This window comes from Leucopleurus acutus, assembly GCF_964270905.1.
Source record: "Leucopleurus acutus genome assembly, chromosome: 20".
Classification (NCBI taxonomy): Eukaryota; Metazoa; Chordata; class Mammalia; order Artiodactyla; family Delphinidae; genus Leucopleurus; species Leucopleurus acutus.
In genome coordinates this window covers 38,810,950-38,882,045 of record NC_139162.1, presented here as the reverse complement: position 1 = coordinate 38,882,045, position 71,096 = coordinate 38,810,950, and the positions used below count along the sequence as shown (strand labels likewise).

The window sequence follows — 71,096 nt, the reverse complement described above, 5'->3', positions numbered from 1 at the left end:
TACCAATTTATTTTTTACGTTAGAAACTATCTGGTGCCATTTATTCATGACATCTGGGTTAGGAACCACTTGACTGCAACTTTCCCTCCTTCTTATCAAGGGACAGCCAGCGGTTGTGGAGGAGAGGCCGACAGGCACGTCAGGATCTCGTGCAGCCACAGTGCTTGGATGCGGCCCTTGAGAGCATTTGTGGAAGGAGGCACGAATGACTGACTGTCTGAAATCAACTGAAAGGCACAGAGAGGGGCCACCTCATGCTTAGGCCGAAGAGGTGGCTTCCTAAGCAGTGCGATTCCAGGGGCGCAATAAAATACCACCCTTTCACCCCGAACAGTGTGGTAACAAACAAGCTCCTGCCCCCAGGGAACCAGAGCGCCTGGAATTCCAACCATGGAGAGTCATTCTTTTAGGCAGAGCTTTGCTTTCTCAAGAGTTTTATTTTGAAATGCAAATATCCCTATTGAGGCTAACCCTGCCAGGTGACTAGGTGAACTCCTCTAGGGGTAGCTGAGCCATTACTGAGGAGTCAGGATGGGGTGAGAGATGAGGGCACAGAGAAGAGCTATAAAGTGGGGAGACTTGGGACTGACCACATACTCGATTGATTTGCCCATTTATCTTCACAGTGAAAACCTGGACCTAGAATATCATCTGATGTGGAGCGTTTTGAGAGCTTGACTTATCTCACTTGGATGTAACTGGGGAGAAGTCAATTGTTTTCCTTCTTCATGAATCCCTGGGCTTCTCTCCATGGAGGTTCTGGTTACTGGTATGCAAAGACTACTCAGGGGCAGGTGTGGGGGCCAGCAGTGCCTGCCTCTTCTGTACAGTGGGCCACTCTGCTTTACCCAGCAGTGGCAGGCATGAAGTTCTGTTTGCCCCGAGGCTGGTTGCTTCAGGAGGTGCTGACTTCTTCTCCCTCCTGGAGACACACATGATTTCCTTGGAAACACACAGCACAAATTTCTCATTGGGCTTGAAAAGTCATCTGTTATTAAGGTGGAATCCTGAGCAGAGAACAGTCCTGAGGTATATAAGTGCTGCATGGGAGGCACATAAATTCACTCTGATGCCAAGGAAGCCCTTCCTCTTTACCCCCTTTTATTAGGTCATTGATCAGCAGCATTGATCAGAAGAAATTATGCCTTGTTGACCATATTCTTGGTTGAAGATCAGTGATGTTAATTTTCAGTACATCAATACCCTCATCAGGGGCTAACTGGAAGGGATAAACCTGTTTAGTGTATCACCAGGTGGGACCTGGAAACCGCACCCTTGAAGCGTTTCCAGATTTGATTTTACCAACCTATTCATCAGATAATAAAATAGTAAGTGGACTCTGAAGACAAGTTGAAAGGCCATTCCAATCCTCTAGTGCTGAGAAGGACAAATGACACAGCAGAGCTTAGGAAAGCCTTTGTTGCTTCTACCCCAGATATGAGCCTCTTCTTTCTTCCCCTCCAGCACGTTTTATTTTCTAAGCCCCATATCTTGTAAGCGTTGTGAGAAAACTTTACTGTGAAAGATGACAACTGTGTCAAAGCTTCTAGGGTTTTAGTTTGAGTGTTGACCTATCACTTTTTTTTAATGTCATTTTTTTTGTGTTTTGGTCTTGAATGTGGGCCCGAGTTATTTTCACCTTCGTGAGAAATGCTTGTTATCGTGTGAGTGAAGGTGCAACGTTTCTAGACAGCTGGCCAGGAAGTGGATCAGGAGGCATTGTCTCCCCGGGGTTCTGGGAATCTCAAGTGTCAAAGCCTCTGCTATGGAGTGACTACCCTACCCTGTGACGGAGGGGGAACTGCCATAGACGACGGGCCCAGTTGACTCGAAGACTCTAGTCCAGCCTGGCCTTTGCTATGGTAGCTTTTCTAGTCCCTGGTTTTTGCTGAAGTTTCTGGATTCTCAGACACTAAGTTGAGGAGGTTCCTTTCCTGTGACATCTCACCTCTTTACTGCTTTTGCCTGATGTTGAATTATAATGGCAGACTGTCTTACAACTCTTGGTCATGGGGGTGCCTTCACATTTCCTTCTTCCAACTGCCTATTTGACTTTAAAACAATTTAGAGGGGTTTTAAGCAGAAATTATTGTTAGAATAACCAAGTGGTTTTTTTTTGTTTTGTTTTTTTTTAGTGAGACCAAAAAGTCAGGAAATTGGGTTTAGATGAAAACAAAAAGGAATGTCTTCAGATGATCTGACCAATCTGACCATCAGGGTACACTGAGTGGTTGAGAGAAGGTGAGGAGGGTTCCTGCTCCCTTGAGATTTAAAAAATGGAATAACCAGCCACCTACTGTAGATAATGTTGCTATTCCCCACTCGGTGACAGGTGGTTTTCAAGGTTCCCTGGGCTTGAGGGGTCCAGGAGTGCTCTAGGATGAATCAGTAGTTGTGAGGGTGTCCTGGGAGCTCTTGGGGATCAGGACCTCAGGCTGCCTTGATGGACTGAATTCCACCCCCCACACACACACCCTGCCGCCCCATTCATATGTCAAAGCCCTGATCCCCAGTGTGAGGGTATTTGGAAATGGGGACTTCGGGAGGCAGTTGGGTTTAGATGAGGCTCTCATGATGGGGTTAGTACCCTTATGAGCAGACACACTGGAGAGCTTGCTCCCTCTCTTGCTGCCATGTGAGGACACAGTTAGAAGCCAAGGAAGAGGGTCCTCACCAGAGCCCAACCATGGAGACACCTTGATTATGGACTTGCAGCCTCCAGAACTGTGAGAAGATTTCTGTTGTTTAAGCCACAAAGTCTATGGTATTTTGTGTGGCAGCCCAAGCAGACTAAGATACTGCTCAAAGAGGTTCAGACTACCGTGTCTGCAGAGGTACATGGTGATTTGGTCAGTAGTCTCTTTGTTTTGGAGGTTGGGCAAATTTGATTAACCCCTCCAGGCAGGTGTCCTGGAGACTTCAGTGGGCTCACAGTCATGGGCAATTTTCTCTAGTTCTGCTTGGGCACACCAGGTTTCCTCCCCTCTCTGCCCTGTAGACTCTTACTTAACTCCTGCTAAGAAAAACGATCCAAGGAACTTAACTTTTCTCTTAAGAGATTTCTGTATATCTTGGGATAAAAAAACCCAACAAACCCAACCCAATCAATCAGTGACCCTTTATCAAAACACTTTCCTGTGCTCTCAGTGACACTCTTCAATGGCTGAAGACATATGTAATTTTCCTGCTCAAGAACCAGCAGGGTAAAACCTGGAGTTCAAGGGTCCCTTGTCACCAGATGTGCAGAAATGTGAGAGGCCCATGAGGATTTGTCTCCCAACATCTCTCCCAAGGGCTTTGCGTTGACACCTTGGTGGTGTGGCAGGTGGTGGTGGGAACGTGTTAAGTCCTTATTGATGGGCTGTTTGAAGCCTGTGACTTGGCAGGGATGGTTAAGCAGACGTGTGCTGCTGATCTGTGCCGCAGTGAGGTCCTTCTTGGGGTACTGAGGTTGCTGGTTGGACACAATTTCCTGAAATTGATTGCATTGACTTGTGGATTCTTTTGCAAGCAGCTGCTGTCTCTGCAAGATGCAGCCCCTGAATCACATCAAATTTGTTGAGATCTGACTTGTTGGGTTGAGATGTTTTCTATTAATTAAACAGCTGCATTTCTCATTTTGAGTTACGGAAAGGGATTGCTGGGAGAAGGAAACACTATGCTCACAAGGTTTCTCCCCTACAGAAAGATAGAAATTTAAGTTAGTCTAGTACATGTTTATTGAGCATTTACAGTGCACAGGGGACTTGGGGATGTAGAGAGGCAGAGGGCATTAATGACACCCTGGTCCCTGCCCTCCAGAAGTGTCCATCCAGCAGGGAGGGGTCGTGGCACTGAGGGAGAGCAAGTCCTGCAAACATGAGACAGATAGCAAGGAGACAAGACTTGTTAGCCTGCAACTGGAAGTGGAGTTATATTACTTAATACTGCATAACAGAGTACCCCAAACTGAGTGGCTTAAAAGAACATCTATGATCTCAGTTTCTGTGGGTCAGGAATTTGAGAGTGGCTTAATTGAGGAGTTCTAGCTCATGGTTTCTCATCTTGCAGTCCAGATGTCAGCCAGGGCTTCGGTAATCTGAAGGCCTGACTCGGGTTGGAGGACCTGCTCCCAGGAGGGCTCTCATGGATATGGGTGGGGGGGGTCTCTGCTTCCTCGCTGTGTGTGCCTTTCCACTCACTCTTTGAGTCTCTTCACAAAATGGCAGCTTGCTTCTCCCAGAGTGAACGATGCAAGAGAGAGCAAGGCAGAGGCTGAAGTATCTTTTATGACCTACCCTCCAAGGACATCATCATTTCTGCAATGAACTGATTGCACAAGCCACTACTACTCAATACCAGGAGACAGGGGTCATTAGGGACTATCTGGGGGGCTGGCTGTCACAGGGCTGTCTCCTGCCTGAAGAGGCACCGGGACTGGAGAACTGAGCCCTCAATTTCCCTGTCTATTTTTTTCTCTTTTATTTATTTACTTTAATGATAAAATATGCATACCATACACTTTACCATTTTAACCATTTTTAAGTGTTTGGTTCATCCCTTCTACTCTTACTCCTGATCAAACTGACAGCCTCTGCAGGGACTGCTTTTGGAACTTCTGCCTCAGGTCCCCGCCAGTGGGGAGAGCTCTGAGTCTGCCCTGGAGGTGTTGCTGGTGCCTGCTCGGGAACACAGATGCCCCTGCTTCAGAGGGCTCTCCTGGCAGGGCACAGGGGAAGCAGCAGGTGGCTGTGCACTCTGTTTGCCCCCTGAGCTGGCTTCCATGTGATTACTCCCTCTTCTTCACTTTGCACCGTCAGTGTGGAAGCTTCCTCAGCCCTTCATCTAAGCTGAGGTTCACCTCTCTAAAACAGAAGCTTTTGCATTGCTGACCTAGATTGGTCTCTGCAAGAGCAAGATGGATTTTCTCCCAAGATCCATGGCAGTCAGCCCCCAAATGAAGTTTATTTAATAAAGGAATTAGTTCCAGTTGAATTCTTGAGATGGGATTATGGGTTCATTTGAAATGAAATGAAAGGGGCAGCAGGCTCAAAGGTTGAGGAGAAGCTAATGAACACTGTTTTCTAAGCATACATGATGCACAGTCTGAAAAATGCAGTGTTTCTAGAGTGACGTTGTTGTTTTCCAAGCTTGTGGCTTACTCTTTCTCCTTCTCACACATATCCTACGAGGACTACATTCCATCACAGATGCACGCGTAGGCCATGGCTCCTTGTGTCTGTGTTTTCCATTCCTGGAGCAGTCCCTCCAGAGCTGACACCTTGGAGTAGGCCCCTTCAGATTTCTAGTTGTAGAGGACACTAGTTATTTATGCCTTCCAGCATGCGCCTCCCTCCTAGGAATAGCTTACTTGTTCTTTGCTCTTAGCCCACGTGCATCCAATGAAGGTGAGTCCATCCTGGGCTCACCCAACCAGCACATTTAGTCCCTCTGACCCTGGCGATTTGTTCCAATGAGCATATGATCCAGGCCAGGCCAACTCCGGTATTTTGTTGAGCTGGTGGACCTGCTGCCATGGGCTCACCACCATGTGTAGCCACCTGTGCATCAGGCAGACCTGAGAGACAGCAAGAAGAGGACAGGCCTTGATGCTTCTGTGCCCTGGACGCAGCTGCAGCCCAATTCAGCCCATATATTCTGTTTTGGCTTGAACCAGTTTGGATTGCCATATTTGGTCAATATGATACACTTTTACTTCTTAGAGATCAGGTGGGCCCACCTCTCCTACGTGGAACCTGATGCTTCAGGTACAGGTGCTGTGGAGAATGGATTTCTTTAGTGTCTGTAAGTCACACCATTTGAGTGCCCCAAGGTAGTCCTAAACTGTGATCTTGAGTACCATGCACGGATGTCCACTGCATCCATGCATTTATGGGACATCTGCCAGCAGCCTTGAGGACAGGTCTCAGAATTGTAGGCTTGGGCTGGTAGAAACAAATCTGAGGTTTGTGGTCAGGCTGTCATAGTCTAGCATGTGACCTGTCTGTGTCTTGTCAACCTCTTTTGGCAAACAGGGAGAGTGGTACTTGGATTGCAGACTTGTTCTCTCTCTAGTCTTCAACCTTCATCGCTTTGGTACCCATTCTTCCCTCCTTTCTCCTTCCCATCGTCTGGGATCTTGCTCCATCAATTATCCTTTCTTCCACCTCTCAGGCTCTACCTGTTAATTGCCTTTTCCTCCCAAGCACAGATTGAAGACTTGGATACTGAGCAGAAAGTGTCCTCTACCCTGGCCTTGGTCCTGTCATCCTCTAGCTACTAATCTCTTTCCCTTGTCAGCCAAGCTTCTTGAAAATATGGTCTATACCACTTCCTCCCTTCTCATTCATTCACCCCCACTGCAATTTTCTCTGGTAAAGGGGACCAGTTTGCCATATTGGCAAAATCAGTGGAAACAGCATACACAAAACTACAGCACAGAATGTACTCAAGGCATGGGTGGCTTTGTGCCTGTGTATGCCCTTCTGTGTATGTGCCTGTGTGTAAGTCTCTGGGGCATTGGATATTTGGAGCCCTTCAGTTACTTGAAACTCTCTAAGCCCTGGGTTCCACGACCTCATTCTCTGATGAGTTTTCTTCTAGTTCTCTCTTTCTTCCACTTCTCTACTTCATGGTCTCCTTTGTGTTCCTGCCTCTGTGGGTTTTGCCTTTAAGATACTGTCCTTCCTCTGCTACAGACTCTCTCCAGTGGCACTCATGGTTTAGTTACTAGCTCTATGCACTTGCTCCCGAATATTTATCTCTGGTCCCAACCTCTCCCATTACTTACAACTGTTGGTTAGATATCTGCAGTTGGGTATTCTTCAGGAACCTCAATTTCAAAATGTCCAAAATGGACTTCTGCCTCTGACCATGACAGAGCAAAAGGACTGAACTTATCACAAACAACTAAAAAAAAAAAAAAGAAACAGATAAAATGGATTAACAACTGCTCTCAGCCATTGAATAAAAGGCAGCACAGGGCAGTGATCTATGAGAGAAGGGAGACAAATGAGGTGAGGCCAGATTGCCTGAGCTTCCTGCCTGGAGTGGGTTTCTAGGGAGACGGAGTCCACACAGAGACCAGTGGTTTCCCTGAGTTGAAAGGCTGAGTGGAGGATTCAGGGAGGCAAAGTAGCTAGAATTTACAGGAAGAATACCAGAGAAGAGATGGAGAGAGCATGATAGAGGGTCCTGAAAATTTGCTCAAGTCTTTAGTTGAGTATTGGGTAGTGTGTGAATGTGAGGAAAGTACTTGAGGCCACTGGAAGAACCACCAGGAAGAAGCAATCTCTGGAACTGATACAGGCCCCAAATAGGTCATGTTCCCAGTGACCAGAGTGGAAAAATACACAATATTCCACAGTATAGATAAAATGGACAAATTTCTTGAAAGACACAAATTACCAAAGCTTACTCAAGAAAAAAATTAGATAACCCAAAGAGCCTTATATCTATTAAAGAAATTAAGTTTGTAGTTAAAAACCTCCCCACAAAATAAACGCCAGGCCCTGATGGCTTTAGTGGGGTATTGTACCAATCATTTAGGGAAGAAATAATATCAATTCTATCCAAACTCTTCTAGAAAATGAAGACGAGGGAACACTTCCCAATTCATTCTGTAAGGCCAGCATTACCTTTAATTTCAAACCCAGAAAAAGACAATACAAGAAAAGGGGACTGCAAATTAAGATTTCTCATGAACATAGATGCAAAAATTCTTAACAAAATTTTAGCATATTGGAGCCAACAAAACATAAAGAATACATCATGACCAAGTGGAGCTTATCTAAGGAATGCAAGCAGTTTAACATTTGAAAATAAATCAGTGTAATTGACCTTAAACAGACTAAAAAGGAAAATCATATAATCATCTCAATAGATGTAGAAAATAATTTGATAAAATCCACAAACAAACATGATAAAAATCCTCAGTAAACTGAATAGAAGATATTTTCTCAACCTGATAATGGGTTTCTATGAAAAACCTTCTGCTAACATCATACTTAATGGTGAAAGACAAAGTACTTTCCCTGTAAGATCAGTAACAAGACAGGGACGTCCATTCTTATTATTTCTATGCACTTCTCTTCATTTCTATTCACTTCTAGCAAGTACATTGTATTCCTATATACTAGCAATAATCATAAATTTAAAATAATATAATTTACATTAGCATTAAAATTTTGAAACACCTAGAGATTGGCAAAAAAAGTGCAAAGGCTGTAAACTGAAACCTACAAAACACTGCTGAGAGAAATTAAGAGACCTACATAAATGGGGAGAGATATACCATGTTCATGGATCAGAAGACTCAGTATTGTTAAGATGTTAATTCTCTCCAACTTGATCCTATAGATTCAACATGGTCAAAAATTCAATCAAGATTCCAGAAGTTTTTTTTTTTTTTTTTTTTTTTTTTTTTTTTTGCGGTACGCGGGCCTCTCACTGCTGTGGCCTCTCCTGTTGCGGAGCACAGGCTCCGGACGTGCAGGCTCAGCGGCCATGGCTCACGGGCCCAGCCGCTCCACGGCATGTGGGATCTTCCCGGACCGGGGCACGAACCCGCGTCCCCTGCATCGGCAGGCGGACTCTCAACCACTGCGCCACCAGAGAAGCCCCAGAAGTTTTTTTTTAAGAAGCCAACATGCTAATTTTAAAATTTGAATGGAATTGCAAAGGTTCTAAAATAGCTAAAATATTCTTAAAAGGATGAACAAAGTTGGAGTACTTGCACAAACTGGAAAGGAAGCAGATAAATGGCTAATTGTGCCTTGAGTTTTATGGCCAGGCTGGATTTGGCAAATCTCCCTTCCATCCACATCTCGTTGCCATAGTCGAGTCACTTCATGTTACAGACTGGGTGTTGGCCCACCTTGGTCCTCTTGGGTCACTTTCATAAACTCCATGCACCTATCCCTGAGCATCTGTCTGTTTTCTGCTTACAGATGGCCCCTGCAACCTTCTGTGGGCTGCTCTTGTTTACCAGAGCCTCCTCCCACATATGTAGAGAATATTGTGTGACATGAGACATGATTGACTGCTGTGGGAGAAGAAAAGACCAGCATTTACTCCAAGATGTAATTTATGCTCCAGAGCTTCCCATGGGTCAGGCTGAGTCTGGGACTTTCATGTGCAGTCACATCAATCACATTCTTGTTTGCCTTCTCCCCTTCTCTACCCTGCTTCCCCCCTACCTCCTTGCTAGCAGCTTCAGCAGCATATTTTCAACAAATCAACTGCACCCAAGAGAAGCAAGAACTGGTGAGCACCTACTCAGTCTCACAGCTCATTATTTACCTAAATTTTTCTTTTGGAGACTCAGGTCTAGGCTTCTCTGTGTGAAGAAACCTCTTCAGCTCATCTCCATCACTGAGTGGCTCTGTTGACATGTCTGTTTTCCCTCACTGGACTGGCTCTCCTGCAGACAGGAACTAAGCCACATTCATCTGGCATCCCAGGTGCTCCTGCAGCCCAGCAGCAGGCATACAGTGGACACACTGTTCCTAAACTTTGCATCCCTTCATGAGGTTCTGCTGCAAGGGTAGCATGAGGTACGATCCAAGGGATCTTTGTTCTCTGCCACCTCCCTGATGTGGAGAGAGCTGAACTGTCCAATGAGGCAGCTGGAGAGAGATGCTGGACTCGCGGTAGTGTCCTCAGGACAGTGTTCCCAACTCTGGACTTTGCAAGAACAGTTAAATCATTCTTGGCTCCCCAGGCATTACAGCTCCCAAATTACACGCTTTATTGCTTTGCAATTAAGCAATACTGCAATTAGAACTAATGCAGCAGAGATGATGATCTGTGAGGCTCGTTCATAAAAATGCTTCATTTAAATATTGAGCTCAGTGCTGAGAAAGAATAAACAGACATAATTCTCTGAGATGCATCGGGGTCTCGCCCTCGTGGTGTCCACATTGCTTGTCCCCACCGTACAGTGGGGGTGGTTCCACAGGCAGATCATGTCTCTTGCCACTTGGGCAGCCCCTCTGATGCTTTGCCATGCAGTGCCTGGGGACCCAATGACAGTTACCTTGTACTTTCTACCCTCTTCCCTCTCCTGGGGAGGTGGGGGAGGGTGGTGCTGAGTCAGTGCAATGGAGGAGGGGCCATTAAAGCAGAGCTTTATGCCTGGAGCACAGTTTCCATGGTAGTGGCCCCAGGATGGGCTTCCCTGGCATTCTTTGTCAAGATGGAGAAAGTCAGCCCTGGAGACCCCAGAGTGACGTGGGTCCCTGGCTGGTCTGATGAGCACAGTGCAGACAACACAGCAAGTGCTTCATGTCTGGCATTGTGAGACAGGAACCTTCCTATATTTTTGGTTAAAATAGTCTTACCTATTTGAAATGGAGTTTTTTCCCAATGTTCTTGCTTACTAAAGTCAGTTACCCAGATTGTTTTGTATTCAGTCGAATCATGTGAAATTGCTAATATTTGACTGTTTTGACCTATAAAAATGGAAAATTTGCTTTTATTTCATCATTTGACCAATAAGAATGGCAAGTTTGGATGATTCAATCTAATAATTTTACTAACGCTTGGGAAACCAAACATCTGGGGCCCTACGGTGTAGTTGGAAAGAACTATATGCCAGGATTGGGTGGGTTTAGAGTCGAGTTTGGTTTCTACTTCTTCCATCAACCCTGGTAACTCCCTTGCCTGGATGAGTCTGTGGAGTGGAACTCACAATCCATGTCCTTCCCATCTCACAAGTCACATGCCTTTTAAATGGTAAAGTGCCCTGTGCATGTGGGTTAATGGCCTACAGCTGGGAAGATTCTTCCGTGTCATGATCAAACCCTCGGCTTGGACTTTTTGGGGGCAAAGTGTCCCTTCTTTAAACTCCAGTTTTTACCTCTTTGGGATGAAGACAGTTGGGGCCCAGCTCTGGGGACTGGCCAAGGTAGTCTGCAAGAGGCTAAATTCTGTATCTGTTATGGTGGCATCTCATCAAAAGTCAGAACAACTGGGTTAAAAGTGCAAAAATCCGGGCTTCCCTGGTAGCGCAGTGGTTGAGAGTCCGCCTGCCGATGCAGGGGACACGGGTTCGTGCCCCGGTCCGGGAAGAGCCCACATGCCGCGGAGCGGCTGCGCCCGTGAGCCATGGCTGCTGAGCCTGCGTGTCCGGAGCCTGTGCATCCAGAGCCTGTGCTCCACAACAGGAGAGGCCACAACAGTGAGAGGTCCGCGCACCGCAAAAAAAAAAAAAAAAAAAAAAAAAAAAAAAGTGCAAAAATCAATCTGTCAGTTACATTGTCTCCAGAAGATTATGCAACCAGTTTGGATCTTTTCAAAAAAGAAATTGACTTTAGAAAAAACCTTGAAATTCAGTTTTCCCTTCTTGGGGTGGCTTAGAGACCATGTTATTTATAAAATGTTTTGAAATTCTTAGAATAATATCAAAGAGGAAAAAAGTATCATTATTCAGGAAGGCATTTCTAACTTTTTTTTTTTCTTGGCGGCACGAGGGCCTCTCACTGTTGTGGCCTCTCCTGTTGCGGAGCACAGGCTCCGGACGCGCAGGCGCAGCGGCCGTGGCTCACGGGCCCAGCCGCTCCGCGGCACGTGGGATCCTCCCGGACCCGGGGCACGAACCCGTGTCCCCTGCATCGGCAGGCGGACTCTCAACCACTGCGCCACCAGGGAAGCCCAAGAAGACGTTTCTAACTTTTAAAGCTCATAAAGTGACTTTACTCAATATTCTACCTATGAAAAATCTCTACTAACTATGTTTTTGTAAAGGGCCTGATACAGTGGTACATGGTATTACTATTACAGACCTGGAGGAATGGAAACATTCTCAAGTGACTTTAGTACCTCCAAAACAATGTAGTTCAGTCTAGTCAGCCTTTGGAAATCGCGGATGCTGTTGGTTCCCTGCCCATGTCCTGTTACCCTTCTCACTTTAGTGCATGTGAGCCTCATTTCCAATAGCCAGCACCTGCATCTCTTTCCCGGAGGACTCGTTTGTCACTGGGCACTGTAAGCCAAAAGAGCTCTGGGAGCAGTTCTCAACAATAACAGGAGTTGGTGTCTAAAACCCACAGCTCCCTCATTCCTTGGGTGGGATAACTCTGAGGTGTGACTTGCTGTCTTCCAGAGTTCCCCAGTGAGATTAATTTCAATCTCCCATCATGGTAACTAGCCTGGTAACATACCCTTGATCGACAGCTTTCCTTCCCTGTTTCACTTTCCCTCTCCCCTATAGATATTTCATGATCTCCCAAACAAACTACTTTTGCTCACATCTTTATCCCAGTAGCTGAATCTGGGGTGACTCAAACTAAGACATTCAGTAATCTGGGGATGTTGTGTGTGTGGTCCCAACATATTAACCAGAAATATAGGATTATCCATGACCTGCTACTTCTTGGGCATGTTGGATAATGGCTTATATAATATTATGTAAAATAATTACAATTATAAGAACTTATGCATTGTCCCCAGAGGTCTAGTTGCTTTAGCCAAATTATAATGTGCTTGCCTTCTTCTGGAGCAGTCCCTCAACTTCCCCTTCAGGAACATTCTTCTCCCACCCTCTGTCCTCAGCTCTAGTGAGAGGCTTATAACTCATGTTGGCCAGTGAGAGTGCCACATCTTCCTGGTCACTGTGGTTGGCTCTAGGTTTGGCATATAACCCAACCCAGACCAATGAGAGGCAACCCCAGGATTTTTTTGGAGTTTTAAGGAAAGAGGTGGTCTCTTTCCACAGGTTGCTAAAGCAGTGGGATGCAGGCTGGGAGCCACAGGAGTTACCACATGGAGAGGGGCCTGCCCAGGACCCACGTGAGCCTCAAGGAAGGCAGAGCTGGGAGATGGAGGGAGAATAGAGCCTGGTAATGGTGTTTCACCCTAGGTCATGCCTGTACTTTTCATCACATGAGTTGTTTTTCTGTTACTTGCAGTTGGACCAGTCCTGACCAAGCTGCTGAACTGGGAAGAGGGTTTCCCTGGGGGAGTACAGGGCTCCCTTCTCAGAAATGGCTTTCTTAATGGAGGTGTGGGCTACTCTTGGGTGTGGTTACTGAGAAGAAAACTCCTGGCTCTGGTGCCAGGCCTACAAAAGATTAAACTCTATGAACTGGGAAACTTGCCTTTGGTGGCTTTTCCTAGAAGAGAGGTATATAAGAGTTTTCACAGAAAGGTGGAGTACAGGGGCCATGTGAAATGCTGAGTAATAGGTGTCAAGGCCGCACTGCTCCTGCAGCCTCACCCATGGAGCACAGTGCCAGGTGGTCCTCCCTGGCCCCTGTAGGGCCTTACAGACAGGCTCTGCAGCATTCGGGTGGTAGCCTCTCCACTGAGATTGTGTTGCTGCCCTAAATGGGCACCCCCTATACCCCATGGTGGTTTAGCCAGAGAACTTAGCCATCTCATAGCTGGCTATTAAGAAGGGAAGGGCTGTGAGGGGCATGTGGCCACAGCCAAGAAGAGCAGGTGAAATAGGATCACCTGGTGCTGGTTGTCACTGAGGCCACAGACAGGGCAGGATAGAACAGATGCAGATGGAGGCAAGGGGGGCTGTAGGGGGATGAGATTTACCAGAGGCTGGGGCCAGGATGGACAGCTGAGCACACTCCAGGGACTGGGTAAAGGGGACAGATGAAGCAGATCACTTTGACTTGGCCAGTTGATGTGACTGCACCAAAAGTGCTGTGTTGAAATGCAAAATCACTGCTTTTAATTAATCCGTGATGTTCCCATCACGATCCCTAGCAGATTATGGGGTAAGGCTCAGGCCTAGGGTCTGATGTTATCCGATTTGATCATTACTTGGTAAAAGTAATTACTTGGCTATAAGTTTAATGGTTTGGTTTGTAGGCTGAGTTAAATGTCCCTGTGTAAAAACAAGGCCCATCAAAATGTCATCGACAATTCACTTCTTATCATATCTCAACAGTACGTGTGGGGAGGGCGGGCCCTTACTTAGTGAGACTGAAGAGGGCTGAGTGTGTCCTCCTTGGCTACGCAAAGTATGGACTGTGCACTCACATCAGTACCACCTGTTACCCCAGACCTGCATTTTAACAAGATTCTCCAGTGGCTTGTGGCACAGAGAAGTGTGAGAAGCACAGAAATAATGGATCCATTGTAATATCTTACCAGATCACAGTGGCACCCTGTTCCCTCACCAGCAGAATGGGGTAGGGCTGGCAGCCATACTGGATACCATGACCCCAGCTCCTTACCACATTCACTTAGATTAAGGCTGGTCATCTGACCTAAGATTTGCCAATCAGAGCCCTTCTCTGGGAATTTGGAATAGGACTGGTATGTGTGTGTGTGTGTGTGTGTGTGTGTGTGTGTGTGTGTGTGTGAGAGAGAGAGAGAGAGAGAGAGAGAGAGAGAGAGAGAGAGAGAGAGAGAGACAGGGGGCAGGGATACAACTTCTCCATGGGTAAGTGGATGTATAATAGGCGTACTTTCACCAGCTGCAGTGCCCTGAGCAAAGGGAGCCAGTTGGTATAGAAGACAAGCAGATGTGTTTGACAATGCGTGGCTTGGCTGTACACTGAGAAGCAGGCAGAATGCTTTCCAGAATGATCTGCCTGAGGATGGTAGGCAGGGACATTCATCTATGGGATCCTCCAGGGCACTGCCCACCCCCAGTGTGCTTCTACTGTGTCTTCTTTTGATGGAAACAGGTTCCACAGCTTAGAGGAAGCCCTTGGTAGAAAAGCAGAGAGCACAGGCTGCACCTTGAGGTGGGGCCTCAGTCATTGTCTGGAAGCATCCACCACAGCTGTGTGAAGTCGGAGAGGGCTGAGGCAAAGTCCTATGTGACCCAGAAAGTACCCGTCACAGTCAGGACATACTGACAGTCACATCTCCATCCCCTCTGTGCCTAAGTAACCCAGATGTGGGAACATAGTAGATGCCCCCAAATTGGAATGGCTGAAATTATCACCTCAAGTGGCAAGAGCAAATGATCTTCCAGCGAAACTTCCCTTTTAATCTTTACCAACGGCATAAATTGGGAAATTGAGAACATATATATATATATATATATATATATATATATTTTTTTTTTTTGGCGATACGCGGGCCTCTCACTGTTGTGGCCTCTCCCGTTGCGGAGCACAGGCTCTGGACGCGCAGACCCAGCGGCCATGGCTCACGGTCCCAGCCGCTCCGTGGCATGTGGGATATTCCCGAACCGGGGCACGAACCCGTGTCCCCTGCATCGGCAGGCGGACTCTCAACCACTGCGCCACCAGGGAAGCCCAAGAACTTATTTATATTAACAAGCAAGGACAAAAATCTCTGAGTTTTCTCCCCAGTTTTATGGACTTCTTTCTACGATTTCTATTTTGTAGAAAATGCACACTGTAGCTTGCCAAACACCGTGCAGCTCTTTAATAAATAAAAACCAACTGCTGAAATATTTCCTGCCGGATAGATCATTTTCTTAGTCCCTATCTTATAAAATTTAGGAGGGAAGTGGCAAATGTCTCATTTATTTGACTGATTTTAGTTTTCTACAAAGGCAACAAATACATCCTTTGGACCTGGATCCGCCTATTCATTTGCAAAATTTCCACGTGGCTCATGTTTCTGTTTTCCCAGATGAGTCTGTGCACAGACTGGCCGGCTCTGGCAAAGCTAAGAGCAGAAGAGCTGACGTTTCTTCAGTCTTATTTGACTGGAGTTTTCCTTGTTATTTTTGATCTGTGGTGTGCCTGGCTTCCACCACATCTGTCTCCCTCATTATAGGTGCCTTCTGATTCATGCGGTGCAGCACTGTCTCTCCCAGGCACCGCCTGCTTGGAATGGCTCAGAACGGGTCCCACTCCCTGTGCCTGACTCAGCTCTGCACCTGCTGCCTGTCACAGCCCTGTCCAGACCCATGCTCGTGAGTGGGCTCTGAGACCCCCACATGGCTGCCTTTTGCTCAGACACCCTGAGACTCACTGGTTCTTGTTTCCATATCTCAACACATCTTGGAAAGAGATGTAATAAGGCCTCTACTTCTGGTGACAGCCATTTGTGAAAAAGCACTGAGTTTTGCCCAAATGACAGCAGCTCTGGTGGTAGGGGAAATCCATCTGTGTCTGGTCTAATAGGACTCTCCAAGCACTGGGGAGAGGGAGGGAGGCCTCATAAGTCTCCGCTCAAATGCCGCTTCAATTCAATTCCACTAACATTGGATGAGTCCTTGCTATCCCTCCCCGACACCTCCTCGCAATTAATTATTCCTCCCTCGGGGCCCCTTTCTACCCCATTTCTGTGCTTATCATGGTCCAACTTAAATTCCAGTTAACTGTGGATGTGTTATCCCTCCTGCTGGACCACCAGCTCCTTTATGGGGTGGGGGTGAATCCTTCCGTATTCATCTCTTTCCGCTATATGGGGCAGTTTACAGAATAATAATCAATGTGTTTGTTGAACGAATACAAGTAGCTAATGTCCAGGCCCTGCAGACCTTGTGGGTCCCTGGCCCCCAGGACACCCCACATCCCTAAACTCCCCTTCCTCTGAGTCCTGTTTGCCACCTCTCCCCTGCTTAGGCCAAACAGATCCATTTTTGCCGGTGGCAGGTGTAGTAGATCACCCACCCCAGGTGTGCCTCAGGCTCCCTGCCTCAGCTATCCGCTCCACTCGCAGCCACCACGGAGCCAGGTGTGAGAAAAATTACATTCCTGCAGAGCCTCTCCATAGAGTAAACGTTCTTCTGAAAACCCCTGGGAAGTTACACCTTCATAACTGAATCTTCCTGTGTGTGTGTGTGTGTGTGTGTGTGTGTGTGTGTGTGTGAAATTTTCTTTAATTAAAAATATTTTATTGCTTTTATCTTATTACAGAAGTAATAAATGTTCATCACAGAAAAGTTGAACCTCACAGTCAGGCATTAAATTATACATCATCCCACCCACCGTGGAGACATAAACGTTTAACTCCTTGATGTATAACCTTCCAAGCCTAATATCTGCAGTGTGCTTCACTTTCTCTGTGTAATAAAGTTGGGGTTCAAATCCTATTTTAAACATGCTACAGAAGCTTGCTACTTAAAGGAATTCTAAAGTGATTCCTTTGGGGATGTGAATAATTCCTCTGGGATTTATTTGTGCTACTGGATCAGGCAAAATCTGGAAGTCATAAACTGTTTATGGTTGGGGGGTTTGTGTCAGATCATTTTTGAAAATTTCTGTCTCTATCTCTGCCTCCATATCCATCCACCCATCCATCCATCCATCCATCCCTCCATCCGTCCATCCGTCCGTCCATCCGTCCATCCATCCATCCATCCATCCGTCATCCATCCATCGTCATCCATCATCTATTAGCTTATCGTATATTTCTTAACTGAGTGTTGAGAGATTGAGATAAAGAGACAGGCAGGGAAGCCAGCGCTGGCTTGATTGAGTGCCCTCCTCATACACCCAGTGCCACATATTCATGGTGTGCCTCAAGGACTGGATTACACGGCAAAAGATTAACATCCCTGCCATACAAATTAAAAATGTTCTATCATTTGCAGCATGCAGCAGACTAGCTAAAGATGAGCATCTTCTCTTTGAACAATATAATTGAATGTCTCTCAGCCTGAAGCCCGCGTTGTATTGATTTGAATTAATTATTTGTGCATTTGTAATCTCCTGGCTTCCCCAGTCCAGGAGTGCCCACATCACAACACTGCATCCTCCCCAGCCATCACCTCTAGTCTGGAAGCCTTGACAGTACTAAGGACAATTAATCAGTCAAATGGAATCAGTTTTTGCTGATAAAGGAGAGCCTTCTGTGTAAAACTGACATTCCATTTTATGGGAATTAACATTTTGAAAAGTGACTGTGCTCTGCCTTATTTAAAAGCACCGATGATCTGTGAGGGCCCAGTTTGGGGAAGCTGTGGAAGGAGGTGGTGGAGGGATCAAACTTTCACCGTGGAAGCGCTTAGAGCTGGGTGAGTGGAGGGAGCTGGAATAACAAGACCAAGGCTTTTGGTGTTCAAGGAGCAGGAATCTGTTCAGCTGCAAACCGAATTAGTTACATAAAGTATGTTGGTAGATTGTGTTGCAGACATACCGCAGACCTTCCAAAGCAAAATGGAGAATTCTGTATGCTATAATTTACTAAAAACAAAAGGCACAGAAAAATTAGCATTTGCAAGGAAAAGAAAACTCAGGTTATCTGCAATCCAACTGAACTTTGCTGTGTGCTTAAATAAAAAACTGGATACATGGTACTTGAAAACATCCATTACCTGCTTTGGGAATGGGATTCTGGTGAACCCTGAAACTTCTCTTGCTTCAGCCTCTTTGAGGAGCATTCTGAATGGCTGCTTTCTGGTCCTGTAAGTGACCACAGCTATCGGAGGCTGCTGAGGGTAGAGGCGGGATGGAGATGGCAAAGGACCTGGGTGCATACTCATTTTCCTGCAGGTGCTCACAGACTGTGTATCTGCATAGAGCAGGCTGCGTAAGGTGATGGGGAGTGGTAGAGCTTGTAGGGAAGTGGGGAGACTGTCCTTTTGTAGGGGACACATTCACCATGTGGGAATGTGGGCCCCATATTATGATTTTTTTCAAGAGAAGCCAGAAATTTGATTTTTACATGAGAGTTCCCAATATTGTCAAGTAATAATAAAAATCCTTGTGCAGGCCAAACATCCTTGTGTGGCCCACGAACTGCCAGCTTGCAACCTCTGGGTGGGAGATTAAGATGTGCATTTGTCTTGGGGGCTTGGAAAGGGAAAGTTATTTTGTTTTAATATAAATCCCTGATAGGTCTCAGTCTTTTTGCTTCTTTTGTTTTTAATTTCACCTGCACAGAAGGTCTGTCCTTGTTTATGATAGGCTCTCAGCATTGATTCCTGTATGGCATCATTCATTCACTCAAAATAATACAGTAAGTTCCCTACCCCCCCACTCAATTCGAAAACTAGGATCATGAGAATCAGCTACATCCACCTGTGGGCCCCTCTCTGCCTACCCGCTTCCTGCCTTCCTCTACCAAGGTATCCATATTCATCACTCCCTTACTTTCCTTTTTAGATTCTTTATCTCTTGGTTTTAGCTGGATTTTAACTTTATAAAAAGGGTATTATACTATATGTAATCATTTGTAATTTATTTTTTTCAACTAATAGATGCTGAGATGTAGTTCATCCACTTTGGCTCTTGTGTAATATGCCATCAGTGTGTTCTACAGCAGATTCAGCCATTCTCCTGCCTGTGGGGACTTGTCTGTTTCCAGGTTATGTGAATGGGTCTGCCGTGTACTTTTGTTTACATCTTCCCTGAGCCTACAAACCTGAGCAAGAGTTTTTGCCACTTAGGAGTGGAACTCCTGGGCCACAAGGTATGTGGATGTTCAGTTTTTTTTTTTTTTTTTTTCTTTTCTAGGTCTTTGGATTTTTTTTTTTAACATCTTTATTGGAGTATAATTGCTTTACAATGGTATGTTAGTTTCAGCTTCACAACAAAATGAATCAGTTATATATATACATATATTCCCATATCTCTTCCCGCTTGCGTCTCCCTCCCTCCCACCCTCCCTATCCCACCCCTCCAGGCGGTCACAAAGCACCGAGCTGATCTCCCTGTGCTATGCGGCTGCTTCCCACTAGCTATCTACCTTACGTTTGGTAGTGTATATATGTCCATGCCTCTTTATCGCTTTGTCACCGTTTACCCTTCCCCCTCCCCATAGCCTCAAGTCCATTCTCTAGTAAGTCTGTGTCTTTATTCCTGTTTCACCCCTAGGTTTTTCATGTCATTTTTTTTTTTAAATTCCATATATATGTGTTAGCATACGGTATTTGTCTCTCTCTTTCTGACTTACTTCACTCTGTATGACAGACTCTAGGTCTATCCACCTCATTACAAATAGCTCAATTTCGTTTCTTTTTATGGCTGAGTAATATTCTATTGTATATATGTGCCACATCTTCTTTATCCATTCATCCGATGATGGACACTTAGGTTGTTTCCATCTCCGGGCTATTGTAAATAGAGCTGCAATGAACATTTTGGTACATGACTCTTTTTGAATTATGGTTTTCTCAGGGTATATGCCCAGTAGTGGGATTGCTGGGTCACATGGTAGTTCTATTTGTAGCTTTTTAAGGAACCTCCATACTGTTCTCCACAGTGGCTGTATCAATTTGCATTCCCACCAACAGTGTAAGAGGGTTCCCTTTTCTCCACACCCTCTCCAGCATTTATTGTTTCTAGATTTTTTGATGATGGCCATTCTGACTGGTGTGAGATGATATCTCATTGTAGTTTTGATTTGCATTTCTCTAATGATTAGTGATGTTGAGCATTCTTTCATGTGTTTGTTGGCACTCTGTATATCTTCTTTGGAGAAATGTCTATTTAGGTCTTCTGCCCATTTTTGGATTGGGTTGTTTGTTTTTTTGTTATTAAGCTGCATGAGCTGCTTATAAATTTTGGAGATTAATCTTTTGTCTGTTGCTTCATTTGCAAATATTTTCTCCCATTCTGAGGGTTGTCTTTTGGTCTTCTTTATGGTTTCCTTTGCTGCGCAAAAGCTTTTAAGTTTCATTAGGTCCCATTTGTTTACTTTTGTTTTTATTTCCATTTCTCTAGGAGGTGGGTCAAAAAGGACCTTGCTGTGATTTATGTCATAGAGTGTTCTGCCTATGTTTTCCTCTAAGAGTTTGATAGTTTCTGGCCTTACATTTAGGTCTTTAATCCATTTTGAGCTTATTTTTGTGTATGGTGTTAGGGAGTGATCTAATCTCATACTTTTACATGTAGCTGTCCAGTTTTCCCAGCACCACTTATTGAATAGGCTGTCCTTTCTCCACTGTACATTTCTGCCTCCTTTGTCAAAGATAAGGTGACCATATGTGCATGGGTTTATCTCTGGGCTTTCTATCCTGTTCCATTGATCTATCTTTCTGTTTTTGTGCCAGTACCATACCGTCTTGATAACTGTAGCTTTGTAGTATAGTCTGAAGTCAGGGAGCCTGATTCCTCCAGTTCCTTCTTTTGTTCTCAAGATTGCTTTGGCTATTCGGGGTCTTTTGTGTTTCCATACAAATTGCAAAATTTTTTGTTCTAGTTCTGTGAAAAATGCCAGTGGTAGTTTGATAGGGATTGCATTGAATCTATAGATTGCTTTGGGTAGTAGAGTCATTTTCACAATGTTGATTCTTCCAATCCAAGAACATGGTATATCTCTCCATCTATTTGTATCATTTTTAATTTCTTTCATCAGTGTCTTATAATTTTCTGCATACAGATCTTTTGTCTCCTTAGGTAGGTTTATTCCTAGATATTTTATTCTTTTTGTTGCAATGGTAAATGGGAGTGTTTTCTTGATTTCACTTTCAGATTTTTCATCATTAGTATATAGGAATGCCAGAGATTTCTGTGCATTAATTTTGTATCCTGCCACTTTACCAAATTCATGGATTAGCTCTAGTAGTTTTCTGGTAGCATCTTTAGGGTTCTCTATGTATAGGATCATGTCATCTGCAAACAGTGACAGCTTTACTTCTTCTTTTCTGATTTGGATTCCTTTTATTTCCTTTTCTTCTCTGATTGCTGTGGCTAAAACTTCCAAAACTATGTTGAATAAGAGTGGTGAGAGTGGGCAACCTTGTCTTGTTCCTGATCTTAGTGGAAATGCTTTCCGTTTTTCACCATTGAGGATGATGTTTGCTGTGGGCTTGTCATATATGGCCTTTATTATGTTGAGGAAAGTTCCCTCTATGCCTACTTTCTGCAGGGTTTTTATCATAAATGGGTGTTGAATTTTGTCAAAAGCTTTCTCTGCATCTATTGAGATGATCATATGGTTTTTCTCCTTCAGTTTGTTAATATGGTTTATCACATTGATAGATTTGCGTATATTGAAGAATCCTTGCATTCCTGGAATAAACCCCACTTGATCATGGTGTATGATCCTTTTAATGTGCTGCTGGATTCTGTTTGCTAGTATTTTGTTGAGGATTTTTGCATCTATGTTCATCAGTGATATTGGCCTGTAGTTTTCTTTCTTTGTGACATCCTTGTCTGGTTTTGGTATCAAGGTGATGGTGGCCTCGTAGAAGGAGTTTGGGAGTGTTCCTCCCTCTGCTATATTTTGGAAGAGTTTGAGAAGGATAGGTGTTACCTCTTCTCTAAATGTTTGATAGAATTCGCCTGTGAAGCCATCTGGTCCTGGGCTTTTCTTTGTTGGAAGATTTTTAATCACAGTTTCAATTTCAGTGCTTGTGATTGGTCTGTTCATATTTTCTATTTCTTCCTGATTCAGTCTTGGCAGGTTGTGCATTTCTAAGAATTTGTCCATTTCTTCCAGATTGTCCATTTTATTGGCATAGAGTTGCTTGTAGTAATCTCTCATGATCTCTTTTATTTCTGCAGTGTCAGTTGTTACTTCTCCTTTTTCATTTCTAATTCTATTGATTTGAGTCTTCTCCCTTTTTTTCTTGATGAGTCTGGCTAGTGGTTTATCTATTTTGTTTATCTTCTCAAAGAACCAGCTTTTAGTTTTATTGATCTTTGCTATTGTTTCCTTCATTTCTTTTTCATTTATTTCTGATCTGATTTTTATGATTTCTTTCCTTCTGCTAGCTTTGGGGTTTTTTTGTTCTTCTTTCTCTAATTGCTTGAGGTGCAAGGTTAGGTTGTTTATTCGAGATGTTTCCTGCTTCTTAAGGTGGGCTTGTATTGCTATAAACTTCCCCCTTAGAACTGCTTTTGCTGCATCCCACAGGTTTTGGGTCGTTGTGTCTCCATTGTCATTTGTTTCTAGGTATTTTTTGATTTCCTCTTTGATTTCTTCAGTGATCACTTCATTATTAAGTAGTGTATTGTTTAGCCTCCATGTGTTTGTATTTTTTACAGATCTTTTCCTGTAATTGATATCTAGTCTCATAGCGTTGTGGTCAGAAAAGATACTTGATACAATTTCAATTTTCTTAAATTTACCAAGGCTTGATTTGTGACCCAAGATATGATCTATCCTGGAGAATGTTCCATGAGCACTTGAGAAAAATGTGTATTCTGTTGTTTTTGGATGGAATGTCCTATAAATATCAATTAAGTCCATCTTGTTTAATGTATCATTTAAAGCTTGTGTTTCCTTATTTATTTTCATTTTGGATGATCTGTCCATTGGTGAAAGTGGGGTGTTAAAGTCCCCTACTATGAATGTGTTACTGTCGATTTCCCCTTTTATGGTTGTCAGTATTTGCCTTATGTATTGAGGTGCACCTATGTTGGGTGCATAAATATTTACAATTGTTATATCTTCCTCTTGGATCGATCCCTTGATCATTATGTAGTGTCCTTGTCTCTTCTAATAGTCTTTGTTTTAAAGTCTATTTTGTCTGATATGAGAATTGCTACTCCAGCTTTCTTTTGGTTTCCATTTGCATGAAATCCCTTTTTCCATCCCCTTACTTTCAGTCTGTATGTGTCTCTAGGTCTGAAGTGGGTCTCTTGTAGACAGCAAATATATGGGTCTTGTTTTTGTATCCATTCAGCCAATCTGTGTCTTTTGGTGGGAGCATTTAGTCCATTTACATTTAAGGTAATTATCAATATGTGTGTTCCTATTCCCATTTTCTTAATTGTCTTGGGTTCGTTATTGTAGGTCCTTTCCTTCTTTTGTGTTTCTTGCCTAGAGAAGTTCCTTTAGCAGTTGTTGTAGAGCTGGTTTGGTGGTGCTGAACTCTCTCAGCTTTTGCTTGTCTGTAAAGGTTTTAATTTCTCCATCAAATCTGAATGAGATCCTTGCTGGGTAGAGTAATCTTGGTTGCAGGTTTTTCTCCTTCAACACTTTCAATATGTCCTGCCACTCCCTTCTGGCTTGCAGAGTTTCTGCTGAAAGATCAGCTGTTAACCTTATGGGGATTCCCTTGTGTGTTATTTGTTGTTTTTCCCTTGCTGCTTTTAATATGTTTTCTTTGTATTTAATTTTTGACAGTTTGATTAATATGTGTCTTGGCGTATTTCTCCTTGGATTTATCCTGTATGGGACTCTCTGTGCTTCCTGGACTTGATTAACTATTTCCTTTCCCATATTAGGGAAGTTTTCAGCTATAATCTCTTCAAATATTTTCTCAGTCCCTTTCTTTTTCTCTTCTTCTTCTGGAACCCCTATAATTCGAATGTTGGTGCGTTTAATATTGTCCCAGAGGTCTCTGAGACTGTCCTCAGTTCTTTTCATTCTTTTTTCTTTATTCTGCTCTGCAGTAGTTATTTCCACTATTTTATCTTCCAGGTCACTTATCCGTTCTTCTGCCTCAGTTATTCTGCTATTGATCCCATCTAGAGTACTTTTAATTTCATTTATTGTGTTGTTCATCATTGCTTGTTTCATCTTTAGTTCTTCTAGGTCCTTGTTAACTGATTCTTGCAATTTGTCCATTCTATTGTCCATTCTATCTCCAAGATTTCGGATCAACCCTACTATCATTATTCTGAATTCTTTTTCAGGTAGACTGCCTATTTCCTCTTCATTTGTTAGGTCTGCTGGGTTTTTATCTTGCTCCTTCATCTGCTGTGTGTTTTTCTGTCTTTTCATTTTGCTTATCTTACTGTGTTTGGGGTCTCCTTTTTTGCAGGCTGAAGGTTCGTAGTTCCTGTTGTTTTTTGTGTCTGTCCCCAGTGGCTAAGGTTGGTTCAGTGGGTTGTGTAGGCTTCCTGGTGGAGGGTACTAGTGCCTGTGTTCTGGTGGATGAGGCTGGATCTTGTCCTTCTGGTGGGCAGGTCCACGTCTGGTGGTGTGTTTTGGGGCGTCTGTAGACTTATTATGATTTTGGGCAGCCTCTCTGCTAATGGGTGGGGTTGTGTTCCTGTCTTGCTAGTTGTTTGGCATAGGATGTCCAGCACTGTAGCTTGCTGGTGTTGAGTGAAGCTGGGTGCTGGCGTTGAGATGGAGATCTCTCGGAGATTTTTGCTGTTTGATATTATGTGCAGCTGGGAGGCCTCTTGTGGACCAGTGTCCTGAAGTTGGCTCTCCCACCTCAGAGACACAGCACTGACTCCTGGCTGCAGCACCAAGAGCCTTTCATCCACAGGGCTCCTTAATTTGGGATGATTCGTTGTCTATTCAGGTATTCCACAGATGCAGGTACATCAAGTTGATTGTGGAGCTTTAATCCGCTGCTCCTGAGGCTGCTGGGAGAGATTTCCCTTTCTCTTCTTTGTTCTCACAGCTTACAGGGGCTCAGCTTTGGATTTGGCCCCGCCTGTGCGTGTAGGTCGCCGGAGGGCGTCTGTTCTTTGCTCAGACAGGACAGGGTTAAAGGAGCCGCTGATTCGGAGGCTCTGGCTCACCCAGGCCGGGGGGTAGGGAGGGTCACGGAGTGCGGGGCGGGCCTGCAGCGGCAGAGGCCAGCATGACGCTGCAGCCTGAGGCGCGCCGTGCGCTCTCCCGGGGGAGCCGTCCCTGGATCCCGGGACCCTGGCAGTGGCGGGCCGCACAGGCTCCCCGGAAGGGCGCGTGGCTAGTGACCTGTGCTCGCACACAGGCCTCCTGGCGGCGGCAGCAGCGGCCCTAGCGTCCCATGTCCGTCCCTGGGCTCCGCACTCTTAGCCGCGGCTCGCGCCCGTCCCCGGAGCTCTCTCAAGCAGCGTTCTCAATCCCCTCTCCTCGCGCACCAGGAAACAAAGAGGGACGTAAAAGTCTCTTGCCTCTTCGGCAGGTCCAGACCCCTCCCCGGACTCTCTCCCGGCCAGCCGTGGCGCACCAACGCCCTGCAGGCTGTGTTCACGCCGCCAACCTCAGTCCTCTCCCGGCGCTCCGACAAAAGCTGGAGCCTCAGCTCCCAGTCCCGCCCGCCCCGGCGGGCGAGCAGACAAGCCTCTCGGCTGGTGAGTGCCGGTCGGCCCGATCCTCTGCGCTGGAATCTGTCCGCTCTGCCCTCCGCACCCCTGTTGCTGTGCTCTCCTCCGCGGCTCCCAAGCTCCCCCAGTCCGCCTCCCGAAGTCTCCACCCGTGAAGGGGCTTCCTAGTGTGTGGACACTTTTCCTCCTTCACAGCTCTCTCCCGCTGGTGCAGGACCCGTCCCTATCCTTTTGTCTCTGTTTAGTTTTTTCTTTTGCCCTAACCAGGTACGTGGGGGGTTCCTTGCCTTTTGGGAGGTCTGAGGTCTTCTGCAGCGTTCAGTAGGTGCTCCGTAGGAGTTGTTCCACGCGTAGATGTATTTCTGGTGTATCTGTGGAGAGGAAGGTGATCTCCGCGTCTTACTCTTCTGCCATCTTCCCGGAAGTCCCCGGATGTTCAGTTTTAAGAATTAGTGCCAAAGTGTTTTCCAGTGACGTTAGACCAATTTACCCTCCTACAATCAATGAGTAAGAGATCTTGTGATCCACATCCTCTCTAACACTTGGTACTGTCAAACTTTTTAAATTGTTGATAATTGAGTGGGCATAATCATTGTGGCTTTGATTCACATTTCTCTTATCACTTTGAGGCTGAACACCTTTTTATATATTTTCTGGCTGTATTTTCTCTTCCATGATATGGTGGTTCATGTCTCCTATCTAATTTCCCATTGTATTATTTGTGCTTTTTTATTGATTCCTAGGAGTTCTTTATACATGCTTGATACTAATCCTTTGTTGGTTGTATTTCATGAATTCTTTCCACTTTCTTTACGGTGGCTTTTGAGAAATGTTCTTAATTATAATGCAGTCAAAATTATCCATCTTATCTTTTATAGTGACCACTTTTGATGTCTTATTTAAGAAATCCTCCCTGACTTCAAAATCTAAAAGATATATCATCTATATTTTCCAAGAGTATTACTTAGTGATAAGAGCTATCACTTATCACTTACCCCTTAAAAAAAATTAGATCCGGGGAACAAATCTGATTTTTGTTGGTTTTTTTGCTAGTTGCTGGCAGATTAGACTTGGTGTGAAGTCATGTTTTCTGACTTGAAATGTATTTTTAGTGCTCCATGGCTCTTTCTCATTTAAAAGGGGTCACTGCCAGTGTTGTTTCTAGACTTTACCTCGTGCTGTGTCTGCAGCCACAAAATAGGATGGGTCCCTCCTAAAGGACATGGGTTTTCCATGCATTCTAGGGCCCCTGGAGTCCCAGGGATGAGATAAAGTTTCTTCTGGGCTGAGGAAGGCAGGGAGCTCTGCAGGGCCGCAGCATCACTGTGCAGCCAGGTTGGCTGAATTGGTGCACAGGGTGGGTCACTCCACTGCTGCATCCTTCCCTTCCTCCCTCTGGAAGGAAAGTGTTTAGAGTAGCAGACTGCTAAGCAGGCACATGCACGGACACAGGGAGCAGATGCACTGAGCGTCTTGACTCTTGTTATCCAGAAAAAGAAGGGGCTGCACCCTCTGAACCCTGGCAAAACGGATGCCAATGTTGTCTGATGTGGAGGTGGGCCTGTATGGGGAAGCAATGCAAAGATAAGAACGGGTACCCCTGCCTGCCTGTGTAAGAAGCACCTTAGCTACAGGATCAGCTCACAAAAGGCTTGATTGGTTATACTCCAACCAAGGCCAGTCTTGAATCAGTCAGAGCTCTTTGTTCTGACTCAGAGCTGTAACTAAGATTGTGGGGTGGTGATAGACTCAAAACACAGCATGCCCCTGGCTCTGGTCACATCACCTCCTGTCAGACTGAGAATTCCTGTCCCTCCCCCAAGGCTGTGCCCTGAAGTGCCACCTGCTGTCTGAAGGGCCCATGTGGGTCAGCAACAGGAGGTGCTGTCACAACTGTAGATGCGGGGGCTGCTCCCCCCTCACCTCCCCTACTGCCCTCCTCCACCCTCTCGCTCTGCCTCTGGCAGGGCTGGAGTTTGCCCCGCCATCACCTCCCTCCTCTTCCCTCCTGCCTCCACGCCCTCATTTTGGTGTTGGTTGCAATGCTGACAGTCCCTTCAGGCAGAGTGGGTGGTCCTCACAGGCTGGGACCAGAGGTCCTGAATCACCCACAGTATGTCCTTCCCAAACTGAAATAAATTGTCTTGTCCTTGGACCCCTGTCTGCCCTGGGCTGGAACTAAAATCCAAAGGAAAAGGTGGTTTGGGTGGTGAGTCCCATCCCACCTTTTCCCTTTTCAGTGGTGCTTGGCCCTCCTGGTTTGTATGCATCCCATAAAATTCAATGCAGGCTATTCAGTCTTTGTCCTTATCTTGGAGCGTGGCATAAAGGACCCCAGAGAGCATGTGCCAAGATCCCCATCTGTCTGCTTTGTGGATCTGCAGGGGAACACTTCACTTCTCCCTCCTTTGAGTCCAGGGCACGAAACTAGCAGGGATGCTGGGCCATGGGTGTCCCAGGGTCAGAAGGATTTGCTGTTGCCTCCTATGGACACTCATTCCTCCTTAGTCTGACTTCCATTTTCATCTATGGCGGGGGGGCAGTTAAGCTCCCACTTTAGGGAACTTGCCAAGCCCCGTCATGACTTCCTTTCCAGAAGTCCTTGATCGCCAAGGAGAGACTTAAGGGCTTGTTCCTCTGGGTGCGAGACACTGCCTCTCTGTGCTGAAAAGGGGCAGCCCATGGGAGCAGTTCCCCAAAGCACACCTGCCTCCTCTTTCCCACATGCATCACACCAGGACCCGTTGCTTCCAGGTAGGAACCTGGCTGATTGCACGTATGCAGAGGGATTTGGTTCTGGTGATGGAAAATGGCTCCCCGGCTCCTGGCCCCTAGAGCGATCTGGCACAACATCAGCCCATCACTGACACATTGCTTCCATTCAACCTGGCCTCCAGGAAGTTCCTTTTTCTTTTTAAGCACAGAGGGCCTGTATTTAACATGACAGCCTGCTGCAGTATTGAGTTAACTATAAACAGAGATGATCCTTCTGGACAGAATCACTACCCACCAGACAAAATGATTAAATTTACAACTCAACTGGTGCTGATCAATATAAATGAAATGTGAATCAGCTTAATGTAGCCACCAGAAACAGCTGGCCCGAGGTTGTCTTCTCACAGGTATCCCAGTATGTCAGCTCCACATTGGGGCTCTCTGCACATGTAGGATTGTCCAAACTCACTTTTATTTTCTCTTTCCTCTCAAATAAATATGGCAGTACCTTGCTAAATCAGTAGGGATAGGCTGGATTATGCTGCAATAACAAACAACTCCAAAGCTCAGTGGCTTGAAACAGCCAAGGTTGATACCTCATCATGCTGCATTTCCAGTGCTGGCCAGCAGAGGAGGCTCTGCCCATCATAGAAACTTGGGACCTTGGCTGGCAGAGCATTTACTGTCTTGAAAGTTGCCAGTCATCCTATTAGGGTAAAAGAATGCTTCTTGCATTAGCAAACCAATGTCTGGAACTGGAAATGGTGCATGCCCCTTCTGTTCACAACTCGCTGGCCAGAGCTGGTGACACGGCCCCACCTTCTTGGTATCCCACGCAGGATACCAAGAAGCACAGTCCTAATCACGTGCCAGCCAGTGAAGAGATAGAGATCTTTGGTGAGCAACATCAGTGACAAGCACATTTGTCTAAAAACTGGCTCGGTTTTAAACGAATCCATGGGATCTGGTGCTTCAATGTGATCTTGAGCCTAGAGCCTGTCTATTTCTTGAAGACATGTGTAACCTGCCCCAAACACACACATTTCAGAGGCTCAAAGCAATCTCTGGATGCATGAAGAAAGAGTGTGGAATGCCCCACCTTCTCCCCAGATGCTCTCCTCAAACTAGCAGTGAGTCCAACAACGGTAATCACACCTGGGTGCATAATCTCTAACTGGGCAAATGCATTTGCACAAAGAGTTAAGCCAAAAGGGAAGAGAATGGTTCTTGATCTATATCACACCTCTTCCCAGGACAGGAACTCCTTTCCTTCAGGACCCAGGCCGGGGGTGCCTTTCACTCCTGGTTCCATGAGGTTCCCTGTGCCTAGCAGAGGCTGGGCAAGCACTCCGGTCTACTCAGTGTGGCCTTGGCCGGGTGCCCTGAGCTGTCCTCCAGGCTGGGCCACAGCCAGCCGAGGGTGCAGCTGGCATCAGAAACCATGAGGTCATGGCGTTCAGCATTCGGGCTGCTTTGGGCACCAAGGCTTAACATTCATACATGTCTGTAGAAAGGTTATTTCAAAGTTGTTTTTTATTCAACTGTTATTCAGCATTATACAATACAGTTTATAAACAAGTGTCTGACCTTGTTTCCAATCTTTATTTAAAAATAAATATTATTGACAGTGAATTTTAATTATGATAAGATGTATCTTTTTTAATCAAAATGTCTCAAAAGAAATAATTTACTTTAATAAAAAAAGAGAAAAGCCCCCAAAGGAAAAAGTAAATTAAAAATTTCCTAAACACAATAATCTACTAAAAATATTTTGCTTTGTCAGAAAGGCTTTAACCCAACATTTTTACATAGTATCCTAAAGATAACTGCTCAACAGTTCGTGCAAAATGAAGACTTGGAGGAAAAGTTTAGAAAAGAAAAATACATTAAAATAGAGAAATCATTGATCCCATGCATACTGCATGGTCCAAACTCCATCTTATTTGGAAACTAGATGCATTATTTTAGGTGGTCTACATTTGTGTAACTTCCCCAAAAATATGATTTATTTATTTTCCACGTGGACTTGGTCATGCTTCTCTGAGTCTGTCTGCGTCTGTCTGGCGACGCAGTCCTCACCCAGGGACTGGGCAGCCACGCGGGCCCACTCAGGAGCGCAGGACGGCGAGTCTGTCAGGGGCCCACCAGCAGGCGGAGGAACTTATGTACAGCTAACAGGAGCAGGGACAGGAGTGGGTCTGCGGCGTAGTTAGGGCCAGTGCCTGCAGGGGATGAGAGAGGGACAGGGTTAACACCTGATTCACCAGAACCCAGTGGCCTATGCACAGATGGGAGAGGATGAGCCCTCCCCCGGCTGGGCTCTTGATGTCAGCACCCAGCTGGTACTCAGCTGGCACGCAGCTGCTCTGCGCTCGCTTCCTATTTACCGACCGCACAGGAGCTGACCGTGGTCAGACACAGGGGTGCCCCTGCCTGAAGGGCGTGCGCTAGATAGTAGATCCAAAATCCAAACGTTATTTTAGTTGAATAGGAAGACAATATGCTCCCTCTCCACCCCCACCCGCAAGACTACGCTGCAAAGTGGCCTCAGTGTTTAAGGCCCAGCTCCCCACTCCTCCAGAGAGACTCCGTGGTTGCACACAACTCCAGCCCCTCCAACTCCTGCCTGAACTGCACAGTTTTGCATTCACAAACATCCCGCTTGAGGCATCCTGATGTCTGTGCATGAGTCCTTTCCACAAACTGTCAGTCCAGCCCTTGGGGTCACAGTGGGGTGCTCAGCAATCACTGGCTGGTAGAGGTGGGTGGGCCAGGGCCCCCCAGGAGTGACCCAAGCACTGTCCTGTTGGGAGGTCACTCCCATCTGCTCCTTCAGTGTGGCCTCCAACCCAAGCCTCTGGCCCACTCCTGGGATGGTAACACCGTGTCTTCCTCCTCCTCACCTGGGCTGCCTGCTCAGCTCCCCATCTGTCTGTCATAAGGTCTTCATCTGGTTGGAAGGCCTCCTGTGTAACTGGGCGAAAGCCTACCCATGAACTCCAGGCTTCTCACCTGGGAGTGGGATGCTCCCTCCAGGGTTAACGAGAGGAGCCAATGTAGAAGCACCGTGCATGCCCCAGGTACTGCCCAAACCCTGGGGACATCACTACTAACTTGCATAGAATCGGGCTGCATCCATGGAAGCAGTTTCCAGCCCCACCCTGCTCACCTGCAACATATGGAGGCCTGTCCTCCCTTCACCCCACCTAGCCAGCTGGGCTGGAGCTCTGTACCTGGGAGGAGAGACACAGGAGGCCCTTCCCTGTGCCAAGCAGATGGTACAGAGGTTATGGCCACTTCCACTTAGCCACCTGCAGGAGCTGCTGCCAGGCTGGCCAGATTTGTGGCTTCCCTGACAAGGCTGGGCCTGAACCCACAACTTCCTCCCCTTTCCAGGTGGAAGAGCCATTTGTCTTTTCTATCCAAGGTGTTTCCCTCAATCCCAAATCATTCTTGTGTCCTGGCCCCCAGTCTCCGCTCTGTAAAAGGAGGGGGTTGGACAAATGATCCAGGACCATTCTGGCTTGAGATGCCAGGATTCCATCTGTTCATTTTCAAAAAACAAGGGTTGTGTTTGAAGATCTGAAATAAAAGAGGGCACAGACCATCCACCGTGCCTGTCTTATCCAAGGTCAATCATTTCTGCACATAGTTCTGAGCCCCACTGAGAAGCACAAGGACTGGAGAATCCAAACGTGCTAACCTTCCCTTGGGGTATTAATTTTTCACACAGTCGTCACTCCTGGCCCTCCGTGCAGCTTGGCCCGAGTTGACATCCTGCCTGTTGCCATCTGTCACTGGGGAGGACCACGGTGTGGTCACTCCAAAGACTTGGGTCTTCTTTTGCTGTTCTTCATTGCCACGTGTCTCTGGGAAGGACAAGGGTGGATGCAGTGACGGACTAGTTGATGGATGGCCAGATGCCTGGGTGGATTCACCGAGGCTCAGATGCATGGAAACAGGGATGCAGCCAGCAGAGCACTGGCTCCTGGGCACACAGGGCTCATGTGGCCAGATCGGGCCCACTGGCTTCCACATCTCCTGGTGCCGATCTTTTTGCTCCTGCAAACCCTGACACTCAGGCCCATGCAGGCGAGACAGAAACAAGCACGTGAGGCATTTAAAAGCAGATGTGTGTGTGCAATAGAACTCCAGATCCTCCAGGCACTCAGGGGCAGGAGGCACGGCAAATGGGCTGCGAGCCAGGCAAGGTGAACACTGCAGAACGATGGGCACAGGAAAAGGGAGGAGAAATTTTAATTTGCCTCCAAATACTGTTGACTTGTCTTTTCCACCATTACAGTCTCACCTACTCACATTTAAAATTTTTAAAAATTGCACGAGACTTTTAAAAGACCTTGGACTGAAACAACCAGCCTGCCACTGTGCTGGGCCAAGGGGGGAGCAGCTGGGGCTTGGAGGATGGGACTGGTGGCTCCCAGAGGCCAATATCTGGGGAGGGTGGACACCAGGGTCTTCAGTGTCTCTGCTGGTGGATGTCTGGGGGTGGGGGGAGCTAGGTTTGGCTCCTGGGTGGTACTTCATCCTCTCTCTGACCCAGCATCACCATACAGGGGACTAAGGGAGGTGGTATGGGGCAGTGGGCTGGCACCAGGACAGCTTCCAGGCCAGGTTGCTGTGTGACCTGGGCAACACCCTTCACCTCTCTGGGTCCTGTGGCACACTCCATAAAATGGGGATGTGCATATGCATGGCTCCAGGAAACGAGTACGTGCAGGGCATGTCTCACCAGGCTGGGGTCCAGATTAGCAAGATCGTAGTGGCAGACTTCAAAAATGGCTACAAATGCCCCATCCTCCCTCATCTACTTGCCCCCAGTGTCCACACTCTATGACAGTGCCCTCGCACACTCACGCTGGGGCTGGCCACAGGACTTGCTTTGGCCAATGAATAGTATCAAATGTGAAACAAGCAAAGGCTTGAAAAGTGCACTGAGGCTTGCCCTTTCTCTGTGGCTCTTGGCACCCACTGCCATGTGAAGAAGACTAGGCTGGCTTGCTGCAGGGTAAGAGCTAGGAGATATCCTTGCAGAGGTCCCTCTAGACCAACCAGCCCCCAAATGAAAGGGCAGATGACCACAGATGCATGAATGAGCCTGACAGACACCAGCAGGAGAAACATCCAGCTGACCCGCAGAATCATGACCTAAACAGATGACTGTGGTGTCACACCAAAGCCACCAAGTTTTAGGTCTTGTGTTACACAACAAAAGCTCATTGATAGATACAATCATGTAAACAAAAGGGCCTCAAACAGTCTGGAAGTGAATAAAATGTCAATGAAACGGGCAACACAGTTCCTTTTCTGAAAAGTGTTGGAGAAGAACCAGTTTTGAGGGTTGTCCTCCTTTTTTTTTTTTTGTGGTACACGGGCCTCTCACTGTTGTGGCTTCTCCTGTTGTGGAGCACAGGCTCCGGACGCGCAGGCTCAGCAGCCATGGCTCACGGGCCCAGCCGCTCCGCAGCATGTGGGATCTTCCCGGACCGGGGCACGAACCCGTGTCCCCTGCATCGGCAGGCAGACTCTCAACCACTGCGCCACCAGGGAAGCCCTGTCCTCCTTTTAAGAGAAACATTTTCCAAGATAGAATAAGCAGGGGAAACCATCTCCCCAAGCATTTGTTTTCAAGACGGACCGACATGCCTGGACCTCAGGGCAAAGGAGGACTCAGGTTTTGGAACCTCTTGCTACATCACCCATCGGATACCCAAATGAGCCAGGGCAGACCAAGGAAGACTGGCTTCCAGGCTGCTCCTGGAGGAAGAGGGGTCTTCACATCAGAATGGGTTAGAATGCAGGAGTCTGGCAGCCCACTGTCCCCCTCCCCACATACTATCCACTTGGAGGGCCACTGACAATTGTCTAGTACCTGGCTGTTCCTCCCGACCCCTCAGCGTCTGCTGCCCTAGTCCCTGTTCTCACTGTTTCCTGGAGCAAGCTAGGACTGCCCACTGCTGTCAGGGCTCACCTCGACCCTCCAGGGCAGGGGCCAGGAGGGTGCCTTTGGCGCCTCAGTTGAGGCAGGACCTCCTATCTTGGCCTCTTTTATCATGCGGCACGGAGAGGTCTGTGTTCCTGGTGTTCCCGAGGACGTGGAGGCTGCTGTGATGACTGGTTGCTAACAATCTATCTATTCCGCCATTTCCTAAGGCGTAACGGGGACAGCTCTACAACACACAGAAGCTTGCTTATGTCACGGTTAAGCTGGAAAATCAGGCTGCTTGAGAGGTGAGGGAAGCATCTGATGGAGTAGTAGCTGATTCACTCTTTATATGAAACAAATATCACCATGTTGTTAATCATTCTTAAAGAAATCAAAGCTGCTCTGCGAATATAAACTTTTATCATGTGGATGGTGAGTGGGATAAGACTCACGCCAGATCCATTTAAAAGGAGCTCCCAAAAATGTGGGCTCACCCAGACCCATGGGCACAGCAAAGGCGCCAGTCCAAGCAGCTTCCACTGGAAAATCCTGCTTCTCTATTTACCCAGCAATGGCAAAACTCCAAAGACCATGTTAGAAAACAACAGGGAACCTCTGGGGCCATTTATCACCTAGTGATGAAAGTGAAGGAGGAGGCTTGGCTCCAGCCACCCTCTGGGATCCTCACTTTGCCCACATTGCCTGGAGGCCAAGCCTGTGAGTCTGGTTCCTGGGGGGATGCAGAGGTGGTAGCTGGACACACCCACTCTGGTCTGGACTCCTACAGGCCTGAGGGCACTGAGGGGACCACTCACACTCTGCAGGCATCAGAATCATGGTGGGCTGCTCCCCAGCTGACCAGTGAGGATGGCTAGCCAGGACAGACACTGCCCTCCCTCCACCTGCCCAGCCCACGCTTCTAGGATCACGGATGGTTCTCCTGGTCTCAAGGGTAACTTCTGTCCCGGCTGTGGTCTGCAGCACCTGTCATGCAGGCTGTGGATAGGAGAGAGCTGCAGCCTCTCCGCTTCCCCACTGCAGGCCTGGGAGCTGCAGCCGAGGGGCCATCTGGGTCAGGAGTTTGCAAACAGTGCCCCTCAGAGTCTGGTGTTGCCCAAAGGCTGTATTGTTTTGTTTTGTTTGTTTTGGCTATAGCTTAAAAACTAAAAATTTATTTCAGGTTTGAGAAGAGTAAGTAAAACTAAGATACATCTGAGGTCTGGTTCCACATGCAGGAATGGCTAAAAGGCTGATTCTGCTCTTATGACCTAAGCAAATTTGGAGGTTCACTCTGTGGGTTTGCCCTTGCCCCCTCCAGCGCTGCACTAGAATATTCCCATGTTGAGTACAGGTAGCCAGAAGAGAACTAGTCCAGTCTCAGAGGACAAAGCCACTCCACCGGTAAGCATGGATATCCTAACATCAGGACTATGATGAGGGTCTGGAGGACAGATCCCTCCTCTGTGTCAAGAAGAGCAAGCCCACTTATGTCCATTCAGCATTTTGTGCTGTCATGACATGTCTTTTGAATAAGTGCTTTTTGGCTAAAAAAGTTAGAAAACCAAGTGGAGTGCCCTGGATGAGGTTCTTTCAGCGTGGATGTTGGATTCTATTCCTTTCCTCCTTTGCTGCCATCTGAGAATGAGAGAAGATGGACACCTCCCAAGTGGCAACAGTCTGAGCTTGGCTGGCCTTTATGGGCTGGACTTGGACATCCACTTATCATGGAAACCACGGTTTGTCTGCCTGGGGCAGCTGGGTACAGACCAGCTCTTACACCTTGTTCCCATCACTGGCCCTGCACCCTCAGCCCTGACCCAGCTCCATCCTGGACCCACGCTGTGAGTGTGGTGGTGGCCAAGCCCAGCCAAAGAGGAAGGCTCCCCTTGGAGCTTCCTGGGGCCAGGGTACAAGGAGTCTCTCTGTGCTTTGCAGGGGCTTGTGGAGTAGAACAGAGAGAGCTCTTAGGAGTCATCTGGGCTATGGTTATCTGCAGGGGAGATGCGTAAGGTCACAGAGCCCAGGGGCAACAGAAAGGCACCAAGTCGCCACTTGACGATTCAATCTGGACTGCAGAAGGGTCTGACTTGGTGCACACAGAGCTCTAAAAATTGTAAATTATAATCCAACATGTAAAATGTGGGAGACTTCTACCTAAAAGCACAGATCCCAATGTCTACTGGAAAGGCCCAAGACACAGCAGCTCTGGGCCTGCTTAGTCACCAAGCTACACGACCAGCAGCTGTCTTCTCTGCAGGAATCTCCTTCTCACTGCTCTCTCCTGACCCTCAGCTGGGCACAGGGAGGCTGCCAGTTACCTCCCTGGCCCCCTGTGCAGTCAGGCCTCCCTTCCCAACCCGCCTCACTCACCTCCATCCCCCACACTTGGCCCTTTGTGGCTGACTGAGTTTGCAACCTCGGAGCCAGCTCTGGTGTGGGATCCAGGGGGCCTGGCTTTCAAGCCGACTTCAAACCTACACCACTGTGTGATGATGGGGAGCTAGCCCTCCTTGCCCTGACATTCCTGGCTTCCTGATGGCCACCTGCACCCATCCTACTCTGGCTCTCTGCCCTCGCCTGCACGCTGTGCTGGTTAGGCCAGGTGGCCCAGCTGCAGCTGGGTGGGAAGATGCCACCTTGCAAGAGGCTACTTCCGTTGTTGATGTTTTAATTTAAGCCTCTTCATGGATATTTATTCAAAGAGAGTCAGCAAGGAATAATCAAGCACTAATGGAATTGGACAGAATTAATTTCTGCCATAAGATTAATGTGCGCTGGTAACTAGGGCAAAAACTAGGAGCAACAAATGGCCTTGGGTTTTAAAGGAAATTGGAAGTGTGGGATGTGGAGATGCAAGAGAAGGGATGAGATGTGGGTCCCTCCGTCCTGTGTTGACCCTGCTCTGCTGGCCTGTCCTACCCCAGCCTTAGGCAGCTGGCTCCTGGGTTTGAGAACAAGCTGTCCTCCTGGTGGGTGACAGCATGTCTACTGGGAGTGATGCCCACGGGCAGCCTCCTTGTCTAGGCAGTGGGAGGAGCCTGAGTGCTCCCGGGCTGAAAGGGGGCAGACACAGGGGTCGCGCCTATTTTAGCCACGCCTCACTGTACCCTCTCCCCTGCCATGGTCCCAGTGCAGCAGTGACCTCTTAAAGTGTTTTCCTGCCTCAACTGCCACCCCATGCCTATCTCCCACCTTCTGACGCACCTGGATAACTATCCCTAAGGGGCAAATCTTCAATGGGTTCTCTCTGCCCTCAGGAGAAAGTGCTACCATGTCAGTGCCACTGTTGGGGCTGCTTCGTAATCCTCCCCAGCAACCTCACCCTCACTGCTCCTCTGCCACCAGTCATGCGCTCTGATCCACTGTTCCCTGCCAGCACCTCGAGTGCACTCCAGGCTCACCCTGCAGAACCACTGAGTCCTCCTTTTTCTCTGTCTGGGTCTGACCTGTACCTTAAGCCTGGAACAAGTGCGCCTCCTCCAGGCAGCCCTTTCTGAGCACCCAGACACAGAGGGCTTGGCACAAATGAATGTCTGTGTTCATACGGCCCTTGCCCGTGTCCCCTTCTCCCCCAGCCCCATAAACGGCTTCCTCACATGTCCTACCTCTCCAGCCATGGTGGAACCGCAGGTGCCAGAGGGCTGGCCCCAGGCCTCCTCCCCTCCTCTGCCCCCAGCAAGCAGCCCCACCCACATCTGGGGCTCAAGTAGACCAAGCCAAGCACTTTCAGGATAATGATAGCAAACCTGGCTAGCTCCTGCTGGGGCCAGGCACCGTGGCAAGCACGTCACTTGAAATCCCATTCTCTTTACTGCAGGAATTACTATTTTATCCCTATTTTACAGATGGGAAAACTGAGATCCAGAGAGGTAAACTGACTTGCCCAAAGCCTAGGGTTGATAGATAAAGTACAGGATACCCAGTTAAATTTGAATTTCAGATAAACAACTGATAATTTAAGTATATATTGATCCCAAATATTGCATGGGACATATTTATACTAAAACGCTATTGACTGTTTATCTGAAATTCAAATTTAACCGGGTGTCCTATATTTTTATTTGCTAAATCTAGCAGCCCTACCAAGGCCACACTAAAATCAATGGCAGATCTGGGACATGAACCCAGACAATCTGGCTTCTGTCCACACACGTAACCACCACACACACCAACTCTCAGGGGTGAAGAGCCAGAACTCTTCTTCCCACAGTGCCTCGGCTAGACCACAGCTCCAGGCTGCTTCTAAGGGAGAGAGCATGGGAATGAGATTTTTTTTTTTTTTTGGATTTTAACATTTATAATGGCTTTTTAATGTGGTCAACTTTGTTGCTAGCTCCTTTCCAGCTTCTTAATTCCTTTGAAATGAAGTCTTGCCCCAGATGATCCTTTAATGGTGCCACTTAATGAAAATGGTTAACAGGCCTTTCCCTACGGTTAGGCGGCTAGTGTCTGCAGGGCCAGGGCAGCCCTGACCACAGTATCAGGGTACTTCCCAGGCAGGGATGGTGGGGGGGTCTCTCTCAGTTCTGAGCCTCATCTTCAGGGGAGGATCTCCCACCTGCCCATTCATATTCTTTAAACTTTGAGGCTGCGGGATGCAAATAGGCCTGTGGTTCTTTGTTCTTGGTGCTGAGAGAATTCTTTCCTTTAACCCTCTCAGGAGGCTTTGGGAGGTAGGAACCACTATGCCCTTCCACAGGTGAGACAGAGAGGTAAAGTGACTTGCCTAAGGTTGCACAGCTGGTGGGCAGTAGAGGAGTTATCTCTAGTTTACTCCCTGGTATTTTCGAATCAAGTCCAGGACACCTTCCTGACCTTACCCTCGGGGAAAGGTCTGCCTCACCTGCCTCCACACTTGCCTCAGGTGCCCCAAGACCCAGGCAAACTGGGCTGCTGCACAGAGACCACACATGCCCTCACTTTCCTGCCTCCCCAGGTCTTTGTTGGTGCTGACAGCCCTTTCCTGTTCCCTCCTGCCCAGAACCCACCCATCCTCTGCACCTCAGCCCAGAGACACCCACAACGTGACCTCCAAGACAGCTCTTAATCTGTCGGCTTCTCACCCCTGACCCACATTGCCCCAGGCCCACCCCTGCCCTGGTCCTTTAACCCTCCCTCTTACCACATCAGCGCTCAGGTTGGCCGCGCAGTACTCCTGACTGGGCTCTCCACAGCCACTAACCCAACTAGCCAGGCAACTGCCTAGCCAGAGGCCAGAGTGCCCTTTTAAAATGCAAAGTACACATCATACCCCCGCCCCGCCAAACCCCTAGAGGCTTCATCTAGGCTGAAGACCTAATTCCTCACTGGGCCCCTCCTCAGGCCCCCTGCACCCTTACTTCTCCCTTCCGGGTCCAGCATCCTTCCACACTGCTTACCCCCTGTCCTCTCATTCACCACCTGCCCCTTCCCTCCATGGGGCTCCCTCAGACACCACTTCCTCCTTGGCCCTGCTGGAGGCTCCCTTTGTCCCATGGGCTCCGGAGCAAGTCACATTTACGCTGGGCCGTGTTTGGGCAGCCACTGCGGTTTACTTGTCTTTAGACTGTAAATCTAAAGACAAGGGTAGAGTCCTCCTTTTGCCAAGTCCTGTGGTGAATGATCATTTTGAATTGCAAATTCAAGGAAGCAGCTTCAATCCTGCCGGGACTTGTCTCCCCGGTCTCCTCTGCCAGCGGGTAAACCCATCATCACCTAGCACCCTGCCCACACCTGCAGGGCTCACAATGTATTTGTTGAACGAATGAATGGGAGTCTTTCTTAGACGCCCCCAGCAGTCTAAGCAGGCATGATGTTCGCCAGGCATCGGCCAGATGCTTCATGTTTGTCATCTTAAACACAAGCTGTATCTCCAAATACACGCTGGGGCTGGAGGCCCATCGCTATCTGACCTTTCAACTGCCCAAGACTGTGTACACACATCTCTTTGTCTACCTTTTCTCAAATGAATTTCACCATTTTCCCTTTATTCCAATTTCTTCATTAAATAATTTTTGTTCTATTATGCCATGTGCAGCTTTATAAACCTCTTCAATTTTTTCCCTTAGGAGAAAAAAATTTATATACATAAAAATATAAAAATGTATTTGTATATTTTGTATAATTTATATATTTGCATGTATATATATATATATATATATATAAATATTTGGTCTAAATCAGTTGTTTTAAAATCTTTTAAAGCAGTGGAACTCCTTTTTCAAGCTAAATGCTGCATGGAACCCCAGTATTTAAAACCATTAGAGGGGGAACTTCCCTGGCGGTCCAGTGATTAAGACTCTGTGCTTCCAGTGCAGGGGGTGTGGGCTCGATCCCTGGTTGAGGAATTAAGATCCCACATGCCGGGCGGTGTGGAAAAAAACCCACACAACCCCCCCCCCAAAAAAAAACTTAGAGGCAGAACTGCTCTGGTTGAAGCTGGAGGTAGGGCTGGGGGTCCAGGGTTCCAAGGAACAAAGTTTGGGAACCACTCATTAGAGACTCTCCAGGGCCCCTTCCAGACCTAAAACTCATGGACTTGTAGATGCTGGAGTGCTGGTGTGCCCATTACACAGATGGGGAAAGGGAGACCTGTCAGGGCTTCAAGTGAGTGGTCCCTTCCCATCTTTGGAGCATTGCAGCCCTGTTTAAATCCCACTTGTCCCCTCCATAGCCTTTATGTCCCTTGAGGCAGAGTGTGCCCCAAATTCCCCAGGTCAGGCAAACAGTGAACACTCAGTTAATGCCTGCTCAGTGCAGGCTTCTCTTTGTGTGGGTCCAGGCCTCAGTCTCCCTTGTCCCACTCAGTGGAGCTGGGCCTGGCCAAGAAAAAGCAGGAATGACAGACTGGAAGCTCAAGGCTAGGGGAGAAGGGCTGCAGGTCCCTGAGGCCAGCACAGCAAGGACACAACAGCAGTTCCTTCCTCTAGATTCCACCTCGGTGACACCTGGATATTTCTTTCTGTTTCACACTGAGGACTTTTCTTCAGAAACAATTTAACTGAAAAGGTTAACACATTTTAATTACCCAGGGATAGTGCTCTGAAAATTCTATAACATGTGGGCTTCCCTGGTGGCGCAGTGGTTGAGAGTCCGCCTGCCTATGCAGGGGACACGGGTTCGTGCCCCGGTCCGGGAGGATCCCACGTGCCGCGGAGCGGCTGGGCCTGTGAGCCATGGCTGCTGAGCCTGCGGGTCCAGAGCCTGTGCTCCGCAGCGGGAGAGGCCACAGCAGTGAGAGGCCCGCGTACCGCAAAAAAAAAAAAAAAAAATTAGCACAGAGGAGCTGCCCAGGATATGTCACACATTAAAATATGACTCTGTAGAATAGAATGCATTATGAATTATTGCCTTGTGTATTTTTTGTTATATTAGTCTTTAACGTGACTACAGTTATTCATCTGCCCACCTGGAGATTTGATTTTTTAAATGCTTGAAAAAATATATCTATATTAACTTTTACATGTGCAATAGTCATCAAGTCTTGGCCAGGCTACATCCACCAGAGTGCCCGGTGTCCAGCAGAAGGAGGGGTCCCCTGCTCCTGCCCCTCAACAGCACGTGACAGAGGTACCTTCTGAAGATTGAGGGATTCGGGGACCTGGGGCAGGCTGGGGACTGGCTGTGTCCCATTGCTCTACCTGTCCTTTCTGTGGCCTGGGACAGCAGGCAGAAGCATGACCTGGCATGAAATTCTGGGCCTAGCCAGTCTGTGCCATGCCACCACCTGGGACCTTTCTCCTTGTGGCCTCCCCTTCCTGGAGGACGTGGACTGAGTGTGCAGAGTGCAGGTGTGGGGAATGTGAACCCTAGGCACGTCTGCAGCCCCAGCCCCACTCCTCCTGCAAGGCCCATCTTGCATGCCGCATGCACTCAACTTCCCATCCGTGTTTCATGCACATATCCACTCATCCTTCTTTCTATCCCCCATTTACCCATCCATCCACCCAGTTACACCCTTTTCCCACACATTCCTTCCATCCATCCACCCATCCACATGTCCATTCATCCTTCCTCCCACCCACCCCCAACCTCAGTCATCCAGTCACACATCCTTCCCTTCACTCACTCATCAGATACTTATTTTGCTACCCATCCATCCATCCCGTCACTCATCCATCCAAACGTTTAGTCCCAGCCCTGCCATCTCTTGGCTGGATCACTGGCTCTAAAGTGCTCTCCCCACATCCACTCTGCTGCTACCTCTCCATTCTCCACAACTGCAGCTAGGGTGTCATTTCAAAAAGCATCATGCCCTGCCAGCCACTTGCTCCCTATCCATTGCCAAAAGCCAAAGCCTCCATCTCTGTGGGGTTTAACCCCTGAACTACTCTTGACTTTAATTTCCCCCTGCACCCCTTCTTGCTGTCTCTGCCTTAGTCATAGTAACTCTTTGTCAGGCCTTGCCACAGGACCTTTGCACATGCTGTCCCTGCTTCCTGGAAGGCCCTACTCTCTCTCTTTCTCAAGCCAACTCTTAATCATCTCCCAGATTATGGCTTAAGTGTCATTCCCTCAGGGACCCTTTCCTGACTGGGTCACATCCCCCTATTCTTAGTTCCCATAGCCCATGGGTCCCTCATTTAGAGTGCCAGCAACAGATGCAAATTTTTACTTGCTATGTGACCGTTTGATCAATGTCTGTCTCTCCCTCTTCTGACTCCCAGGACCTTGTTGGTCTTATTCACATTGTGTTCTCAGTGCCTAGCATATTTCTTGCACATAAGATGCTCAATGGACATTTTCTGAATGAACGAGTAAATGAATGATTGAACAAACCAGTGCCATGCCCAGTGAATGTGAATGTGGGGTGGTAGGGATACAGACATGAGAAAGAATTGGGCCTGCCTTCCCAGGGCATCAGTCTGGATGGGGTGCTCAGTCAGGCACTGACTCCAGGACAGGAGGGAAACGTTGGGGGCCTAAGAGAGCAGTGGGGCCCTTCTGAGTGCTCAGGATGAATGAGACCCCTTGGGCTGCAGGGTCAGGAAGACTTCCTCCCTCTGTGGAGTGATCCCCCACTACCAACCCACCCTGGCTGCACCTTTTCTGAGCCCCTTTTGTGTCCCAGCTGAGCCCTGAGTTCATTCTCAGAGTACCTGCTGCTCAGTCTGGCCACCACTGCTGGGCCATCAGCTCCTCCCTGAGGCAGAGGTGGGGTCTATCTGATGCCCTGGGCAGCCCCCACCCCTTGGCCCTAGCCAGACCAGATATAGTTAGCTAGGAACCCCTACCCCAGCTCAGAATGAGCCCTGGAACTATGTCAGCTCCATCTCCCCGGGGGTTTATTAAGGATCTTTTCTCTGGGCTAAGCGGCATTTCTGTGATAATCAATTGTAATAAGAGTCATTGTAAGGGGACTGACCTTGCAGCTGGGCTTTCCTGGCTTAAAGAAAACCAAGACCTTCCTGAGGAGAGCCGAAGGCAGCGGTGGGGGGGGGGGGGGGCGGTGTGTGGCAGCAGAGGGAGGGGCTCTGGACCTTTGGCTATATCCATCCGTTAAAGGCAGGCAGACCTCCTTCTTGATGAGCCTGCAGTGCTGCGTGGGAGGGAGGCTCATGTGGGGCCTGAAGGGGTCCTGGCCTCCTGGTTCTGCATGCAGCCCGCTCTTCATCCTACCCTCTCCCCATTGGTCCCTGGGTGCCAAGCAGCACCTTCACTGGCAGTCATCAGGCTCAGTGAGCCACAGCGAAGGGATCCAGGCAGGTATGGATATGAAAGACAAAATGCAAGAGCACGTGGTGGAAGACAGTGCAGGCTTGAGCCGGCAACAGTGGCCCGAGCCCCATCACTTGACACGCCCATCACTGCGGGGCAGCCGGCCTCCCCACACAAGTGGTTCCATCTCGTATGCTAAGAGTCCCAGTGAGGAGGACACTGGGCACCTCCTCTCCACTTAGGCCGGCCCTGGAGGCTCTTTGGCTGCTTGACCGTCACTAGGGGTCCAGGTGCACAGATGTGATGGTGCAATGTGCAGGTGGGACACGAGGAACCATAGTGAACCTGTCCTTGCTCACCAAGGAGCTCCTGACTCATGCAAAATAGCCGCCACCACACAAGGATGAGGACGTGGCATCAGCCCCATTTCCTTTCCTCCCCCCTCCAAATGGCACGGAGGGAGAAAGGACAAAAATAACATCTCACTGAGCCACTGGCAATCTGAGGGCATTTTCTGTTCTGAAGCTCCATCAGCTCCTCTCCTTTAGCCCCATGACATGCACAGTGCATGGAGGGAGACACGTCTCAGAACGAAGTCTCAAGATCGGAGCCCCTAGGCCTCATGAAACGACCCTGGCCAGTCAATGCCATTCCCACGAATAACGCTGATAATAAGATCAGCATCTACTGAGCATTTTCTAGGTGCCAGGCCCTGTGCTGAGCTCCACTCTTTCTGTGGATTATCTCCTCTGATCCCGCCCCTCGCCTTCTGGCACCGGTTACTGGTGCCATCCAGATGATAACAGGCGTGAGAACTTGCATGTGGGAGGCAGGAAGCGTTGGATCAAGGATTCGAATGCAAGCAGCTGGACTCATGTGGAAAATGAGAAGCACAGTACTTACGAAGGGTGAGAGAATGAGGCATGTACTGTGACTTCTGGGTGGCTGGAGCTCTGTAAGTCCCAGAAATAGGGAGATTGGTTGGCATTCAAACCCTGGCTTGCCTACTAGCCAGCTAGCTGAACAGCTAGCTGAATGTGTGAGATGCAGAGGAAGAATTAAGTGGTTGGAAAAGTGGTAACACTTTCTCCTGAACTGTTGTCAGCCTCTCTCAGGTTTGTTTTGTTTTTTCCACCATCATGGGCAGCTCCTTTAAGAGATCTTGTCTAGGCCCTGACTGACCATGGTCTCCCCCCTTAACAGTGCTGGGTGTCCAGCTGGGTGCACTCGGGAGGTGCCCTGTTCACAGCTGGCCTTCACACATGAGTAGCCCTCTGGAAGGGTGGTCACTTCTGAGATGGACGGAGCAGAGCCTGAGGGCATGGTTGAGTGGGTGAATGGTGGGGCCCCCCAAAACACTCTCCTTGAACCACAAAGACCAGAGCCAGTCCAGAGTAGCTTTGATATTTCAGCCTGGGGGGTGGTAAGGATGGAATGGAACAACCAGTACTTTCCAGAAATAGCCTCACCCAGGATTGCAGATGCAGGGACAAGGCTTCACAAGGCCTGCCCCTCAAGGGCTGTCTCATGGAGGGGGTGGCGTGAGAGGGGGCCCGAGTGAGGTCCTGGTCGGCCTCACGCCCTCGCTGCTGCTCAGCACCCCTTGCAGCCGCTTGCACGGCTCTCTGTTCAATGGCAGCTAAACCCTAACCCAGAGGAGGCCGAACTGGGTAATCCATGTTGTATTTATAGCACACCTTCCCTGAGAACACCAAAACCACCACCAAGCAGGCTGTTTCCCCCAGAAGCTACATCCCAGGGGAGGAGGTTTGTCATCCTTCATAAGGAAGAGGTAGGGATCAGCAGTTGTAGGTGCTGGGCCTGTTTGCTTGTAATCTTAAACTCTCCTGCAGCCCTTACATAAGACAAAATGAAGCTTCTCACTGCTTTGGAGTTTCCAAGAGATGCTTAGTAACCGTCAGCAAAGCATGGGGGAATAGAAAAGATGAGACTTTTTTTTTCCTTGTGCCGCAAAGGTGTCTTAAAACCAAGTTGGCATCTGCCATAAAGCTTAGAGGTTTAGCCCACAGCCGAGCCCTTGCCTCTGTCCACATGGGGCAGAAGTAATCAATATCATATTACAAAAGCTCTTGACCTCACTTATTCCCATGGATGCCTGGGGAATCCTTAATATTCAGAGCTTTTAAAATGTGTGCCTGGCATATTTAATGAGAAGCTTCTTGGTGGGTTCGGCTCCCGGTGACACTTAGAAAGCCTGGTTCTCCGCCCTTCCCAGGGGGTTGCCACCCTGGCTGAAGAAAGGGTCTGGGCTCTGGGGAGGGGACTGTTGGATGAATTGGGGCAGAAAGAGTCATGGGGAACTGCAGAAAGGGGGGACATCAGTGAGATGTGTGTGTGGCATACACTAAGTACTCAGTGAAAGGCAAGTATTATTTATCATTATTACAATCCTTAGTGCAGCTGTTTCATCCTTAATTTGGGGTCTTCCTGATGCTGAGAGAACAGCCACACAGTGAGCCGACTAACTGTTCGGTGATGGACAAAGGCCCTTCCATTTGGTGTGACTTTCTCAATCCATGGGGCACAGAGTGGGGAGGAAAAGAGAGGCCTCCAGAAACTTCCCCAGGACTGACCTAAGCAGGAGGACAAAGCCCCAGGAGCCTCTTTCAAGCCTGAAATCACACACTGCCTACAGGATGCCTCCTCTGATTGCCTCAGCTGGATTGGGGCTATCCTCCCTCGGGACTTCCACTGACAGACAGCTTTGTCCTGGAGTTCCATGGGTGCCCTTGATGCTCTGAGCTGAGTCTGTGACTGCCATCACTGGTTCCTGCTCATGGCAACCATGGGACTGGCAGACGAGGGAGGGGACGCCATGTAGTTGATAATCACACACGTTTGCCACTGATGTGGGTGCCTCCTGTCAGCTGTGAGGCTCAGCCATTTCCTTTATGAAAGCCCTTAATTTTCTCTTTCAGGATGCTCAGAGAGCCTTACTTTCTCTTCTCTGGGACGATTTTTGCCAGATTTATTTTCTTTTTAATTATGATCCTTGTGTCACATCAGAGCTTGAGGGAAGAGTGGATTGTTTATTTAAGGTGATGGTTTTCAGGTCCTTGTGGGCCTAGGGAGATGGGAAGACCAGGTGACTGCCGCCTGGCTTGCTGGCCTAGTTGGAGACCCTCCCCACAGCAAGGAGATTCTCCCTGGTCACACTGGCATTGTTTCCGCCAGCTTTGTCATCCACCAGGGGCATGGGTCGAGAGTAAGTGCCTTCACCTTATCCACAGTCCCCTTCGGTCATGGTTTACGGTTGCCATGGCCACACCCAAGGATGCTCCTCTTGATGGCTCCCAGCAGTAACAGTTTCTCTAAAGCTGTCACACCTATGGCCTTGGTTGTCTCTCTCTCATTATTAATTGAAATATTGAGAGCCAGTTCTCTGTGTGGGCACCAGGCAGCAGTTTGCCACATCCAGCTGGTTCTCTGTAGGGGCCATGGTGGCTCTTCTCGAAGCCGGAGCCCCAAGGCTAATTATAGGTTCACACGCCACAGAGCTGATCCCCAGGTCCCTGCAGAGGGGAACCTCTTGCCAACATACAAGCCATTTCAGTTGCAAACTGTATTCTATTAAGGCCACACTTGGCTTCACTGTGGCAACTTTCCAGCTAGAAGGGTTTATCTGGAAGATACCGTTTTGTTTTCTTTTCTTTTTTCTTTTTTTTTTTCTGGAAATGGCAGGCAGCAACAAAGTGTTCATGAAATATTTTCAGTGTTCAGATTAATTAGGAGTCAGATTCATGAACATGGCTAAGAAGGAGCCCAATCTCCTGTGCTGGCTCTGCTGTGTTAATCTAGCCCATGTTATTTTTAAGCACAAATATCAAAATGTCTTTTGACAAATGAGATGTGAAATGAATGAGTTTTGCACATAAACTTTTAGTGCAAATATGTATTTGGCTACATTGGGCATGTATGGAGCATAGGAAGGCTTTTCTGGCCTGGCTGTGCAGTAGCTAAAGTATGAAGTTCTGAGTAAGTACCCTCATCCCTTTCCTAGCATTAGTAAAGAGGCTTGCTTAAAAAACACAGCAACACAGTGTTGTCTGGGGCTTCTGACTTTCTCCCAGGAGCAATTGCTTAATAGGTGACTGTCTGGGGAGGTGGGCTGGGACCAACTCTGAGGTTGCCAATCTGAAACAGCTAGTGTATCCACTCAACCCACGCCTTATGTGACCTCTTTAATTAGAAACTCAGTTCTGGGTTTGTCTTGGAGTTGGGGTGGGGCAGAATTCATCTTCCTCCCTTGAGAGCTGGGTTATTCCCTTTGTCCCTCCAGATCCACCCGTCGGCTTTCTCCACTCTGCTTTGAGCCCCTGGAAGCTGGCTTGTATAGCCTGCATCACCTGGTACCCTTACCCTCCGTGCCCAGGAAGGTTTGGCCAATGGGAGGCCCTGACAGGGAACTGGAGGGCAGGAGAAGAGTGAGGTTCTTGCTGGGCTACTGTGGGTCGGCTGTGTCCCTCTCCCAAGGCCTCCGCTCTTTCAGGGAGGCCTCTCCGTCCAGCTAACCTCTCTGGGTTCTGCTAATTGCTCCCTCCCCTTGCCCCTTTCAGGCCCTTTTAGGCCAGTGGCTCTCAGTGCTACTAGCCCTGGGGACCAGTTCTCATCCTTAGCTGTCCTAACCTTGTTCACACCTTTAAAAAATACTCTCACTGCCTCTCCTCCATGACTCTGCTTGAGTGTGCCATCTGCTTCGCCAGCATCCTCACTGCTATACTCTGCAAACACCCTTGCCTGGTAACCAAGGGGCAACAGTCCTTCCTCGTCCCCTCCCCTCTAAGCTGCTAAGAACTGAGAGTGGGGTGAGGAGAGTGGGGCAGCGGGGGTGGGGGGAGCAAGACTGAGGTCACGGCCTCGAGCTCCCTTTCTGACTCACGCTGGTGGCAGCTCTGAGTGATTGGCTGGGCTGCTGCATCCCAGGGAGGCTCGGGAGGCCCAAGCGCTGCTCGACAACACAGCCCTATAGAAAGGTTACTAATGCTGTGACTCATAACACAGTCTGCAGCCTTCATTCCATTCACAGCCCACAGGCTTGGCAGCCTTGAGTGGTGAGGTGAGATGGGGCACTTAAGATGGTATGGGTCCCTCCTTGGGATCAAGCCATTCAGGTATGTTTGTGGATTAGAAGTCCTCTAATCCACTTCTCCACGCCCAGAGTGGGACACAGAGTGGCCCACAGCACAATGATTCTCCCAAGAGCTCACCTGGAGAGTGGAGGTTACAAGCCTTTTGGTCTTCCAGCTGAAGGCCCCACCTCACTGGCCTTCCAAACTGGAGATGGAGAGAAATTTGGGGTTCTTTCTGAGATATGTCTGCATGGTTACTGGCCTGTTCAGGAGCTGGCAATGGTTTTGGGGCAACAGAGACCTTAGGGGCCACCATACCCCTATCCTAGTTGCGCTGCCCTGTCAGCCCTGGTGGGAGCCCAGCTGGCTGTGCTTTCTCCAGGGAGGGCAGAGGAGTCGCCTGCCTGGGCTGCTGCCCTTATCCATGTGGGCATTAATATGCTGTCCTGTGGCTGGCAGGTGCCATCAGAACTGGGCTAACCTGAGGACCTTCCACAAGGAAGGGCACTGTCCATGCCACCTTCCATGGTTGGGTTCCTGCTATAGCGATGAGTTACCGTGGAGCCTCCTTGTGGTCGAGCCCAGAGACTGGACATCTGACCAGCCATGGCAGGCATAGTCAGGTCAGCCTTGGTTAGGCTCAGGGGGTCAGGCTCTGGCCAGGGGGCAAGGGAGGTTCAAGCAGGAATGATCTCTTTTCACATAGCGCTTCCTTGACCAAAGGCTTTAATGATCCCTGCTGCTCCACTCAGCATTCAAGGCCCTCCACAGCTTGCCAACCACCAGCCACTCAGCTTCATCTCCCTCAACCTCTCCTCTTTGGCCAGAGCAGATAATGGCCTTGGTGATAACAATGAGCGTTATACAGCAATTTCCATTCTGAGTTCCCTCTGAGGTCAGGGATTATTAAGTATTTCTGAAAGAAGTACTTTCAGAGATGGTAAGCCACTTGCCTAAAGTCACACAGCCAGTAAATGAAGGAGGCACAATGCATATCTGGGCTTCTGGCCTTCCAAATCCTCTGCTTTGCCGCTCTACTCATGGTCTAGGGGATATCCCAGAGGAATATTCCAGCTCAAGACACACATGTTTACTTGCTAGTGCCCAAGGGGATGGGGCAGAAGGGTGTTTTCTTCATCAACTAAGCCAGTCACCCTGCAAGTGAGTAAGCGCTTTTCCAGTATACGTACTGTGTGCTAGTCAGAGATGGCTACGTGCCCCATGATTCAGGCTCCTCTTCCACCCTGAATAGATGAGGCTGGATAACAGTTGCCAAGCTGAGGACATTTTCTAGCCTGCCTTGCATCTGTTGAACAATCTGACTGAGTTCTGGCCAATGGATGAGGGTGGAATTAACATTTACCAGGCCTGGCCTTTAAAAACTTCCTTTGTCATTCCCCATATCAGCTTTTCTCTGAGAGAATTAAGCCCTACCAAAATGATCTGAGTGGCCATTTTCTCAATCTTACAAGAATGACAGATAACTAGATCCATTCTAAATGCATAAGAAAGAAGTCAATTCATCACATGCAATGTGTGCCTTAGAGCCCTAGGGCTTGGTTTGCTCAGGGAACTGGGTTGAGAAGAGCTGCTTCCATTCTCTTTTCCCTTGTTTGTGGGCTGTATGTTGATGCCCAGAGTGAGCTTGGAAGCCACCTCTTAAAGATGGTAGAATTTCTGTCAGCCTGAGTCCCTGAATGACTGCATGGAACAGAGCCACTCCTCCCCCCCTCCCCCCCCACCCAGTGATGTAAACCAGAAATAATACATTTGAATTGTGTTTAGCCTCTGGCATTTTGAGGTTTTGCACAGCAACTGGTATTATCTTAAACTAATATGGGGGAAAGCTCCAAGACAGGTGGGGGAGTTTGGGGAGAGGACCTCCACAGGTTCCCAGCTGACCCACCTTCCCCCACAGTCTGGGGGAAGGTCTTGTGGACCCTGAAGGGGACGAGGCCTCCAGATGTAGCCAGCAGTCTGAGCCACATGGAGAAGCTCCCACAGGGAGTATAACTTCGTGAGAAACAACTGAACTGATGTGGAAGACAACTGGCAGGGTCTGAAGGCTTAAGAATCAGCCAGGGAGGGAGGCTAGGATGCCTGTCTCCTCGGATTCAGCAGGAGAGCCCAGGAGCCTGCATCCTTATAAAGTGCTGATGCTGGTGGCAGGTGCTCTGTACTTTAAGAACCATGAGAGTAGGGCATGACAGTGTGCTCCCTGCCCCCCAGTAGGTTTATATACGACTGTCCCAGAGCCCAGCCTCCCAGTGATGCAAGGACAGTAGAGATGCTCTCTATGGGACTATGCATCAAACAAGACTGAGAGGGAGTGATGAGCCTAAAGTCAGACACAGAGAGTGAGCACTGGGGCTGAGCTCATCTCTGAGGCCCCATCTTTGAGTTGGGAGTGGGGGATGCCTTGGGAGGAAGGGCACATTGGGCAGTAGGCCCTTCCACCCTCCATAAAACCCCACCACTGCTAAGCAGCCCCTCCTTCTCCAGACCTGCCTGCTCTGCAGTCAGTCCATTGTCCTTACTCTCTGTTCTCTGACTCCCTTCTCAACATCACTCCCTTCCCCTTCCCCCAACCCTCTCAGCTCCCTAGGAGAGCAGGCCTTAACCTCTGGGTGCCCTTCTAACAATAGTAGGGCTCCATCCTCACCCCCAACCCCCCACCATGAGGGCCTAAAGCAGACTGGAGTGGTGAGTTATAGAAGAGCTTGTGTCTAGGACCAGCCTGAAGGTAGCCAAGGAGAGCAGAGCCTACACAGCCAGGCCACCCTTGTTGGCTTGAACAAAGTATGTCTGTTCAGTCCAGTCAGGCACCAGCCAGACTTACCAGACCTGAGTTGTAACCACCTCCTCTCACTCTAGACTGGGTGCTAGTGCCCACCCTTTAGGCGCTAAGGGTTCCAGGAGAAAAGCAGGCCCACTGCCGTCGGAGGGCAGCCCGCAGGGTTCAGTTCTCTCAACGCAAGGAGGGCTCCCCTCCCTCCAGCCCGTGTGTAGCGGGAAGTCGCTGGCTGGGCAGCGCGCACACTCATAAACAAACGTCCCGAATGCTCCAAGCGGCCAACAGTGAAGGCAGGAAAACAGCAGGAAGAGCGCAGAAGCGAGGCTGCGGAAAACGCTCCCGGGCGCACCCAGATGAACCACCAAAGACTCTGCATCCGCAAACTACCCGAGCTGGACCGCCCCTCCGGCGAGAGCCACCCCCGCGCGAGCGCGCCCTCTCGGCGCCGCCCTTACCCGAGCCGTGCCTCTGGCGCAGAAGGACCGCCTCACGGGGTGGCGGCGACGCTGACGAAGCAGCGGTCGCGGCCGCGACAGTGGTGGCGGCTGCGTGGGCCGCGGAGTTGGCGGCGGCCTCGGGGACTCCGGGACCCGGGGCGGCGGTAGGGCTCCCGGGAGGCGGGCTTTTGTCGCCACGGGCGGGCTCCGAGGTGGCCCGGCCCGCGGCGCCGACGTTGTTGGCATTGGCGGCGCTGGCGGGACCGTGGCGACGCGGGCCGCTGCTCTGAATGTGGGACACGGCTTCGGCGGCCTGCATGTTGGGCGGCGCGAAGCGTGACAGCACGCGCAGCAGCGCCTGGGCCTTGTGTTCCTGCGTGTCGTCGTCGCTGTAGTCCGACACGCGGCACTCGTAGACGCCCTCGTCCTGACGCCGCACGGCCGACAGCCGCAGCCGGTGCGAGATGTCATTGCCCTGGACGCGCACGGTCTGCAAGAGATAGGGGGCTGGGGTCAGAGGCCGGGATGGGCAGGCCCGTAATCCGCGCTCTTGGCCAGCGTAGTGCAGCTGTGCCCAGCCCCGCAGGGCGCTCCCAGGCCACAGCACCCCAACACTTCTCAGACCCGGCTCTGCCCATCATCACGATTCAGGTTTCCTTCACCCCCGTGGCTCCCCAGTGGTATGGAGCTCCCAACTCTGAGTGGACCCTGGGTGGCCCTGCCCATTGCATCGAGTCTCCAGCTGCCCCATATCTTAAAGGAGTGCCTCAGGTTGCACCCACTGCTCATACAAACCTACCTTCGCGTCTTCCCATAGCTTTCCCTTCAGAGCCGCAGAACCCACCCCTTCTTCCTCCCTCTGGCACCTTGGAGAAACCTCAGGCTCGGCCCCGCATCCACTGTGAGGTATGGCCTTATGTCCGGTCCTCCACATCTACTCGCACTAACGTTCCTTAATTCTAGAATCCGGTGGACCGGGGTGGTGTCCGTAGGAAAGCCGCCTTGCCCTCCGAGTGCGCATATATACCTGCTCCCGGCTCCAGCCCTTCTCAGCTAACCCTCCGCCCTCCCAAGGAGGCAGGTGATGCAGAGGCTGCTGCCGGACCCGCTCAGTCCCTGCTACTTATGAACTTGCCTCTCCGCGGCAGCATGAAGCTCCGGACAAAGCTCACCTCCCTGTCGCCTGGTGGAGACGCCAGGGAGCAACAGCTTTGTAGCCCTCACCGAGCTCCCAGAGAACCGTCACCTCTGAACCGAGCATAAGACCTGGTCGTCTCCAGGCCCTGATACTTCCACGCTCCAGCTGGGAAAGCTTGGGCACGTCTCCTCCCCAACACTGGCAAGACTCCTCCCCCTACCACAACTCCCCAAGCCAGCCCACAACACCCCGGCACCGCGACCCGCAACCCAGGCGGAGGAGAGGGCTGCAGCGGAGCGCCGGGTGTGTGCAGGGCACGAGTGGGGGCCACAAGCCTAAGCACCGGTCGCAGCTAGGGCAAGGAGACTGAAGGAGAATTTTACAGGTGACTGTACAGAGGAGGAAGGAGATTCAGGCCTGGGACCCTTGATTTACACGAAAGAGAACCCTATCCGCTACCGGTGACAGACGGCGCCCCGACACGCCAAGCAGCCGACAATGCAAGGCTGCGAGCAGGGCCCTACACCGCACGTCCGCTGAGCTTTTCTAAAAGGGAGGAAGCTGCGGGGCGCAAAGCGGCCAGAAGGGGTCTCCCGCGGCCCGCGCTGGGCTCAACACTTACGCTGATTTTAGTTGCGTCCTTATTTGTTACCTAAAATGCAAAGAGGGAGAGAGAGATATTAGGCTGTCGGCCGTCAGGCTCAGGGAACTCAGATGAGCCTCCTGCAAGAGGATCCTCCGCAGGCGGGCTGGGACTCGAAACCGCTCGGGAGGTAGCCACAGCTGAGGGCACGAAGGACATCAGGATTTTCAGGAGTTTTACCCTGAAGGAAGCAGGGCTTGCAGCTAGCATGGCGCCCCGCCAAGGAGGGGCTGCCCTAGCACACCTGCCTGCCAAAGAGGGGAGGCTGGATTGCCACCCGGTGGGAAGAAAGGCCAATTTCCCTCCGGAGGAGCATCCTCATTCCCTGCTGTGTTTCTCTAAACCCCTTGGATGGAGGGGCTGGTGTATCTGGACAGGACCCAGTGGGAGACGTGAGCAGTAACTAAGGGTGGGACTCTGGGTAGAGGGTAGGTAGGTGGTGTGTGTGTGTGTGTGTGTGTGTGTGAGAGAGAGAGAGAGAGAGAGAGAGAGAGAGAGAGAGAATGAGAGAGCGCCAGTGCTAGAGACTGTGGTTTAAGAGGCAGATGCGCAGTGGGGGAAGTCCCTCTGATCCTGCCGGGGCTGGAGGTAACCTGTACACCGTGCTCTGCCGGCCTCTGGAACGCAGCCCAGAGGAGCTTAACTCCTTGGCCCTGTGCCCTGGGGACCTCAAAGTAGCAGAGGGCAGGGAAAGCCCGGCCCCAGCAAGGGGTCTTCTTTCAACACCCAGCACCCATCAGCCTCTGGGCCCGCAGCCAGCAAAAGCAGGCGAACTGGATACGGTGCGGCTTCTTAGGGGCTAGGCGTGGAGTTCGGGGAGGTTTCCGGCGAAGGAAGTGAATTAACAGGATCTGGGGGTAACAAATGCTGCTGTTGAAGGTGCTGTGGGCATGGGGAGGGTAAGAAATGGGTTGCACCACAGGGCGGCGCCCTGCCTTCCTCGCCTGGGTTACCCCAGCCGCCCGACACGAGCCGGGTGAGCACGGGCGCCGCGTGGGCGGCCGTTTACCTTGCTCCGGGCGCCGGGCACGCTAAGCGCCAGCTCGTGCAGCAGCTCCCGGGGCGGCTCCTTGAGGTACCACCACTGAATCTCCAGAGAATACGAGGTGGCTCCGCTAGCCCGGAACGCGCAGGGCATTTCGATGTCGTCTCCCTCCCGTACTGTCACATCTTTGGGGACTTCAGTAAATGTAGCTGGGGGCGGGGGAAGAGAGAGGCGTGACCAGCTGTGGGGCGGAGGCCTGGGGCAACCCCAGGAGAGACGGTCGGTCCCCGGATCGCTTGGCCGTGTGCTTCCCACCCCCCAGCTACTAGTGTGCCCCAGGCGCTGGCAAAGTTCGGTCGAGCAGCTGCCGGGCCGCAGGGGAGACCGGCTACAGCTGCAGGCTGCTTCCCTCCAGATCGCGAGGGGCAGCAGGGGCGGCTTACGCTTCTTCCCCGCTCCTGGCCGCACTATCAGAGCCAGGCTGGGGCGCGCCAGCTCCCGGCACCCCGCAAGCAGCCTGTCCGCAGTTGGAGCTCCGGTCCGGCTCCGAACGACCCAGGCGCGGGCGCCAGCGATGCGGCGACCCTTTGCTTCTCTCCACCCCCTACCCCGCCGGGCCCGGGCTGCACACCGGGATTGCTGGAGACTGTGAAGCCTTCCCCTTCTCTTTCTCCTCCTCCTCGGCGACAAGGGCAGGCTGGCTCTGGCGGCCCCGGCAAGGACCCCCGAGCCCCCAGCGGCAGCAAAGTTCCCGCGCTCACCGTCGGCCACGAAGAGCAGCAGGGCGTGCAGCAACAACGGCGGCAGGTATCCGGGGGCACCGAGCCGGTTCCTCTGTTCCATCTCCCGCAGGGGGCGCGGCGGCGATGGGAGCGCGGGCGCGGAGAGGCGGCTGTGGCGGCAGCTCGGGCTCGGATCCGGCTCGGGCTCGGGCTAGGACGCCTCCGAGCCTGCCATGGCCCCGCGCGGCGCTCCCTCCCCCGGCCGCCGGCGGCCGCCAATCAGCCCCGCTCCCTCGCCGGCTTGCCCGGCGCGGCTCCGGCTGGGGGCGCTGCTCCGGGTGCGCAGAACGCGAGGTCCCCCCGGGAGGCTACTGGCGATCGGTCCGTGCCTCCCTCTCTCTGGTTATACACTGGACCGATGGGGACCCGCAATTCAGTCTCTGCCGGGCGGGCCGGTCAGGGGCTGGGCCGCCCCGGGACCCATCCCTGGCCAAGAAAGTGTGCGCCTCGGAGCCGTGAGCTTCTGCCTCTCAGTTTCCTTCTGGTTTGGCTCCCGACTGCCACCTCCTCCGGCTCCCGCCCAGCCCTCCCGCTGTCGCCTCCGCCGGTCTCTCCTCGGCTCTTTCTGCAAGGCAAGTGGGCGCTCAGCCGCGGCGCGCAGACCTGGCGTCCGACCCAGCGCAGCGCCGGGGAGAGAGGGTCCGGCGTGGCCGACCCAGAGCCGGAGAGAGGCAGGAGTGGGGGAGGGGAAAGAGAAAGGGAGGGGGCTGTCAGTGGCTGGGCACTGTGCCACCTCCACCGCTGCATCACCCCTCCCTTCCCCTCCCCTCTCCTCCCCTCTCCTCCCCTCCCCTCCTCTCCCCTCCTCTCCCCTCTCCTTCTCTCCCCTCCCCTCTCCTCCTCTCCCCTCCCCTCCCCTCCTCTCCTCTTCCACAGCAGTCACCGCCCCCGCCCCGGAGCGCCCCCCCCACCCCGGTCGCTTGGAGGGACCACAGTCTCTCTGGTTGGAGCGCAGCTGCGCCCCGCACCCGCTTTGGCTGGGGGTCCTCCCACCAAAACTCTCCCTTGCTTCTTTCCAGCCTCCAGAGCCGGAGACAGCCGCTTATCCCTGCGCCCCGCGGGTTCCGAGGCCCTCTCCGCAGACCCCCGCCCTCAACTTCTTACCCCGGTTTGGGCAATAAGCTGCCCCGCTCTTTGTCCCAGGCCCAGGCCATGGCGGGTGGGTGGGCGCCGTGGGCCCGGGAGAAGGGCGGAGCGCTGTGCTGGGCCAGGGACGAGGCTGGGTGACGGCGGTAGCGCCGGGAGTCTGCAGTGTGCGAACGAGAAGTGAGCGCAGAGCGCCCGGCGAGCAGGTGCCAGTGGCGCGGAGAGCGCAAGAGCGAGCCAGAGAGCAGCAGCCGTGAGTGACGGCAGAGGCGGCGGGGGTGGGGTGGGGTGGGGGAGCGCCCGGCACGACTCAAGGCCCCGGAGGTTTCCGGGCGGGGGTGGGGTTCCTGCACCTTGTTCGCTGACCCCTGCGTCCCCACTTGTTCTTCGCGGGTCGCGGCCCTCGCTTTACCAGGTGCAGGGGGGTATCCCGAAGAGGCAGGAGGCAAAGGTCGGGTCCACAGCCGCGTTCCGGAGCCCATCCCCTGGCTTCGCATTCCCCCGCAACCCGCACCTCTCACAGCTTTCACCCGGAGCCTTCTCCCTCCTCAGCCGTCTGCGGGGGTGCAGTCTGGTCCCCAAAGGGAAGCGTGGGGTGGGCTTGTGGTTTGGAGGGGCACCTTGCTGTAGGGGCGACTCCTACACCTCGGCTTGGCTCTCTCTTGCTTCCCTTCCTCAAGGGAGACCCCAGTCCGTGGATTTCAGTATCTCTGTCGCTATCACTGGTCTCTAACCTCTTAGCTCTGACCTAAGGTTGGGGTGAGAGGAGCTCCTGCAGATTCACGAGGCTGCTATCCCTGCTCACTAACCTTCCTGGAGGCTCTGCCAGAGGGCTCCCCAAGAACTAAGGAGAAGGAAAACGACTGGGCAAATACTTACCAGCAGCTGACCTGGTCCAGGATGCTCACGGTGGGGGGGGGGGGGAGGCGGGTGGGGGGGAAGAAGCCGCAGGCCCTTTCTAAGCCATGTCTTTACCAGCGGGGTGCCCTGGGCAGGGCCATTTACCCCTCCTAGGCCTGGGTTTCAGCATCTCATCTGGGCCAAGGAGTCATTCCTACCCACTCAGACCACTGTTGCTCATCTATTGAGCCCTTGTTAGCCAAGGTCTCTGGCTAGGAAGGGAGGAATGTCTAGGGACTTCCTTTTCTTCCTACAGTTTCTCTCCAGGTGCCCCAAGGAAGCAGTTGCCAGCTGCCCTTTCAACTCCCCGCACCCCCCACACCCCAAGAGGGGACTTTCCCTTGATAATTCCACCTTCCTTTAGAAACTACCCTTGGATCGCTTAATGTAAAACCCTGCAGGGCCCCATTGCTGTCCTCAACTTCTAAAGGGAGGGGGCAGACTTGCACTGTACTACACAGACTCAGGACACCAGTGGGATTCTAGGAAAGCAGATTCATTTGGGGGCTGAGTCCAAGCAGGGTTATGATGGCAAGAGCTGCCTGCTGTGCAGTGGCCCGTCTGGAGATGCAGCGATCTCCTGTCCTGATACCAGCTCCAAGTCAAGCTGGATGGCCAGTGATCAGGGATGCGCATGGGGAGAATTCCTGCAGCTAGAGGGAGTTATACCTCGCTTACTTTAAGGTTTCTGAATCTCGTAAACCTGTACCACCTTGTGGGGTAAGGTGTTTCTTTCCCACTGCATGAGTTGGTGTTATTATTAATAAGAATAATAGCTATACTTTTTTACATACTCTTCATGTACCAGGCACTTTCCATGCATTAGTTGTCAACATGACAACTGAGCAATCCTTCTCAAACAGAATTCAGATTATTCTTCCTCTGCTCAAAACCCTGCAGCGGCTCCCTTTTCATTCAGGACAAACATCAGTGACCGTGCAGTGGTTGATAAGGTCAAACCATCTGCCTTCCACCTCCACCTCCTCTGTCCTCATCTCATGTTTTCTGTCTTTTTCCTGATCACACTCCTCTAGCCACACTGGCCTCCTTCCTACAATACCACTCACATGGTGTATTCCCACCCCCAGGGCCTTTGTACCAGGTGTTTCGTCTGACTGGGATGATCCTTCCTCGGATACCTGGTTCACTAACTCTGTCACGTTCTTCTGATTTTTGTTAAGAAGTCACCTCTCAATAAGGCCTGCTGGGACCACCATTTTAATATTGCAACTTGCACTCTTCCACCCCCCACCTCCAGCACTCCCAATCCCTCTTTGCTCTTCTTTTTCTCCTTTCCTTAGCGCTAACTTCCTTCCAACATACGACCCAATATCCTTATTTATGGTGTTTCTTGTTTGTGGTCTGTAGATTCTACTCAGGCGGGGCTCTTTGATTGCTTTGTTCCCTGATGTATCTCCAGCACCCAGAATAGGGTCTGGCATACAGTAGGCACTCAATAAATAGTTGTGGAGGGAATGAATGAGCTCATTTAAACCCTATAACAGTGGGTAGACACTGTGATTTTACCCATCTGAGAGATGTGGTGGCTGAGCTCAGAGAGCTTGAGGAATTAGCCCAAAGTCACACAGCTAAGTAAGGCTTCAACCCAAGTCTGTCTTACTCTGGGGTCCTAATTCTTAACCCAAACACCCCTACCCCAGGTGAGACTGTGGTCCTTGTACCTGGAGTTGGTATAGAAGGTAAGGCCCCTCTGCCTTGACTGATGACAGCCTGGTGAGGTCTGAGCTACTTGTGCATCTTCTTCCCTGCTTTTCAGTGGTGCACAGCAGCTCTGTATCGAAAGGGTCTGTTTGCCCTTCTGTCCTGTCTCGTAGACTGTGAGGCCACGGCTGCATCTTTCTTCTCTGTGTCTTTAACTCCCAGCTGGGGCTGACCCACATGTAGGGCTCCGTGAATGTAGGAACCAGGAGCACTGTTAGGAAGTGTCGAGAAGCAGTGCTTTGCTCCTGCTTTCCTGATGGGCAGGACAGGGACTTCTGTCTCTTTCACCTATAGCCCTTTGGCCATTTGGAGGATCAGTGAGCTGAAACCAGGCAGCAGCCCCCACCAGTCCTTGCCGATGCCTGGCTGGCCCCCGCTCCTGCAAGGAAGCCAGTTCCTTCTCACCGAGTCAGGGTGGGATGTGGTCTCAGTTGGAAGCTCTAAGGAAGGCATCTGTGATGGAGTATGTGTGTTGCTCTCCTAAGGAAAACTACTCTCTGGGGACACAGCTACTCAACCCTACCAACTGCCAGTGTCCCTTGCGTTTCCACAAAGATGCCCTGTTTAGAGGGAATATTGGCCATGTGAAATGAAGCTGGTTTCCCACAGATGGATTTGTGAGAGAGCATTTCAGAACCGTTGCATCCCCAGTCCTGAGGGCTCATCAGTAGGTAGTGACAACCATCCTTTGGGCTACAAGGTTTTTCCCTCCCTCTCTCCATCCACAGGCTCTGAAATGCCTTCAGAATCGCTGTGTATAGGGACTTGGAGGTGAGCCCTCCTGTAATGTGATCAATAATCACTCAACCCACCTGACCCACGGTCTGGCAGTGCCTGGGGGCTTGCTTGTGCCCATCCTCAGCTCTCTAACTCATGCCCACCATCAGCACACGCTGTTCTGATCGGGCTGTGAGTTGAGGTATGCAGTGCTTGTCAATACCATTTTGTGGATGAATTCACCGGACTCTCAAAGATGCTTCAAAAGTGCTAGTTAGAAAGACTGCCCAGCCTCTCATGAAAGCACCCTTAAATTACAGCCCTGAGTAAATGGTTTTCCTGGAACTCACTTTCAAAATTTATTTTAATGTTCAGGCCCTCTTGGAGTTTTGGTTTCGATGGTCTTCTCTCGGCTGACCTTTCCTGTCCTCCCCATACCACGTACAGCAACATTGATTTTGCGTAATGTATTTTGATTTTAAGATTCAGTCCATCCATAAACTTTTCCATCAATAATCCCAGCCACACTCTGTGTACCCTACAGCTTAAAGGAAAAGATCAGATTTATGGGGACTTTTATTTTTGGCCAGTTTAGTCATTCACTTGCCATTAGTGTCAGGGGATAAAGGCCTGAAGTCTAGCCCCAGGAGACTCCCCTCCAAGGGCACGCCTCAGGTCAGCTGCTGCAGCTGAGGGGTGGTGGGGGTGGCAGTGGCGTGGCCCTCTCTGTGCCCTGGTGGTCTCTGTCCTGGATGATGAGAGGGAGCTGATGATGGAGTGCCTCCGAGGCGGGGAGGGCAAGTGGGGAAGCTCACAGTTCGAGTTCCTGTTGCCCTCTTTTGCCCTGAATTCCAGGAGAAAGACAGTGGGGCGTCAGCCCCTGAATGGCACAGAGGCAAGAGAGGGCCGTCTGCTCTCACAGGCCTCATGGCCGCCAGGGAGGTGAGCCCGCCCCTGCCTGTGTGCACACCACAAAGTGGGCCTGGCTTGCAGTCAGCTTGTTCTGGGTTGGCAGCAGCTGGGGACCCATAGCTATCAGGCCCCAGGGTCTGGCCCATGGATGCTGTGTCAGTGTCACCACGCTGGGTTCCCTGAGCCTGGGGCTATTTGTTTGCTTGTCAGAGACACGATTGCTGGGACTTGGAGACTGTCTGGAGAGATGGAATAAGGGAGAGAAACTCCAGGCAGAGCCTGTTTCACCTCAAACATTTATTTAGCCAACGTGTCCTGAGAACCTCATCATTCATTTAGCCAATGCATATCTGTGGGCATCAATTTAACTGTGTGCCCGGTGCTGGGGAGCCCACAGCATCCTGCCTACATTTCATCCTGCCTGCATTTCAGCCCAGAAGGGGGCAGAGACACACCCGCAAAGAGGAAACAAAAACTAAGCCTTATCCTCTCAGCCAGTGATGTGTAACGTGCAGCCCACAGCCTGCACACGAACATGCTCTCACACACAGACACACACAGTGGGAGTCCTGGTGGTCAGGGAAGATGTGAAGTGTCAGCCAGGCAAAGGCCTGGGAGAGGAAGGGTGCTGTAGGCAGAGGGCATGGCAAATGCCGAGGCCAAGGGTAGGGTAAAGGGGGTTGGAGGGTATGAGGCAGCAGAGCGTGGTGAATGAGGGGCTCAGGTGGGGCTAGGAGGCGGGGCAGGCGGGTGAGGGCATGCGGGGCCTTGTAGCCACAGTAAGGATTTCTGGGCCTAGAAGAGTGGGGCTCAGAGCCCAGTGGGAATACAAATCCAGTCCAGAGTGACCCCAGCCCTGGCAGGGGACCTTCAGGGAGGTGGCAGGTGGATCCCACCTGGGAAGACTTCCTGAATTCCTCAGCCCTGAGCGCAGAGCAGGATTTTGACTGAGTGTGGGCGCGGGGTTTGGGTGCGTCAGCATCCCAAAGTAGCTGCCTGTGCAAGGATGGGAGGTGGCAGGTCTGGGGACAAAGAGAAGAGTCCAGTGACAGCATCATCGGGTGGAGTTGAGGCACAGGACAGTCTAAGGCTTTGGGCTTGGAGGTGACAAGGAGGAAATCTGACCCTGATGGCAGCATGAGGTAGGGGTGGGAGCAGGGAAACTGGAGGTCTCAAAGATGGACAAGGTCTGGAAGCTGGGAGCAGGTGCAAGGCAGTTGCCACAGACCGCTCCTTGTTTGGACACAGCTCCAAGAAGGGGCCTTTGATGAGTCCTCACCTGTCACTGTTCTCTTCTCTCCACTCCCTTTGCACTTGAGAGTTGGCTCTGACAAAACAGCAGCACACCTGGCCCAAAAAAGGTGTGAGGGTTTCAGGTGAACCACATGGTGCCCGAGTCCCCAGCAGAGTGCCTCACCCTATCCTTCCTGGGTCGTTGACCTGCTGAGGTCTTTGGACCTCTGGGCTTGGTTGGGAAAGCCCTCAAGCCTCAGGTTCTCCAACTGCAATATGGGTTCTAATTTCTGCCCTATCTGCTCTCCCTCCCCCACCTTCCATGGAGATGCCCATGGTGCTAGGCCAGGGTTGGCAGGAATAGTAGGATGTGGGCAGGCTCCAGGGCCTCTAGATACCATCTCTGATGAGCATCATCCTCATGGCCTGGGCTATCCATTGCTCAATGGAAAATTAAGACAAATGCAGAAAAAACAAAGCAGAGCAAGGTGGTGTCCAGGGCTATGGAGTCAGATGGGCTTTGGTTCAGATCCTGGTCTTGCCTTGGCCCTCTTGGAACCTCAGTTTTCCCATCTGTAAAAAGGGTATACCAGCCGTGCTGACTGCAGAGGGTGAATAGAAGGATTGATTTTAAGATAAAGTGTTTACAGCAGATCACTCAGCACCTGGGTTGTAGTACTAACAGCAACAGTTCACATTTTAAAGTGCATGCCTATCTGACTTTGGTGTTGTGACAATGTTGGATGGGGGATTTCAGGGTCTTGACTGGCTCTCCTTGAGCCTGGGCACTTGGGAGGGATGGTGTTATTGGGGGAGGTGATAAGTAGAGCTGAGTGTCCTCTAATGGATTTTATTATAGCCTTTGTGTGTGTTATGTACATAATTATTTGCCAGAGTAAATCTTACAGACCCATGGAGAGTTGTGTGTTTTTTAATATTCGCAATACACTTGGGGTTTTATTTCCCACTGGATCTATTAGTTTAATTTAGTACAGGACAGACTGTATACTTAACCAAAAGTTGCTTTGACATTATGGAGAATTAAGAGGCTGGGGCAGATGGATCTGAGTGGGTTGATCTGCTTGAGATAAAACTCTCATTTCCCCATGAGTGTTCTTCACCTTAATGGTGAGGATGGTGATTAGAAAACATGGAGCTGGCTAATAATGACCAGGGGCCGGCCAGGTCTCTGGCTCCAATGCTTTCTCTAGACCCATGAGAATCTCCCCCTTGGCGAGATGTTGTTTGATGGTTCCACTGGAGATGCTGTTGGGGGCCAGAGGTGACCCCTCTGGTGACCTCCCAGTACCTTTGACCAGTCAGCCTTCTGAAGACTCGGCGTCATGTAGTCAGGGAACCAAGACAGGCACAGAGCCCAGAGGCCTGGGGCACAGTGCTATGGAGGCAGTGCTGGGATGGTCAAAGCTGGGAATCTTGGCTGTTTCTCTGCCATGCTGAGCTGAGCCTCAGCTCCCCCTATCAGAGGTCACCAGGATCCCTGCCTCCTGGGGCTGCTGTGGGAAGTGATGAGCTGAAGTCTGGGAAGCAGCTTTGTGAATTGTCATGGTGGGGGATTTATGCTGATTACTATGGTCCAGTATCCTCTGCATTTCTGGGTCTCAGGAGCCACTCAGGAAATGCCAGTGGGCTTACAGATGGCTTCATTTCCAGGTCCCTAAGGTGTTGGCATCTTTCCTTCCACATCCTTCTGAGCCACCACCTAGAAGTTTCAGCCCAGAGCATCCCTGTGGGGGCCTTGGGGCCAATGAGAGGCCCTGTGGCCCACAGGAGGCTCCCGGGTGCTTGGCGGCTCCCTCTCCCTCCCTGCAGGGTGGGCTGAAGTGGTGCTGGACTTGGTGTCGTGACTGGCTCTGAAGGGTGAGGGGAAGCAGCAGGGCTCTGCATCCACTGAGACCGTCCCGGGCTGAGGCAGCCCCTGCAGGTCTGGGGCAAGGCTCACTTCTGGCCCCACCTAGAAGCCCCAAGGCTGAGCTCAGGATGCTGACTCGAGTCCCATTTCACAGCCCCCTGTGGTCCTGCCAGAGCAGTTCAGGCTTGCTCACCTGCCTGTCCACGCCACTCTTCTGGCTGATTCCAGCCAGCCAGACCCTCTTCCTCCAGTAAGCCTTCTTCATGGTCTCTTCCTTCCCCTTGGCTGCCCTTGCGTTTTGTCCTACACCGGAGCGGCCATCGTGCCTGGGTTAAGCTCTCTTCTCAGGAAGGCCTGGACTTGCTCTCATCTCACAGGCTGACTCCTGGGAGGTGGTGGTGCCTGCTGGGGCTCTGGTTGAGGAGAGCAGGGGTGCACAGCCGGGTTCTGCAGGGAAGCGTGCTGTCATGGATTGGTGACGTCTGCCAACAGCATGGGGGCGCTGAGAGGGAGCAGGGGATATGCCATCTCTGGAGTGAATTCCTGGGCTCCCTGATCTCTGGACAGAGCTTCCTCTTCTTGCTTCCCCTCAAGGCCAGCACACGACGGTCTGTGCCTGGGATTGGCAGAGCCTGGGAGTGAACCGAAGGGCTCACTGTAGCGGCAGGGACCGGTGCCAGGGTCCTGGTGGCACCATATTTCAGCCTGCCTCCCTGCTCCTGCCCAAGTGGAGTTATCTGCAGAAAAAGAACGCTTGTCTGTACCTGCCTGGACACTTTGCCTGGCATGTGGCAGGAAGCTCGGGCAGTTGCACGGCTCGCGGAGAATTTCAGAGCCAGGCTGTTTTTGAAGGACCTTTCCCGGTTTCATACTAGATGGTGGCCCCTCCCCACTTTGGGGCTACAGTAGGTACAGTAGGGAATGGGCACAAGTTCTGAGTTCAACATCATCTTTGGTTTCAGAGCCTCAGAGCGTCTGGTCTGGGAGACTCTGGAGGTCAGCTCACGTCCCCTGCCTGGGTGCACCTGGGGAAGCGCACAGACAGGGTGCAGAAGGGACAGATCTGTCACGCAGGGGCTCCCACCCTGGCCATCTAAGCCCTTTGCCCCCTCGGTGCTAACGCCTGGGCCTGGGAGAGGCTCCACAGCACAGCGCTGACCTTCATGCCTGACTTGCCCCTTTAGAGTTCCTCCTGCCGTTAGACTGGCAGCTGCCAGTGTGCTGCTCGGTTCGTGAAATGTCAGTGGTTTAATATCAATTCTGGAGGTTTTATTGTCTCCCCACCCCTGTTTTCCAATGGGATTTTGATCCAATCAAGGCCAATCCAGAGAGATGGTAGGCAGATTTATGTTCCTGTCCGAAGTTGACAAAAGGACACCCTGCCTGGGGAGCCAGGGGCTGCCAAGGCTTCGAACGTGTGTGATTACTTTTCTGTCCCCCTGGGCTCTGGAGTCAGGCCGCACTTTCCCCAGGAGAGCAGTTTCGGATGGGTGCGGCTGCTTCTCCCTGTGGGGACTCGTGGCTGGGCCAAGGCGCCTGGGGGTTTAAACTCAGGCAGTGGCCAGCCACAAAATGCCCTGGTTTTGTTTACAAAATGTCTCTGATGCTTCAGACCTAAATTAATTTTTCACAGTCATGTTTCAAAATGTCATTTTTCTCTTTCCAAAAAAACCAAAACAAAACTGTTGAATGAGATTCTTGGTTTGGGAAGAGGTCTGAGTTGGGGAGACCCCAGGCCCCGACCCTCACTAGCCTGTGCCCCTCTCCTCCTCTCTCTGGCTTGGCCCTGCCCTCTCCAGTCCTACTCATTCCAGGGTGGAGTATGGGTGCAAGAATTTTTGTCAGGTTTTGATCTTGATCTAAATGCCGTGGCATTTAGAGAGGTGGTATTTAGAGACTCAGCTCAGCCTGCAAGCGTTTAGTGAGCACCTGCTGTGTGCATGGCCCAGTGGGGGAAGATCAACCCTAGACACAGAGGAGCAGGCGCAGGGGCTCTGAGTACGTGTGGAGCTCCCTGGTGCGGGGACGGGGAGGTCTGGCCCCACGGGAGCGCAGCAGCATCCACTGTGGGCCTTCTCTGAGGTAGGAGGGCTTCCAGAGCCCACCCGGCTGAGGGTGGTGGAGGGAGACCAGGGTGGCCAGGTTGAGGGGCTGGTATAGCTGTGAAAGGTCTGGGGCTCTGGTTGAGGAGCTGGCAGTGCTCCGTGGTAAGAAAGAATGGCAGCGTGCACCTGGAGTAACCCGGGGTGGGGTGACGAAGGAACATGGCTCTCCCCACACCTGCCTGCAGTCCTGGGCCTGGCCTTCAGACTGGGGCGGCAGCCCACCCCACGTCCGCCTTCAGCATGGCCAGGCCCTATCGCTTGTGCGCGTCCTCTTACATCCTGCAGCCTCTGTCTCCACAAGTCTCCGATGGGCCCGACCTCCTACGCCAACCCTTCTTCCACGGACTGGAGTCCCAGGCTGCGCCCTCAGGACAGGGGTGGTAGGCACGTGCTGGGTGTGTTTATGTGCAGGGAGGATGTGTGTGTGTCTGTGTGTGTGGATGGGGCACTTGTGCACAGACAGACTGCCCTCTGTGCGCACGGGCAGTGTTTGCCTGGATGAGTGACAGCTGGTGTGAGCAGACAGCATGGGTGTGTGTAAATGGTGTGCCTATGCCCAGACAGTGTGTGCACTGTGTGTGTGCAAGTGGAGCATGTGTGTGGTACACACATAGGCAGGGAGGCTGGCGAACAGGAAGCAGGAGAGTCTGCTCTCCTTGTCCTGCCTCCCCTCCCCCTCCCTCACTTCCTCCTCTTTCTCTCCCTCCCTTGACTCTAGCTCACTCCTTTCTTCCTTCCTCATCTCCTTTTAATGGTTCTCTCTCCAAGGACTGCAAATCTGAGCCAGCTTCCCTTCCTCCTCCTTCCTCTGGGCCATTCCATCTTGTGCCTGGCGGCTCTGGTTGGGGGAGTGGATGGGGACTCTGGACAGGCTTGGGGTGGCCAGAAGAGGGCCCACCTGCCTGCAGAGCATGGATACTCCCTCATCCCTCATGCTGAGTCCCAGGCCTCTCTTGGAGGCCCAAAGCTCAGCATGTGGATTCTCCGGCCTGCGGGGCCAGGCAGACGAGGAAGGGGTGAGGCAGCTGGTCCCAGAGGTGCTGGGGAGTACCCAGGACAGGGCAGCCCTTGCTGTCACACCCCACCTTGGTGGGGGGCACTGCTCAGTGCACACCCTCAGAGGCCTGATGTTCTAGTGTTTTAGATGAAGCTAGAAATCCAGGTTTTTATGAAAAATCTAATTTTTAAAAGTTGATTTCACAACAAAAATAAACCCTACGGGGTCTTCAGGCTAAATTTGACCCCGGGGTCCAGTATGCCTCATTAGCAGTCCCAGCGGAGGCCCCAGAGGCAAGACACTTTTGATGTGGCCCTCACCCTCCCACTGGAACTGTGGAGACGCTGACGCAGGACTGACACTGACACCCTTGTGCCAGCTGTGGGGACACTTGTGAGACCGGAGGTATCTATGAGGTACGGGACTCGTGGATTTTTCAGACTCACCTGAATTTTCTCTCCATTTCAAGTTCAGGTGAGAATGTTATTCTTGAATCGGGCTTTTTTCTTTTTTCAGTTGCTTAGGTCTCTTACCTGTGCTGGCGCCAGAGTGTTTGAGCCCAAAGACTGTCTGGGGAGGTGCTGGCTGCAGGGAAGCAGTGGCCTTGGAGGGGTGGGAAGTGCAGCTGGTGCCAGTCAGGCTCTGTTCCCTTGTTTCACCCTCCCAGCAACCCTGTGTCTAGAATTCCTGTCCCTTCTACAGATGAGGAAGCTGGGTTCACACACAGAAAGGAGGAACTTAGCCTATAGGTCCTGCGCTGCCCGCTTTGTCCCCCCGCTCCTGGGAAGGAAGGTCTCAGGCTAGGGAGGGCAGATGGTATGTCTTGTTCCTAGGCCTTCCTGCAGAGGCCCACAGAGGCCACCATCCACCTCTCTCTTCCCTTCCTTGGGGCAGCTCTGTGTCTGTGTCCTTGCTGCCCAGTCCTTCTCAGCATGGCCTCACCCCCTTCCTTCATTGCAATGGCTCCCAAAAAGATACCTCAGTGCCTCAAGATTCTCCACTGCAAGGGACACTGTTTAGTCCTAATCTGGACCTTCTAGCACATTCAGCATGGCTGGGCATGCTCTTCTCCCCGAAGCACTTGCTCCCTTGGCTTCTGCGACACTGTCTCTTGGCTTCCCTCCCACTGCTCTGGCCACACCCCCTCAGTCTCCTTGTTGGCTGCTCATCTTTGCCAAGCTGCTGAGTTGGAGTCCGCCCAACTTGGTCCCAGGCCCTCTTTTCTGGCTCAGATGGAGGTGGTCCTTTGTCTTTGTGGGCTTCCATGTAGATGTCACAAAGGATCCTCATGATGTCCACCTGAGGCTCATGACTTCCCTCCACAAGCCTGGTCTGCTGCGAACGTGGTGGTCATCTCTGTCTCAGTAACTGGCCTGGCCATCCCTGGACCATGCTGAGGTCTCCCGCACCTAGCATTTGCCTCTATTGTGAAAGAAGCTCTGTGAAGTTGCTGGGTCTTTGTGCTGAAGGGTGGGCCTCTGGCTCTTTCCTGCAAGGCTCCGGCAGTCCTGAGATGTGTTGTCACTTAGGACTGAGAGGCACCCACCAGCCTGGTCTGTCAGGAAGTCCAGTGTGTTTCCTTCTTTTCCTCATAACCATTCTTACCATTTATTGAGTACCAACAGAGAGTAGATCTGCAATAAATTCTTCCTGAACAAATAAATGAATGAAGGCATGAATGCGTTAACGCCGTATGGGAGAGTTACTATTATCATTCCCATTATGCAGATGAAAAGTCTGAGTTCTGGAGCGATTTAGTAACATAAGCCAAGTGCACAGCTCTGGTACTGGGTAGAGCTGAGGGAAGCCTGTTCTGCCAGCAGAGGCCAGCGATTGGTGCTGTCCAGGGTCCCTGGCTCAGCTCCTCCTGTACTTGGTCCCCTCCTCCTTTCTCCGTTGGGGGATTTCCCCTCTTAGTATCTCCAGTTGGGGGCTGTGTAGACGCAGCTACTGGGTTAGTCAGTGCAGACGTTAGTGAGCAACTCGGTAATTATTTCCAAAAATATTGACTTGTAATGGGAAGAAAGCTCTTCTCCATGCCACCCGTCAGCAGAAAATTGCCTTTGGTATTAACATTTCATCAACCGCATAATGTGAATTGATGTAAATGCATAATTAGAAATAATAGCCTGGGAAAATTTACTCTTATTTATAAAATTGGGCTTGTTAAATTAAAATGGGAGCTAACAACTTCCATCTCACTCTTAAAACATGTCCGATGCTTTGCCTGCCTTGCTTTGCAGGAGCCCCACATCAGTGGGTGCCTGTGTGCCTCACTAGCTCTGCAGGGAGACCCTGGAGAGGGGATACCCTCTGAGGAGGCACGGACACCACCTGTCCAAAAGGTGGCTCTCTAGTAACGTGAACGGGCCTCTCCAAGACATCTTAATCAGCACACAAAAAATGACAGTCCCTGAGGAAAGAAGGCTGGGTAATTTCCTCAGCCCTCATTCTTGTAGAAAGGGCGCCAGGCCAGCTGCCCCACCTGAGTCCCAGAGACATTGTGGGGGCTGGGGAAGATGCTGTATGTTCAGGTGCAATGAAATAGATGAACATGTTCTACAAATTCTAGGAGTTTGCAGAGGACAGTGACAAAAATTTCATCATCATTAATAATATTTACTCATTCATTTAACAAGCACTCTTTTTTTTTAACATCTTTCTTGGAGTATAATTGCTTTACAATGGTGTGTTAGTTTCTGCTTTATAACAAACGGAATCAGCTATACATACACATATGTCCCCATATCTCTTCCCTCTTGCATCTCCCTCCCTCCCACCATCCCTATCCCAGCCCTCTAGATGGTCACAAAGCACCAAGCTGATCTCCCTGTGCTATGTGGCTACTTCCCATTAGCTATCTGTTTTACATTTGGTAGTGTATACATGTCCATGCCACTCTCTCATTTTGTCCCAGCTTACCCTTCCCCCTCCCCGTGTCCTCATGTCCATTCTCTAGTAGGTCTGCATCTTTATTCTCGTCTTGCCCCTAGGTTCTTCATGACCATTTTTTTAAAATTTAGATTCCATATATATATGTTAGCATACGGGATTTGTTTTTCTCTTTCTGACATACTTCACTCTGTATGACAGTCTCTGGGTCCATCCACCTCACTACAAATCACTCAGTTTTGTTCCTTTTTATGGCTGAGTAATATTTCATTGTATATATGTACCACATCTTCTTTATCTTTTCATCTGTTGATGGACACTTAGGTTGCTTCCATGTCCTGACTATTGTAAAGAGAGCTGCAAAGAACATTTTTGTATATGACTCTCTTTGAATTATGGTTTCTTCATGGTATATGCCCAGTAGTGGGATTGCTGGGTCGTATGGTAGTACTATTTGTAGTTTTTTAAGGAACCTCCATACTGTTCTCCATAGTGGCTGTATCAATTTACATTCCCACCAACAGTGGAAGAGGATTCCCTTTTCTCCACACCCTCTCCAGCATTTATTGTTTGTAGATTTTTTGATGATGGCCATTCTGACTGGTGTGAGATGATATCTCATTGTAGTTTTGATTTGCATTTCTCTACTGATTAATGATGTTGAGCATTCCTTCATGTATCTGTTGGCATTCTGTATTTCTTCTTTGGAGAAATGTCTATATAGGTCTTCTGCCCATTTTTGGATTG

The 71,096-nt window shown here is 50.4% G+C and overlaps 1 protein-coding gene across 1 annotated transcript; it reads right to left on the bottom strand.

Moving 5' to 3' along the window:
- Positions 1-30,599: 30,599 nt before the first annotated feature.
- VSTM2B (V-set and transmembrane domain containing 2B) lies at positions 30,600-55,976 on the bottom strand (the record flags this gene model as incomplete). The annotated part of the gene is made up of 5 exons (XM_082862549.1): positions 30,600-30,688; positions 52,386-52,857; positions 54,128-54,157; positions 55,158-55,342; positions 55,895-55,976. 5 exons carry the CDS (start codon positions 55,974-55,976, stop codon positions 30,600-30,602), a joined length of 858 nt encoding a protein of 285 aa, XP_082718675.1.
- Positions 55,977-71,096: the final 15,120 nt, after the last annotated feature.